Raw genomic sequence first — 60948 nt, forward strand, 5'->3', positions numbered from 1 at the left:
ATCATTAACACAGATTCTGTATAACCATAAACCTCAGTGGTAAAAACTGAGAGTCTCAGGGGTTATATTGGTGATACGAAGTATAATGGAGAAAAACAATGAAGATGGTATAGGAAGCGAATGTACCTCTGCTTTAAAGAAAAAGAGTGACCAAGCAGAAAACTCTAAACTCAATGTGAGTAGAGTAAGGTAGCTCATGATTAGAGTGAATAATATAACCTGAATTGGGAAAACATGATTTGTATATATCATGTTATTAAGGCTTCACTCAAAATCTTTCGAGGCTTTAGTCAACATACAACAGCATGCTTTTAGGGACACCTAACAAATGGAATAAACTTAAATAGATATATCTGCTTAAGCTCCACCATCGAGAAATACACTTAGACAAATAAAAGTATTTAAAAAAATAATTTTTTTTTTTATATTTTGAGAAAGTTATTGAATTGAACGAAAGAGAAAAATATTTTTGGTTTTTATGAATAAAAAGGAATTAAAAAAAATATAGACGAATACAGCCAAAATGCCTTGGAAAAAAAAGTTCAGAAGGACCGAACCCGAAATAGACCGAACACTCGGTTCATTTCGGTTCTTGGTTGAGCCGAACCCGAAATAGACCGAACGTTCGGTTCATTTCGGTTCGCTCTATTTCGCTTCTAACCTTTATTGAAGTGAAGGTGATTTGGGTACTGATTCTGCTTCCATTATTCCTAGGCCTTGTAGAATCTTGTTGAAGCTCGCTTCAGGTAAAGCCTTAGTGAATATATCATCCAGTTGATCAGTTGTTCGGACGAAATGGATTTCTATGTTGCCATCTTCGACGTGATCTTTGATAAAGTGAAACCTCAGTGCTATATGCTTGGTCTTCGAGTGTTGCATTGGGTTGTGAAAAATCCTAATTGCACTTTCAGAGTCGCAATATAGTGGGATTTTCTTCATATTTAGCCCGTAATCCCTAAGCTGACTTTGTATCCATACCACTTGAGATGTGCATGATGCTGCAGCAATGTATTCAGCTTCTGCAGTGGAGAGAGAAACACATGTTTGTTTCTTAGATTGCCAACTAACCAATTTTCCATCTAGAAATTGACATCCTCCAGTGGTGCTCTTACGATCTAGACCACAGCCACCTAAGTCAGCATCTGAGAATGCTTGAACAAAGAATCCTGAGTTGGCTGGATACCGCAAACTGAAAGAGGAGATTCGCTTTAGATAGCGAAAGATGTTTTTCACGGCTTGTAGATGAGGTTCGCGTGGGTTGGTTTGAAATCTTGCACAATAACAGACTGAAAACATGATGTCAGGTCTACTGGCTGTAAGATACATCAAAGACCCAATCATTTGTCGATAGAGCGTCATATCTGCTGTTGGTTTCTCCAACGAGGGTGTAAGCTTATTCCCAAAGGCCATAGGCACTTTTAATTTGGAATCTCCCATCATCCCAAATTTAGCTAATAGAGTCTTGGTGTAGGCCTCTTGATTAATAAAAATGCTTTCGGGTCCCTATCTAATGTTCAATCCAAGAAAAAAGTTAATTAGACCCATTGAGCTCATCTCAAATTTAGTTTCCATCAACTTCCTGAATTCAGCTGTTAAGCTAGGATTCGTGGAGCCAAAGATGATGTCATTAACATAAATCTGCTTTTAATGCCAATCAATCATAAGTGTTGTTTTGCTACATAAATCGAATTGAAACTCGATTGATTAAGACAAAATAATTGAAAACTTGTTTATTTAGCTTTAGTTACAAGATATGTACATATATGAATGAGTCAATTTATGAATATCCTCGTTTTTTATTGGAGTTCATGGAGATAGTTAAATGTACATATATCATTATATAGCAAGATCAAGTATTCTCGTCGTCGATTTGATTGCTTGAATTGTTGTGTTCCATTTGCGGTGGTTTGAGGTTGGAAATGAGTTTTGCAGCCATGGATGCTGGTGAAATGTGTTGCCTAGGAGAAAGTGTGAGGGTGTTCTGTAAAGAAGATGAAGATGTTTAGATACAGAGCCAATGGTGATTAGAGTTATGGGAAAACAGGTCGACAAATGTCTATGCAGCAAAAGGATAACACGAAGCACGGAACTAAATTAAATGACTATTCAACAAATTCGAAATAAATTCATTTTCTTTTTAAATTCATTTTTTTTAAATGATCTATTCATAATAAAAAAAAAAAATTTTAAAAAGTTGCATGTTGACCGAATCTTTGTTGCCACATGTTTAGCTTCCATTGGTGTTTCTTTGCCATGTGTTCGTCCTTCATCATCTTGATTGAGAAGTTCCCCGAAGAACCTCTCTATACTAAAATATAAGCAAAACACATCTCCTGAAAATTCTCTTCACCATCATATCCCATCTTCTCTTTCCCTTTCAAGTTTCAACCATATCAGAAATTACGTTTTATCTCCTTGTAGCATAGAAAGAAGAAGAAGAAGAAGAAGAAGAAGGAATCTTGGTAACCAACATGACAATCAATGTCGCGAGAACGAGATCTCAAAAGAAACCGTCGACGGCAAGTCGCGGCATCCGGTCACTAGGCATTGCTATTGCGGTCCCGGTGGCTCTAACCGTAACCAACATCATGATGTTCGGAGAGACCGACACCTTCCACTACCAGAACCTTGATAGGCCATTCTGGATCCCACCCTTGTGGGCGCTACATCTAACCTGTGTGTCGTCAGCTTTTGTCATGGGGTTATCGGCTTGGCTGGTGTGGGCCGATAGTGGATTTCATCGCACACCAACCGCTATCTTTATGTACTTGGCTCAGCTTGGACTCGGCTTGGCCTGGGACTCCATCTTTTTCAAGGTGGGCCCGACTCGAATGGGGTTGGGTGTGAGCTTCGGCCATATGGTTACCATTTTCTCTTGTTCTCGGATGTTTGGCCGGATAAACCCAATCGCCGGTGATCTGGTCAAGCTTTGTTTGCTCTGGACCTTGTTCTTAACGTTTGTAAATCTACATTTTGTACTTGAGGAATAAATAATAAGGATCGATGTCTCTCGTCTTCTCTGGTTCCAAGCAAGCAATCATGAAAAAGTTCATTAGAGTGGAGAAAATAGGAATTAAAAGGATAGGAAAAAGAAAAGGGAAATGCGTCGATCCATACTTTATGGTTCGCATAAAATCGAACCATGCAAATACTATTCAATTCTTTTGTAATTTGATGTTTGATTTGTTGATGCATATTTTTGAAAAAATAGAATGTATATATATCAATAATCATCTCATTTCTTTTGGAGCTAATCATTAACTTTCAACTTACATCACAAAATAATTACTTTTCTCCATGATACTCTGTGATTCTACTGTCCATGACTTCATGTATCCTGAAATTTTTATATTTATTTGATCAAATTACGGTTTTGCTCGACAATTATCTCTTTCAAATATGTTAGGCTTTAGGAGAAGTCAATAGGTTCAAATTAAAAAAAAAAAAAAAAATGTTTTAATTTTCAAAATTTACGAAATACTAACAAATAGTTTTTAAAGGGATTTATACTTGCACCATATATTTTAAGAAACCAAATTTTAACCAATTTTATTATGCCTCTTTTTGTATAGACTAGAAAAGTGACCCCTTATTCTTTGTACATTCTTTTGGTTCTTCATGTAAAATTAAAATTCTACAAAAAGGAAACGAGATTAGTTAATCTTTTGTCATCATCAAATTAAAGTCATTATGAGCTAGGTAATTCTTAAAGTCAAATCTCAAACATATAAATGAAGAATAACACATAGCATTATTAAAATTTTAGAAAAATCAATAGAGAAGTTAGTTCAATGCAAGTAACTCAAGTTTTCAATCACTCCCTTCATATCATACATATTGCCTATGTATCCGTGATTCTCTGTTTTAAACATATTTTCCCATCACTATCAACTAGGGATAAGATTTAAAACCGGAAAATCGGACCGGCACCGGAACCGTTGAACCGGAATATGTAAAACCGGTTCCGGGTTTAAAAATTAGCTTTATCCGGGTTCCGGGTAATCTGGGTTTGGGTTCATCGGGTCTAGGTAAACCGGGTCAAAAAAAAAAAAAAAACCAGAACCGATGTTTGGAACCGAAACCACTTTTAGGGTCAGAACCAGTTTTTGTAAAACTTTTAAAAGATGCATATCTCATTCGTTTCAACTCTGATTGACATGTGGTTTTTTCCAATATGTAGTTTAGAGTTTGTACATGATTTTAGACTATAAATTTGCCAATTTTAGTTTTATATTCATTAACTTACAGTTCCCCAAAGTCGAGATATCAAAGCTGGAAGTTTTTAGTTTTTTAGTTTTTTTGTATTCGGTGAAAGTTTTATTAAAACATGCATATCTAATTCGTTTGAAGTCGGATTGACATGTGGTTTTTTCCAACTTCTAGTTTACAGTTTGTAGATGAGTTTAGACTATAATTTTGTCATTTTTGGTTTAATATTTAATGATTTACAATCCTCCGAAGATATCAAAACTGAAAATTTTCAACATTTTAACTATTTGTTTTTGTATTTTGTATTATGTGAAAATGTTAACACATGCATATCTCATTCATTTAAAGTCGGATTGACATGCGATTTTTTCTAGAGTGTATTTTGGAGTTTTGACGTGATTTTAGACTATAATTTTGTTAATTTTGGTTTCATATTCAATGGGTTACAGTCCCCCAAAGTCGGGATATCAATATGAAATTTTCAAAGTTCAACCCACTAAGTAGTAAGTAATTACCAAAAAATTACGGGTTTTCCGGTTCTAAACTCACTTTATCCGGTTCAAAATCTCATTAACAGGTTCCGGGTTTTCCGGGTCCGGGTCCATCCGGTCCGGGTTGGGACCCACTTTCATCCCTACTATGACCCGCACCTAAAAAAGAAATAATAATAACAGCTAGCAGGCATCTTCAACAAAACCTACAAAATATCATAGTAAACTTTGTGTAACTTATTGAAAAGGGGTATTAAGAACATGAAGAAGAAGAAAAAGTAGGACCTTTTGCCTGAACAAACCATCAATTTAATTTAAAGCATTACAGTGATTCAACAACCTATTAAAAAAGTAAGTTTATTTTATAGAACACACAGCTAAATGTTTTGGGACCCTTTCATAATTCAAATATAAAAATTATACAAGACTTATTACGACAACATAATTTATTAGGTTATGGACCACATATTTTTATGCATGTATTTAGTTATTATAAAGTAACTTATGCATATATTTAACCAATTCATCCAAAAATAAGACAGCGACAGAGTGGTTTATGCATATATTTAATCAATTGATGATTCAATTTGAAGGCAAAAGTCATCCTTGGAACGGAATTTCCCATTCCAATGCTTCCTTTGAAGTGGTTGTACAATCCCATTGATATGAAGTAACCGTGGTTGGCTCCTGTTTGACTTTCCTGCAGAATTAATAATATGGTCAATTTAACTGCAAAAGGTTAAAAAAAAAATTGATCAGATTACTACTATGAATTAAACAGGAAGAATATAATATGAGATCTAATTCCAACTTGTATGCAGAAGTTAATTGTCATGAATTCTAAATAAATACTACACATGGAACATAGTTAACTATTAACAACTTAGTTGGAACTATTAACACTTTGGATATTACCCTTTTGATCTGATACAATTTAAACTATTTTTTGGTAATTAGTTGTTAATAGTTAACCTAAAATGACATCTACATTGACTTCTACTTTTGAAAACATAAAATTAGTCTTTTTTTGTATATATTTGATTTTATATGCCAACATCTAAAATAAAATAAGAAAACTACCAACCATCATCTAAAATAATCAACCACAACATACACAAGAAGAATAAAAAGTATCTAATTTTCATGGGTCCAAAAACAAAACAATTCATAATAACATCCAACAAATCATTCTCCACAGTCAACCATAAATCTATCTTTTTTTTTTTATTATTTTATGTTTTTATGTATTATTCAACTTTTTTCTTTTACTTTTTTTGGGGTTATTATTTTTTCATATTTTTCATGTGTTTAATGTTGGCCTCTGAAAACATCATTTCAATCCACCATGAAAATGTTTAATTGATTACGTTATGTTTTTATGTATTATTCAATTTTCTTCTCTTTTTTTAACAAATAAAAAAAGAAAGAATGTGTTATTTATTTACCATCTCATGTGTGTATGGTGTGGTTCAATTTAAGCCACCGTGCCTTGTTGACTTTGTTGACCAGAAAAGGTTTCCATATGAACCTGGGTATTAGTTGCCCCCTCAACCAAGATAATCCCCCGAAGTTGTGATGCAAATGAATCTTGATTAATAGAGCTCGGAAGAACCCATTTCATCCACTCATTTCGCCTCCTCATCATCTCACCCTACACATTTATATATAATTATGGAAAATTGTGAACGTAAACTTTCATAAACAAACTGAAAAAATTAAAAATTTATAAGAATAAGTTTTATAAAGATTGATGGATACACTACAGCTGGACTTCCACAGCTTTTGATGTCCACAATACATCAAGAATTAGTTGAACTTTGTCACTCAAATCAAAAACTGCAATAGAAAAAGTTATCGTTTTCTATTCAGTTGAAGAAAAATTCAAAAGAAGAGTGTATGAATCAATCTATATATACCAGAATACTCAGTTTCTTGACGCATGTTATTATATTAAGAGGAACCCAACCTTCTTCTTCCATCTTTTCTCTCAAGTATATATCTCTAATTTAGGTGTTGTTCGTGTTTTTTCTGAGACAAAATGTCTACAGTCTGCGGAACACATCTGTAGACCTCTGCAGTAGAAGAAGTGGACCAAACGTCTGCAGTCAAAAAAAAAAAAAAAAAAAAAAAAAAAAACTGTTTGTTTTTTTAACATCTGCGGGTTACTAAAATAAATTGAAATCTAAATAAACTGATTTTTTTAAACTTCAAAGTGATTTTTTAAATATTTTTATGACTTTGTTATAAATAATTAACGAATTTACGTATATATTTGATAAAAACCAACAACTTTGATTGCAAAGTTATAACTAAACATTGTAATTAGTGATCAAAGAATTTGATACATAAATGGATGGGAATAAATTTCGATTTTTTCAATTAAATCCATAAAAAAAATGTACCATAAATATTTTCATGAGAAATTAACGATACTGTATTAAATAATGTTTTATAAAATTTGGCAAAAAATATAAGAATATATTATGATTTTTTTTTCTTATTTATATAAACAACTTCAACGACTATTATTGAAATAAATCTTTATTTATAAATTTATCAAATATATCATGTTTGTATCATCGAACATTTTTTTTAAGTTTTGTAATTTTTTTTTGAAATTGTTTATCATTAATAAAGTTAGGAAAATTATAAATTTAAAAAAAAAACTTAAAAAAAAATAAAGATATATATGTTTTTTTAGGCTAAAAGATGTCTGGAGATGTTAGAAGATTCTGTTCCACATCTGCACAAAGAAGAGGGCGCGCAGACATTTTTTTGTCTGCAGTCTTCAAAAAAACAAACAGTCTGTGAAGATTAATGTCTACGCGTGGTCTGCAGGGCGCAGACAGAAGAGATCATGCAAATCTGCAGACAAAAAATAAACACTATCTTACTAAAACAAAGGAAAAGACATGAAAGTAAAGCAGGTAAACCTTCGGGGGGGATTAAACTGTCGGGATCCGAAAATCCTAACTATAACTATTGTTCTATTTTCTATTTTTCACTTATGAAATAGGGCATATCGATGGTGCTTTAGATCCTAAAACCCTAACTATAACTGTTGATCTATTTTTATTTTTCTTACGTATGAAATCGGGTATATTAGTTGTGAGTTTCTGAATTACACTTAAAACCAGCTCGATCGGTAAGAACCCATTTGTAATTAAGATGATAACTACAAAAATTAGCTACGAAATGGCCAAATCAGTGATATTAAACTTTGAAATTAAAGAAACTCAACCGAAAATTTAATTTGGAGCCACCCTATTCGTGATGTTCGGAGGAGACGCTCATCATTTGGAATTATTTTTGTATAAAATTTATTTGTTATGCAAGTCTCCATTAGTGAATTTCAATAAAATACATATACATTAGAAAGGTGAAAGAAAGAAAATAGATTGCCGGTTCATTTTTTGTGATCTATGTTCGGTTTGAACAATTCATCGAACACTTGGCAAGCGTTGAGAAATAACTTTAAATTTACAAACAAAGTCATATGCTCTTGTCTTATTATATGTGTTACATAGCCTTTTTGTGTTGGACCAGAAAGAATAAAAAAACTAAGACGGGTGAAAGTGGTTGTGACAATGAAGACAACAAAAGAGAGAGGCTCGAGCCAAGCAATATCGATTCAAAACCCAAATCATACAGAAACTTAAAAAAGAAAGAGGGCTTGTTTTTTTACATGCGGGAGTAGAAGGGAAGAAAAGAAAACAGAAGAGAGAGCAATTCGATCCGCAGCACCGCAGTAGGGTACACAGACATAATCGGCGATGAAGAAGCGGCCTCCGACTGGTCTTCCTTCTGATGGATTGAACACAGCACACACATGTGACCTTTTTCTTCTTTTTTCATGTATTGATCTTTGATCTGTTATTTGAGTCGATGCAAGAATTTGGGAGAAGGAAATAGGATTATTTCTCCAAACCGATAGGAATTTGAGGACGAATCTCATAGAGCAACAATACCACCAAAATATGAGAAGCTTTAGATCGAAGAAGGAAGAAAATGTGGATGTTTATCAAAGAGGGTACAACGAGAAGAACTGAAGAAGCGAGAATCTAGTCAAAGTTTCAAAGCAATCAAAGGCGGTGGAGTTGGACATATGTTCGAAAATAGAAACTAACATATGTCCATTCCAATCTAGATAAGAGAAATTAAATTATTTTTTAATTTTTTGTTCCTACATATCATTCTATCCAATTAAACAGTGACATGTGTAACATTTAATCTTCATTTAATGATGTTTAATGATATTTTAGGATATTAATATGACACATGTCATCATTTAAATAAGTAGGGAGGATTGATAGGAACAAAATGTAGAAGGATATTTAATTTCTCTCCGGATAATGGTGTAAAAGGACCTATTATAAACAAATCCGCAAAACAGATAGAATTTACCATATAGAAATAAATAGGGAACCAATTTTAACTCTTTAGGAACTTTCCTGTTCCTAAGGATTGTCATTCTTTATATATATATATATATATATATATATATATATATATATATATATATATATATATATATATATATATATATATATATATATATATATTAATTTTAAGAAATATTCATGCCATACACCTTAGTGAAATTACCATGTTTTCGTGACATGATATCATTTTAGACTTTTAGCGGAAAAACTATGTTATTTTAATGAAAGTTTATTATCTGTGATATATTTAGCAAATGTAATTTATTTTAAATTGTTCTTAATTTCGCTTATGTTGGAGACAGGATTTAAAGTTTTGACCTGATGAATGAGAGCAACATCTGATAGTGTTGCTCTAGAAACCCTCTATTTATATTCATGATATATGAAATTGGAAAAAAAAAAAATGATTACAAGGAGCTAGCTTTTTTTTTGCGAAAATAAATAGTTTTTATGATAAGTTTTAAAATTAAAGGTCCTTTGGTGATATAACTAGGTGTGAACATTTGGACCGGATCAGGCCTGACCTGAACAGACATGGACCTTTTTTTGGACCCCAAGGCCGGTTCTTAGTTCCAGTATTTGATCAAAACAAGTTCGGTCTGGTCGGTTCCAGGTAAAAACTGGTTTCAAACCTTATTTCTAACACCGTAAATTTCAAACAAAATTTTCATTTTAAAATCACATAAATATCATCAACACAATTCACAAAAATCCCTAAAATATCAAATTATCAAAACACATGTTCATAATTGTTTGAATAAAATCCAGGATCCTCAAAACATAACTCCATCTCGTGTGTACAATCAAGTCGGCGTCTTTCCGTGATCCTGGGAGGTACCTGAAACACATAACACGGTAGGCACGAAGCTGAGTGAGTTCCTCAAAATACCACACATATCTCATTAGCCTCTCATGGCTATATCTTGAATAAGACCCTCCAGTCGATGTGTCTTAGTGGAACCCTCCAGTCCCACAACTCGGGTGGATCATCCGGTCCTAACTTAGTAAAGCTCAGAATAATACACAACATAAATCACAAAGTCATAATGCAGGATATCACAATACTCAAATAAACATACAAGACCCTCCGGCCACACAAAGTTACCACTCAAGGTAAGTATAGTGAGAAGACTCACCTTGTAAGCAAGTAAATAAACCTCGTACACGAATCACCGATCTAGCCTCCGCCTAACATATATGATAATTATCTCTAATTAACACTTTAATCACAACTCTAAATAAACCAATATATTTTCTCTCTCTAACCCTTGGGATGGGTAAAATACCATTTTACCCCTACATGGTCCCCATAATCCATGTCTTGACCAAACACTAAAGTCAACAGAAGTCAACACTTGAGTCAACAGTCCATGTTAACCCAACTTGTCAAGTGCATCTTTGTGACTCGTCGAGTCCCCTTATTCCTTTAAAAATGTCGCGAAAATCCAACTTAACTCATCGAGTTGTCTCATCAACTCGCCGAGTTACTCATGCCCAGACTCGTCAAGGAAACCCTGGCCGACTTGTCTAGTCAGCTCACCGACTCGGCGAGTCCCTTCAGTCATGTTCTCATTCAGATGTTTTAAGGCAAAGTTGCAACCCCAAACTCTAGATCTAGCCTCCTAAGGCTGAGATACCACGTAAAGTTGCAAGCTTTACGTCCATGCATGGCACTTAGGGCTTGAAATGCCAAAACAAGTTCCATTTAGGGTCCTAAGAAATAAAACTCTCCTCTAGCTTGATAAAGCTTGGACCTTTTGGCTTAAAGGACCTCACAAGGTCCAGATTTGAAGTCTCAATCTCTTAGCAAGCTCAAATCACTCAAAGTCTCAAGGAATATGGAAAAATCCCTAAAAGCTTCCTAGCAACAAGATCTAATCAATATGATGAGCAAGGTCATGACTTTTACCTTCCAACAGAAGCTTAAGGGTGGATGAACAGTGAATCTAATAGTCCCTTCTCGTTCCTTGCTTTGATACTTTTCTCTTCTCTCCCAAAAGTGCACAAAAATACCAAAAGATTAGCTCTCTTTATCTCTTAGATCAGTATGGATGATTAGGGTTTCACACTGAGGAGTAAGGTGGCTGGTGAGGAAAAATTGAGGGCTTAAGGTCCTTTAAATAGGACGCAACCCCAAAGAATTTGGGTTTCTTCTCATAGCACTAACTCGTCGAGTTGGTCCTTCCGACTCGTCGAGTTGGTCGTAAAACCCATGTGGTTAAATCCGTCTCTACTCGACGAGTTGGGGCCTCCAACTCGTCGAGTTGCTCAATAATATCATAAAAATATAATACCTGGGAGTCGAGATGTTACAATTCTCCCCCACTAGAATTAGACTTCGCCCTCGAAGTCATGCTTCGGAAACAACTATGGGTACTGCTTGCGCATCTCGGACTCCGACTCCCAAGTCCACTCGGATACCTTCCGATGTTGCTACTGGACCTGAACCAGGGGCTCCTCTTTATTCCTTAGAACCTTCACCTTCTGATCTAAGATCATTATCAGCCTCTCAATGTAATTCAGGCTCACATCTACCTGAATGTCCTCTAAGGGTACCACCATCGTCTCATCAGCTACACACTTCCTCAGCTGAGACACGTGGAAGGTGTTATGAATATAGCTCAACTCTGCAAGTAGCTCTAACCAGTAAGCTACCTTACCCACTCGAGCGATCACTCTGAAATGACCAATGTATATAGGGCCCAGCTTGCCCCGTTTCCTTAATCAGATCACCCTTCCATGGGGATACCTTCAGGAGTACAAAATCTCCAACCAGGAGCTCTAGCTCGGATCGTCGCTGGTCTGCGTAACTCTTCTAGCAACTCTGGGTCGTTAGTAACCTCTGTCTGACCTGCTAAATCTTCTCAGTCATCTTGAGCATTATCTCAGTGCCACTCATCACTCTCTGCTCTACCTCTCCCCAACAGATGGGAGTCTGATACCTCCTCCCATGTAAGAGCTCAAAAGGAGGCATACCAATACTGGAGTGGTGGCTATTGTTGTACGGTAACTCAGACTGTAACACCCAAAGTTTCAAAGGCCAAGAAAGGAAAGGAAAGCCCTAATTTAAGGGCCGACTCGGCGAGTCCAAGGAGGGACTCGGCGAGTCCGAGCGGGATCCGGGTCGAGGTGTAAGCGACCGACTCGGCGAGTCGGTCAAGGTGACTCGGCGAGTCTGGTCTGTGCGTGGAAAACCCTAAATTCGGGACTTGGAGCCTATATAAATGTCTTAATCTTCTTCCTAGGGTTCCTTACTGCCTCTTTGGCCCTGGATATCAAACCCTAGCCGTCACATCTCCTAGTTGAGCCTTGGAAGGTGCATTAAAGCTTGGATAAGGAAGAAGGAACTTGGAGGAGCAAGAAGGAGCTATAGATCTGGGATTGTGAGTTCATTCTGAGCACTTGGAGGTAATAAACTAGTTCCTGGACCCCTTTTTGCACCTAGATCTATGTGTGGTTGTTGGGGCTCTTTTGCCATAATGTTATTATTTTGGGTTAGAAGCCGGATCTGGAGTTGCTACTTCAGATCCAAGTGTGTTAAGGCCTGGAGAAGCATAAAGTATCAGCCATTAAGTAGATTTTGAAGCCCCTTGGCCTTACACCCTAGTTTATGGCATATTTTGCCTAGATCTCCTTCTCTACACGTAAAGTTTGCAACTTTACGCGTGGAATAGGCTTGGGAAGGGTAGATCTACAGTTTGGAGTCCATGCATGACTCTAAAATCCTCTGCATGTAAGGAGATCTGAAGGGACTCGGCGAGTCCTTTGAGTGGACTCGGCGAGTAGCATGAAGTTGTGGAGAAACTCGACGAGTGAGATGAACAACTCGTCGAGTCGTATGAAGATTGCCTTGTACTCGGCGAGTCTGTTCTTAGACTCGGCGAGTCAGGTCGCGAAACCCCTAAACCCTTCGAGTTGAGACTCGAATCAGTGATTCGGGTGGAGACTCAGTGAGTTGGACAGGTCTGGACTCAGAAATCGGTAGACTCGGCGAGTCATGGACTGACTCGGAGAGTCGAGTCGCGAATGGAAGGAATTTGATCATTTTGAACTCGGCGAGTAGGGTTGACCTGGAAGGTTGACTCTGACCAGGACTTTGACTTTGGACCAGGGTGGACATGGTTGTCTTTCGGGGGTCAGTTTGACTCAGTGTTGCATTGATATTGGTAGTTCAGGGAGCAAGAGGAGCAGGAGTTCCGTGAGTTGTCAGGCAGCAACTAGTGAGAGCATCAGCAAGTTCAGCCAGTGCAGGTGAGTTTCCCTTTGTGTGAATGGGTCTAAGGCCACAATGCCGGCCCATGTAGTTATGAGTAGAAGACCCGGGGGTTAGCGCTAGGCACAGTATGCTAGTATTGTTTGCAGGACGAGGTCTAGTAATAGCAGACGGGTGCCCAAGGAATTGTTTATATATGATAGTTTATACTTGTTGTCTGTGTGATACATGTATGTGCCTGTTAGGGAGGTGAGTGTGGGCGAGGTCCCGTATCTCACCAATAGCAGAGTGTGGATGGGGTTCCATATCTCACTAGTAGCAGATTAGGGGCGAGGCCCGAACTAGAACAGGAGTGAGAGTGGGCTAGGCCCGTACCTCACTACCATTAGGAGCATGGACGGGATTCCATGACTCATTAGTAGCAGGACATGGGCGAGGCCCAGGATAGGCGAGGCCTTAGGACAGAACTAGTTGCATGTGTCAGTTATGTGTTGTGAAATGTGTATGTGTTATTATTTGTTGACGGGCGAGGCCCTGTGACAGGCGAGGCCTAAGTAAAACAAATCTGTATCCGAGCGGGGCTCGAAGCCAGGCGGGGCCTGGAGCGGCGGGGCCGTTGTAGCGGGCGAGGCCCGAGGTAGGGAGCGAGGCCCAAGATAGGGGGCGTGGCCCAGTATGTGCAGTATGTGGTTATGCATGGTATGTGTTAGGGTGGGGAACTCACTAAGCTTCGTGCTTACGGTTTTCAGTTTTGGTTTCAGGTACTTCTGGTAGCGGAGGAAAGAGCTCGGGGTGATCGCATGGCACACACCATAGATTAGACAGCCTGGGATTGTTTACTCTGATAATGAACATGTGTTTTGAAAACTTATACTCATATTATGTTTTGGAATGATGACTTTACGTTAAGTAATGATTTATTAAAAGAAATTTTTGGTCTTAAATTTTGGGTCGTTACAAGTTGGTATCAGAGCCTTGGTTTGAGGGATTCGGACATGCTCTCAGGGTGTGTCTGAACTCAAACTGAGGAATTGGTAAGGAAGTTTTCAAAATGAAAAGACAGTTTTGTAAAAAGAGTTTTAAGAAACGAAAAGGTTTTAGAAAAGTAAAAAGAATTCAGAAAGAAAAGAACTTTGAAAAGAGAAAAGAGGTGTGGTGCATGCAATCAACCGAGCTCAAGTAAGTACCCCAAAATACCCATACAAGTTTATGTTTTGATTATCAGTTAATAGAACAGCATGCTAGATTAGGACTAAGGATCTGGGGAGGATGCCTTATGTGCCTGTTATATGTGCTTTTGATCTGCATGATAGTGCTGAATAGTCAGTAGTAGGATAGCCTAATTAGGTTATGCCTGAGTTTATGAGTTGTGTTGCATGCTAGTTTAGATTCTTGCTATGTGGATATGATTGCTTGAGTATGTTATGGTTAGATTTTCCCTTGTCAGAATGCTGCTTGCTTTGTGCATTGTGGGATTCTAAGTGGTGGGAGTTAGCCATTAGGTGGATACGTCACGTCACATGTGATCAAGGTTGAATAATCTCAGAGTGTTGGATTTGGTCCTATTGCGCAGCTCTTGTTTGAGTCCAACCGTTGTAGGAACGAGTCTTTTACTTGAAGGATTATCTGAGCCTCGTCACATGTGATGATATCCAGGTGATGGCTAATTGGCATTGCGAGGAGGCCTTCAGCAGCTGAGGACTAGTTTGAGTTGAGTCAAAGGTTTCCCTAGGGTAAGCCTAGGATGAGGTAGTGCTGGGAGCAGTAGAAGTAGAAAAGGGACCTGGTGGAGTCAAAGCAGTTCCTGAGGAAAGTACGGATAGATGTGGAAGGTAGTATGGGCCCGTACTACTGAAAGCAGAGGATCCGTACTCGATTCAGGGAAGGCCGAGACAAGACCGGGAACCTGGTAGTGAGTATGTTTGGTCTCACAGCAGCGAGGAGAATTCTGATAGTGGTTATGTTGTATATTTCAGTATGGTGACATTGCAAGAGGGACCAGCGGGCGGATCAGGCGCCGAAGAGGGATTGGGCTCGGGTTTGGGGGCCGAGCAGCTCGAGGAGCGGATGAGAGAGTTGATATCAGCGGAGGTTACGCGCAGTATTCTAGCTCAGACTCCTGTCATCTTTGGCACGGTCAAGGAGGGTATATGGGAGATTTTGGATGAGAGGTTGGGAGCCTTCCGTACTGAGATGATTGCTTTGTTGGGAGCGCGTACCTTGACATTTCAAGAGTTCAGGGATTGCGGGGCACCAGATTATCATGGGGCTAGGGACCCCATCGCTAGTAGCAGATGGTTGGCTGATGTTGCCAACGCATTCCGTACGAGCCGGTGTCCTGAGGAGGACAAGGTCAGACTCGCTTCCTGTCTTCTGAAGGACAGAGCGAGGGATTGGTGGGAGGAGATTGGTCATGCTTTGGGTGATGATGCCGCGTTGGACGCGATGACTTGGAGTGATTTCTCAGCGAGGTTTAGAGCGGAGTTTTCGCCGATTATTGAGGTGCAGCAGTTGGCCCGGGAGTTTCAGGATTTGACGCAGACTACTGAGACTGTGGCGGAGATCACTGCCAAGTTCAGGGAGAGAGCCCTTCTTGTTCCGCAGTATGTCGCGGATGAGGAGATGAAGAAGACACGATATCACGAGATGCTGAGGGATGACATCAGGGAGTTCGTGAGCAGGTCCGGATGTAAGACTCTGGAGGATATGATTTCTCGGGCCAGGGAGAGGGAAATTGATTTGGAGCAGATCCGGAAGAGGAAGCCGGATGAGGTTCAGGTAGCCGCGAGTTCGGGCAAAAGGCCCAAGGGAACGGATTCGAGGTCGAGGGATTATCAGGACCGCAGTCGATGCGAAAGGTGTCGCAGGACGCACGGGGGCGCGTGTAGGAGTGGTAGTGGTGGTGAGTCTGGCTGTTTCAGGTGCGGTCGGACTGGTCATTTTAGCAGAGATTGTACTACTACCATCACTCAGGGATCAGACTTGATATGTTTTTACTGCAATCAGTGGGGCCACAAGAAGGCCCAGTGCCCTAGTTTGCTCTCTGCAGGACGGGTGATGGCACCCGCCCCTGCAACTTTGAGGATCACAGACGGCCGTCAGGGCCGTGCGGAGGCGCCTGCGGTAGGAGGCAGGGCTTTTCAGATGGCTACTTTGGAGATGCGAGCAACGCCGGACATTGCAGGTATGCGACTTCCATTTTTAGTTCTTTTATTTTGTGCATGATTATATTGTTATGGTTCTGCATCATTAGCGGTTGAGCATTTTATTTTCGAGCGGGTTCATTGTGATCGAGTTATATGCCATTTGCATGCCTTGGTTATTGGTTAGTAATTAAGGGATGAGTTGTATCGAAGAAGGTTACATTGGGTGCAGTATCCGTAGCATGCATTGGTGAGACTCGGTATGTCTCGCTAGTTCGGAGCCGTATAAGTTTTAGGATGGATAGGTTGGATCCTTAGCTATGGTAAGCTTGGGATTCCTCAGCGGATTGATTATGGTAGCAAGGATTGGGATTTCTTCTCATCGATCATCGAGGTGTAAGCAGGATCCAAGTGGGGGAGAATCCTCCGAGCCGTATGAGATGAAAATCTCATGTATGGTTCTGGAATAGGGATGGGAACAGTGATGTTATCATCCACTATGATTATCTAACAGTTCAAGTACAGTTGATATAGTTGAAGCGCAGTCAAAATATGGTTTTTGGGGATGGAATTTGTGGCGTCAAGGCTTTCTAGTTTTTCTAATTTCTTCCCTAGCCGAGTGTGAACGATTACCCTTTGATTTACCAGAAGCAGAAGAAGAATTAGTAGCAGGTTATCAAACCGAATATTCCGGTATAAAATTTGGTTTATTTTACGTTGCTTCATATTTAAATCTACTAGTTTCTTCATTATTTGTAACAGTTCTTTACTTGGGGGGTTGGAATCTTTCTATTCCGTACATATTTGTTCCCGAGGTTTTTGAAATTACTAAAAGGGGTAGAGTCTTTGGAACAATAATTGGTATCTTTATTACATTAGCTAAAACTTATTTGTTCTTGTTCATTCCTATCGCAACAAGATGGACTTTACCGAGACTGAGAATGGACCAATTATTAAATCTTGGATGGAAATTTCTTTTACCTATTTCTCTAGGTAATCTATTATTAACAACTTGTTCCCAACTTATTTCACTGTAAAAAAATACTTCTATATTCATATTCACTACTTGTCTCAAACAAGAGAAAGAAACAAGTATCCTATTTTTTATAGATATTCACGATATGTTCCCTATGGTAACTGAGTTCATGAATTATGGCCAACAACAGTACGAGCCGCAAGGTATATTGGTCAAGGTTTCATGATTACCTTATCACACGCGAATCATTTACCTGTAACTATTCAATACCCCTACGAAAAATTGATCACATCCGAGCGTTTCCGCGGACGAATTCACTTTGAATTTGATAAATGCATTGCTTGTGAAGTATGTGTTCGTGTATGTCCTATAGATTTGCCCGTTGTTGATTGGAAATTGGAAACTGATATTAGAAAGAAACGATTGCTTAATTACAGTATTGATTTCGGAATATGTATATTTTGTGGTAATTGCGTTGAGTATTGTCCAACAAATTGTTTATCAATGACTGAAGAATATGAACTTTCTACTTATGATCGTCACGAATTGAATTATAATCAAATTGCTTTGGGTCGTTTACCAATGTCAGTAATTGATGATTACACAATTCGAACAATTTTCAATTTGCCTGAAATAAAAACTTAAGAACTCATTTTGATCTAAAAGAATGAAGGTTTTTATTTGGTGACTAATGACAATTATATTGATTAGGGGGCGAGAATCCTGTTTTAATTTATATTCAAAATCTATTTCTATAGTCTATATTGAGGATTTGCAAATATATAGATTCAAATTACTCTTTCGAGAGATTAAGCCAATAACTATATCTCCATCAATCCATATCCATGAAAATGGAATTTTTTTATAAGAACTATTATAAAAAAGTAGAGTTACTTCTTTTTTCCTGACCGGGTCAATAAAGTTATGAAAGATTTTGATTTATTTATCTCTGATTTTATATATAATGGATTTACCTGGACTAATACATGATTTTCTTTTAGTCTTTTTGGGATTGGGTCTTATATTAGGGGGTCTGGGAGTAGTATTACTTCCCAATCCTATTTATTCTGCCTTTTCGTTGGGATTGGTTTTTGTTTGTATATCTTTATTCTATATTCTATCAAACTCCCATTTTGTAGCTGCTGCGCAGCTCCTTATTTACGTAGGAGCCATAAATGTTTTAATAATTTTTGTTGTGATGTTCATAAATGGTTCAGAATATTCCAAAGATTTCCATCTTTGGACCGTTGGAGATGGAATAACTTCGGTGGTATGTACAAGTCTTTTTGTTTCACTAATTACTACTATTCCAGATACGTCATGGTACGGAATTATTTGGACTACAAAAGCAAACCAGATTATAGAACAAGATTTGATAAGTAATAGTCAACAAATTGGGATTCATTTATCAACAGATTTTTTTCTTCCGTTTGAATTCATTTCAATAATTCTTTTAGTTGCGTTAATCGGCGCAATTGCTGTAGCTCGTCATTAATAACTCTTTAGAACTGGGAAAAACCTTGTTACAAGCTATCACATGCATTTCCTTTTTTCTATTTTTGTATATAAAATACAAATTGTTTCTTAGTAGTAGTTTGATCTATTCCCAATATAATATATTCCTTTATTCCATTACTCGTTATATTCTAGTCAATCCAATTGGTTAAATTGTTGTTCATATTGAAATGAATCGAGATTGATAAGGAGTTGGTTAATGATGCTCGAACATGTACTTGTTTTGAGTGCCTATTTATTTTCTGTCGGTCTATATGGATTGATTACAAGTCGAAATATGGTTAGGGCTCTTATGTGTCTTGAACTTATATTAAATGCGGTTAATCTCAATTTTGTAACATTTTCGGATTTTTTTGATAGTCGTCAATTAAAAGGAGCCATTTTCTCCGTTTTTGTTATAGCTATTGCAGCTGCTGAAGCTGCTATTGGACTCGCTATTGTTTCATCAATTTATCGTAACAGAAAATCAACTCGTATAAATCAATCGAATTTGTTGAATAAGTAATATTATCATATAAATTAGAATTTTCATAAATTAATAATTAATTCAAATTAGCATGTCTGCCACGTAAGGTATCCTCATGTTATCACAAATATACGAAATCAAAGTATTTTGGCGCTGTCAATCCAGAAGTAGATTAATAAAAAAAAACTCGGGGAACTCATCGATTCATCTAGTATTTAAATATATAATTCATTTATCAATTTACTAGATTGAAACCTTCTCACGTTCAAAAATGGATAGATCCAATGTCACATTCAGTAAAGATTTATGATACATGTATCGGGTGTACGCAATGTGTCCGAGCCTGTCCCACGGATGTATTAGAAATGATACCTTGGGACGGATGTAAAGCCAAACAAATAGCTTCCGCTCCAAGAACAGAGGATTGTGTCGGTTGTAAGAGATGTGAATCCGCCTGCCCAACAGATTTCTTGAGTGTTCGAGTTTATTTATGGCATGAAACAACCCGCAGCATGGGTATAGCTTATTAATACGTTACATAAAACCCTACTTGAGCCCATTTTTTTTTACCGCCAAAACCTGTGCTCAAAAATATCTTATTTTTGGGCATAGGTTTTTCTGGTCCAAGTGTATCTTGTCTTTACCACGAACAAATTTCCTTGGTTAACAATAATTGTAGTTTTACCAATATTTGCGGGTTCTTTTATTTTATTTCTTCCACATAAAGGAAATAGGGTCATTAGGTGGTATACTATATGTATATGCATGTTAGAACTTCTTCTAACAACCTATACATTCTGTTATCATTTTCAATTGGACGATCCATTAATCCAACTAGTAGAGGATTATAAATGGATCAATTTTTTTGATTTCCGTTGGAAATTAGGAATAGATGGACTGTCTATAGGTCCAGACCGGGTATATGATTTCTGAGAAGGAAAGGGGGTAGTTCAGCGTTTAGAAGTTCAGGGTTGGGAGTTTGAGAACTTCCCATCAGTGCGTGCGTGTGAAGGGTAATGGTGGGTATGTGGTTCGGATTCAGGTTAAAGGGCCGCATGTAGAACTCGTGTGAGTCGGAATGGAGATCTTGAGGTCAAATTGCAGGAGATGTTTTCGTGCTAGCAGTCAGTGGTGGAAGTGTTGTCAGACTACGGGGCAGCCGTAGCATTTCGTAGTAGCTTCGTTGGCGGAGTCGGGGTGAGGCCCTTATCTCCTAGCATTCAGATAGGAATCGGGAATGGGGAATGGATGAGAATGGTATGGAGTTTCTTGAATAGCCATTGAGAGATGAGACCTCGGAAGAGACCGCGCTAGGTTATAGTCGGATGAGACCCGTGGGCGAGGCCCGTATGAGGATAGCAGTATAGGTGAGACCTAGGAGCAGGGTTGCTCAGTAGTATGGTTGGGTGAGACCCGTGGGCGAGGCCCGTGAGTTTTAGCAGTACAGGTGGGACCTGGTAAGGATCTAGGCGTCTAGATAAGGGGATTGGGGACCCCAGGAAATTTGTAGTGCCAGCATGGTAGAATAGATTGACCAGTATAGGTGGCAGAGGTATCTTCGAATGTCGCTGGGAGCGACTAGTGGTTGTGCTGGGATAGTAATCGGTGAAAGTCGGTAATCCAGATATTGATAGGTTGGTAGGGACCAGGATGGTCTCAGTTCATTCGGAAGCCAGATAAGAATAGCAGGATTTCTAGTCAGTAGCAGTGCGGGGATGCAGAGTATGGTGGAATTCAGTATGTCGACCGTGGGGTGCTCGACACCGAATGATAGTAGGAAGAATGCCCAGTGGATACTGGCAACGATGACCCGTACTGGGAGTGATGGGAGTAATAGATTTGGTGAGGAAAGGGTCTTCACAGTGGCAGAAGGGATAGATGGTTATGGAGCGTTGCCTTGGGAAGGCAGGGAAATCGCGCAAGGTAAGAAGGGGTGAACCCCTATGTTGCAGTACTCGGAGATTACCAGAAAGATTGTCGGTTGAGTAAGTTGTGTTTCCAGAATGTTCACGGTCAGGATGCATCCGAAGTTATTATCTGTAAGGATTGACATTGGTCTGAATGACTGAACGGAAGGCCAGCAAAGTTAGGCAGCTAGTGCTAGAATGGATGGTGGGGCTTTGGAGGTTGATCGCCGACAGTAGAGTATAGTAAACTTCGAGGACGAAGTTTAGTTTAAGTGGGGGAGAGTTGTAACACCCAAAGTTTCAAAGGCCAAGAAAGGAAAGGAAAGCCCTAATTTAAGGGCCAACTCGGCGAGTTCGAGCGGGATCCGGGTCGAGGTGTAAGCGACCGACTCGGCGAGTCGGTCAAGGTGACTCGGCGAGTCTGGTCTGTGCGTGGAAAACCCTAAATTCGGGACTTGGAGCCTATATAAATGTCTTAATCTTCTTCCTAGGGTTCCTTACTGCCTCTTTGGCCCTGGATATCAAACCCTAGCCGTCACATCTCCTAGTTGAGCCTTGGAAGGTGCATTAAAGCTTGGATAAGGAAGAAGGAACTTGGAGGAGCAAGAAGGAGCTATAGATCTGGGATTGTGAGTTCATTCTGAGCACTTGGAGGTAATAAACTAGTTCCTGGACCCCTTTTTGCACCTAGATCTATGTGTGGTTGTTGGGGCTCTTTTGCCATAATGTTATTATTTTGGGTTAGAAGCCGGATCTGGAGTTGCTACTTCAGATCCAAGTGTGTTAAGGCCTGGAGAAGCATAAAGTATCAGCCATTAAGTAGATTTTGAAGCCCCTTGGCCTTACACCCTAGTTTATGGCATATTTTGCCTAGATCTCCTTCTCTACACGTAAAGTTTGCAACTTTACGCGTGGAATAGGCTTGGGAAGGGTAGATCTACAGTTTGGAGTCCATGCATGACTCTAAAATCCTCTGCATGTAAGGAGATCTGAAGGGACTCGGCGAGTCCTTTGAGTGGACTCGGCGAGTAGCATGAAGTTGTGGAGAAACTCGACGAGTGAGATGAACAACTCATCGAGTCGTATGAAGATTGCCTTGTACTCGGCGAGTCTGTTCTTAGACTCGGCGAGTCAGGTCGCGAAACCCCCAAACCCTTCGAGTTGAGACTCGAATCAGTGAGTCGGGTGGAGACTCAGTGAGTTGGACAGGTCTGGACTCAGAAATCGGTAGACTCGGCGAGTCGAGTCGCGAATGGAAGGAATCTGATCATTTTGAACTCGGCGAGTAAGGTTGACCTGGAAGGTTGACTCTGACCAGGACTTTGACTTTGGACCAGGGTGGACTTGGTTGTCTTTCGGGGGTCAGTTTGACTCAGTGTTGCATTGATATTGGTAGTTCAGGGAGCAAGAGGAGCAGGAGTTCCGTGAGTTGTCAGGCAGCAACTAGTGAGAGCATCAGCAAGTTCAGCCAGTGCAGGTGAGTTTCCCTTTGTGTGAATGGGTCTAAGGCCACAATGTCGGCCCATGTAGTTATGAGTAGAAGACCCGGGGGTTAGCGCTAGGCACAGTATGCTAGTATTGTTTGCAGGACGAGGTCTAGTAATAGCAGACGGGTGCCCAAGGAATTGTTTATATATGATAGTTTATACTTGTTGTCTGTGTGATACATGTATGTGCCTGTTAGGGAGGTGAGTGTGGGCGAGGTCCCGTATCTCACCAATAGCAGAGTGTGGATGGGGTTCCATATCTCACTAGTAGCAGATTAGCGGCGAGGCCCGAACTAGAACAGGAGTGAGAGTGGGCTAGGCCCGTACCTCACTACCATTAGGAGCATGGACGGGATTCCATGACTCATTAGTAGCAGGACATGGGCGAGGCCCAGGATAGGCGAGGCCTTAGGACAGAACTAGTTGCATGTGTCAGTTATGTGTTGTGAAATGTGTATGTGTTATTATTTGTTGACGGGCGAGGCCCTGTGACAGGCGAGGCCTAAGTAAAACAAATCTGTATCCGAGCGGGGCTCGAAGCCAGGCGGGGCCTGGAGCGGCGGGGCCGTTGTAGCGGGCGAGGCCCGAGGTAGGGAGCGAGGCCCAAGATAGGGGGCGTGGCCCAGTATGTGCAGTATGTGGTTATGCATGGTATGTGGTAGGGTGGGGAAGTCACTAAGCTTCGTGCTTACGATTTTCAGTTTTGGTTTCAGGTACTTCTGGTAGCGGAGGAAAGAGCTCGGGGTGATCGCATGGCACACACCATAGATTAGACAGCCTGGGATTGTTTACTCTGATAATGAACATGTGTTTTGAAAACTTATACTCATATTATGTTTTGGAATGATGACTTTACTTTAAGTAATGATTTATTAAAAGAAATTTTTGGTCTTAAATTTTGGGTCGTTACACAGACAAGGGCAAATAAGTATCTCAACTTCCACCGAAGTCCATAACACATGCACGTAGCATGCCCTCGAGCATTTGAATCGTCCGCTCACTCTGTCCATCTGTCTGTGGGTGGTATGCGATACTGAAGTGCAACCGAGTACCCAACTCCTCATGAAATTTCTTCTAAAACCTGGAAGTAAAGCGCACATCTCGATATGAAACTATCGATTTCAGCACTCCATACAATGCTACCACATCTCTCACATAAATCTCTGCTAATTTCTCTTCAGAAAAGATCTCACTGATAGCTAAGAAGTGAGCACCCTACGTTAATCGGTCTACAATCACCCATATTGTGTCAACACCTCACACAGTCATTGGTAATTTAGTGATAAAATCCATGGAAATATGTTCCCACCTCACACAGTCATTGGTAATTTAGCGACATTACCTCTACCGGGTTCGGTGTACCATCTACACGGACCACAAGAGTTTGAGGTACCTCATGGACCAGCCGAATCTGAATATGAGGCAGCGGCGGTGGTTGGACGTGGTGAAGGATTATGATTGCGAGATCCTTTACCACCCGGGGAAGGCCAATGTGGTGGCCGATGCGCTTAGCCGCAAGACGGTACCGATCAGGGACGTTTGTTTGAGGATGACCGTGGTGACTCCCCTATTGGAGCAGATTCGGGAGGCTCAACAGGAGGCTATCAAGGAGGAGCATCGGAAGAGCGAGCGTGTGGTGGGTCAGGTTTCCTCCTTTGATTATGATGGCAGAGGACTTTTGACACTACACCGTAGGGTGTGGGTGCTGTATCACGGTGGCGTGCGTCAGATTTTGATAGAGGAGGCGCACAAGTCCCGATTTTCTATTCATCCCGGGGCGACGAAGATGTATAGAGATCTTCGTCCGGATTACTGGTGGCCCTGCATGAAGCGGGATGTGGCATGGTACGTCGAGCGGTGTTTGACCTGCAGGAAGGTCAAGGCCGAACATCAGAGACCGCATGGAAAGATGCAGCCGTTGGACATCCCACTGTGGAAATGGGAAGATATCACGATGGATTTTATCACAAAGCTTCCCAGGACCGCACGTGGAGTGGATTCGATTTGGGTCATCGTGGATAGATTGACCAAGAGTGCTCACTTTATTCCAATCCAGGAGAGCATATCGGCCGAAAAATTGGCCGACATCTATATCAGGGAGATTGTGGCACGGCATGGAGTGCCAGTATCGGTAATCTCGGACAGGGATGTGCGTTTTACTTCCAGATTTTGGAAGAAATTCCATGACGAGTTGGGCACTCGTCTGCATTTCAGCACCGCCTTTCACCCGCAGACAGATGGTCAGAGTGAGCGGACCATCCAGACTTTGGAGGACATGTTGCGGGCGTGTGTGTTGGATTTCGGTGGTAGCTGGGATACCTATCTTCCTTTGGCTGAGTTCTCCTACAACAACAGCTATCACGCGAGTATTGACCGACCACCGTTCGAGATGTTGTATGGGCGGAAGTGCAGAACCCCGATATGTTGGGGTGAGGTTGGCCAGAGAGTCATGGGAAGCACCGAGGTGGTGCTAGAGATGACCGAGAGGATCCAGCAGGTTCGGAGCAGACTTCAGACTGCACAGAGTCGGCAGAAAAGCTACGCCGATAGACGTCGATCCGACTTGGAGTTCCAAGTCGGGGATATGGTTCTCCTGAAAGTGTCGCCTTGGAAAGGTGTCATTCGATTCAGGAAGCGGGGCAAGTTGGGCCCAAGGTTCATCGGGTCGTTCAGGGTTGCAGCCCGGGTGGGCAAGGTGGCGTATAGGCTGGACCTGCCAGCCGAGCTCAGTCAGATCCACAGCACCTTTCATGTTTCGCAGCTGCGGAAGTGCCTGGTGGACGATTCAGCAGTAGTACCATTGGAGGATATTCAGGTTGATGACAGCTTGAATTACATTGAGCGCCCAGTCGCAATACTTGACAGAAAGACAAAGACGTTGAGAAACAAGAGGGTAGAACTAGTAAAGGTGCAATGGCAGCACCGCAAGGGTTCGGAATGGACTTGGGAACCGATGGACGAGATGATGGAGCATTACCCCGAGCTGTTTCAGGACCGGGCAGCAGACTTCGAGGACGAAGTCTAAAATAAGTGGGGGAGATTTGTAGCACCTGGTTTCCGGTATGTGAATTTTATTTGAGTATTGCCCTATTTTAGCCTTGGACTCGGCGAGTCACAAGGTCCGACTCGCCGAGTAGGGACGAGACCCAGGACACGTTTAAGTTGGCGACTCGGCGAGTCCATATCCTGGACTCGGCGAGTCACCGCTGTTGGATGAAACCCTAAGTTTCAGGGGTTTGCACCCTATTTAAACCTCATATCTGCCCCTTGCCAGCCCCCATTCACCCCCAGAGCTCCCAACCCTCATCCTAACTCGTCCTAAGCTTGTTTCTTGTGAATTTGAGGCTCTTGTGTGTATTCTTGAAGGTTTTGAGGCAAGAAGGGGAAGGAGATCAAGAGGAAGGAGAGCCATCCAAGCATCATTGTGTTTTTCAGCTGTTTCATTAAGGTATATCTCGTTTTCCCCCTGTTTCTATGCTTAAGATTTCATTTAAGACACTCTTGAGCAATTCCCCAAGCTTGTTTGTGCTTAATGTTTCATAATAAGTGGATTGGCCTTTAGATCTAGGCAAGATTGAGCTCCAAGAGCTCAGATCTATTAGCTTTATGGACCCATGTGGCTTGTTCATCCTAGATCTACCCTTTTGAGGCATTTTGAACCCTAAAATCCATATTAGTGAATATCCACACGTAAAGTTGGAAACTTTACGTATGATTCGTGTCTTAGAAGCCCAGATCTATGAATGGCATGGACTGAAATCAAACAAATCGGTGTATCTAATGGATGCATGGCGACGACTCGGTGAGTCGTTCATGTGACTCGGCGAGTCGGCTCGCGAGTCACCGAATTGGCCCCTTTAAGATGTATCGAGTTGAGCCGTGAGTCACAGGGGGGTGACTCGGTGAGTTGAAAGCTGAACTCACTCATGATAGGACTCGGCGAGTCAATGCCCTAACTCGGCGAGTCCAAGGCAATCTTCATAGATCAAGAACAGACTCGGCGAGTTGTTCATACAACTCGGCGAGTCTTAGCATATGTGTTCTTCGGATGAAGATGAACTCGACGAGTTGTTCATACAACTCGGCGAGTAGGATGAAGGAGTTGAATGACAGTTAGAAGATGAACTCGTCGAGTCATAGCCCAACTCGACGAGTAGAATCAGGGACCCAGGACAATAGTTTGCTAGGGACTCGGCGAGTTGGGTCAACTAAAAGTTGACTTCGATTTGACTTAGGGCTAGACCAGGGGTAAAATGGTCTTTTTACCTAAAGGACAGTTAGCAGTGTATCATTAAGTATATTGTGGGAATTACAGCCGGGGAGTTTCGGAGCAGCAGCAGCAGTAGTAGGTGATCGATTCCCACACAGACCAGCAGCTATTTCGAGGTGAGTTTCCTTCCAGTAGTAACGGGTCTAAGGCACCAAGGCCGACCCGTATAAATGAGACGTTAGTATTATAGTGTGGGCCGAGCCCGTATCTATTAGTCGAGTTGATTATGATATATATCAGTATGATAGAACTGTTTACACTTGTTGTTTGTGTGATACTTGTATGATATGTGTTGGCGGTTGAGTGTGGGCGAGGCCCGTATCTCTTCGAGAATGGAGTGTGGGCTAGGCCCGTATCTCCCAGATAGCGAAGTGTGGGCGGGGCCCGTATCTTCACGAGTGTGGGCGGGGCCCGTATCTCTCAGAAAGTGAGGTGTGGGCGGGGCCCGTATCTTCACGAGTGTGGGCGGGGCCCGTATCTCCTAATTGCACGTTATTTGTTATATGTTGTATGGTATGGGGTATTATGGGGGAGCTCACTAAGCTTTGTGCTTACGGTTTCAGTTTTGGTTTCAGGTTCCTCCTCAGCTAGGGGAAAGGAGCCGGCGCGGTAGCAGCATGTCACACACACACTCTTCGGTTTCCGCATTTACGAGATTCACTGGGATTGTACTCTGATATTTGATGGGATGTATGGTTTGACTATTAAAACATGGTTTGCGATGTGTTAGGGTGTGATCAAACAATGTTTTTATTTATTAATGTTTTCTAAAGTAATATTTTTAAAATGAAATTTTTGGACATGAAAATTGGGTCGTTACAACAACCCTGTTGTAGACTCTGTCTCGCCCTGACAACATAGTAGAAAGCTGATCCAGATTTGGTACCCTCGCCATACACCGTAAGCACTCCCCCACTAGGGTCTCGTACGGTCACCATCTGACGCTCACAGTCGATCATAGCTCCAAACCAACTCAGCCAATACATGCCCACTATGACACAGACATCACCCGTCGCGATCGGTACCAGGTCTATCGGGAACTCAACACCAAAAATCTCTAGTACACATCCCCGGATTACATCAGTAGCAAAAACCGCAAGCTCATCGGCTATAGAAACCCTCAGAGATTGACTCAACGCCTCACGTCAGATACTAATGTGACGACTAAAAGCTAAAGACACGAAGGATCGACTCGTACCCGAGTCAAATAACACCAAAGCGGGTACAGAAATCACAAGAAAAGTACCTATATATAACACAATATAAGCATAACAAATCTCAAATTAATATAAATAAGGAAATACATGTCATCCACGACATCAGGTGCTGAGTAGACCTCCTCCGCTGTCAGCTGAAAAGCTCTCCCATGAACCATCGGTGTCTTGACCTTTGTTGGCCGACTATCAGTAGCACGTAAAGCAACAGGTGTGGAACTGTGTGTTGATCCCTGAATGAGTTGAGGGCACTCGGCCTTCCGATGGCCAATCTGGTTGCAGTGAAGCAAACTGCAAACCCCTTAGGGCAATCCTTCGCCATGTGCCCCTCTTTGCCACATTTGTAGCAAATCCCTGCCCGACATGATCCTTCGTGACCCTTTTCAATACAATTGTTCCTTGGGTGATGTGGAAGCAAAATGATGCACCTGATACAATTGCAAGTAAAATTACCTCAACTTATAATTAGGAGTCTGTATCTATGTCAATTATAAACGCATACGAACTACTAAATTGAAAGCTCTATAGTAGATCAAGCTTCTGTATGTCAGATACTTGATTAAATACCCCATTTGTGTGTTTAATCTTATATTAGTTTCATTGTTTCTTCTTCAATCAGTTGTATAGCCTGGAATGAAGTTTTTTTAATAGGTTTGTAACATAATGGCACACCAAATTGCAGATAAATTCATCATACATTGCCTGGAATGAAATCCAAGAACAGTTTATCTTATTGGAATTGCAAAGATCCAACTAAGCTATTGTCTCTAATCTTCGAACTTGCGTATTTTACTACTTTTACCCATTACATGATCCTTTCTCAAAATTACTACATTATGGATAATTGGATATTGCAGGAGTTTATACATGGCATACCCGAAAAAATGTGTTGGGGATGTTAATGATGAAAGACTAAAATTTGAAATCGACACCATTTATTGTCAAGAGGGAATCGAAATGTATATGAGATTTGGTATTAACAAGGCATTTTCATATTAATTATATACTTTTCACTGTTAAAATTTTAAAAATTTTGTAATGATGTTATTCAAGTGTAGTACTGTAACCAAAAGAGGTAAAATTTACAATGCCTCTATGGATATGGATTTAAACAAAATGGTTGCGGGATCCACCTGAGTTCTCGACAAAAGATATACTTACAGGTTTATGTTGTATATTACTATATTTAGATGTTTTATTATAACTTTATAAATTCTTTTTGCCTTCAGGTTTTTTCTCTATTATCTTTTTCCTTTTATCATTATTAATGTTATTTAACATAATATCATGCTTTTTTTTGTGAAGCATTGTTCTTTGGGCGAGCGTGTTTGCAAGAGATATCAAAGCTTTGATTTAGAATTTGGTGCCCTAATTGAGGTGATTACCCAATCTTTTTTTATCATGTGGGACATAAATTATTTCAATTTTGGTTTTTCCTTCTATCATGTGGGACCTAAAGTTCCTTATGGTAGACAGGTAACATGAAGTTGATTTAAGGTATTGTTTGGTATGATGGAATTGGAAAAGGAATGAAATGGTTTATTCCGTAGTTTTCCCTGAATGAAATGGACCAATACTAAAGGTATCAGATTCTCTTATATGTCAATCTATCAATTCTACTACAACATTGTAAATCCTAGAAATAGCAACATACTTTCATTACTTGTTTATTATAGCATCATACTTTCATTCATTTCTATTTACAACATTGCACATTCAAGAAATAGGCCTTGAATCATGCAGGTGGTAAAGCATGGAATAATGGCTTTGAGGCAGCTTTAACTGATGTAAGTTTCTTTGACTGATGGATTTTTGTCAAGTCAAAAAAAGTGTATTTTGTTAACTGAAATTGTATAAATATATTACAGATTGAGATGACATCTTTGTTTGGGCATCATTTGGAGAGTAATAGATTACTGTTTGGCAATACTATTTCATCAATATTGTTCAAAGGATCTTAAAATGCAAAGACAATTATTGTAGTAAAAAAAACTAGAATACTTAAATCTTTTTTTTTTTGGTTTTCTTTTTGTATAATTTTCTGGAAAGTTGTGTTAAGGTTCTAGGTGATATATGTCTGCATAATAATTAATATAGAGCCAAGTGGAAAATAATTTTCCCTGAACTTTTTTTTAATTTGCTAACAATTTATATAGTGTGGGTTTTTTTTATTTATTAAATTTGAGAACATTTTATGTTTACTATTGGCTAGTTCCACAGTAGATATTTAAACGAGTTAAATACAAAAAATAAAAACAAAATTCAATGATGAATTTTTATGGTCACCCATTGGATAAATCAGTGATGATATTTTTATGGTCATTAATTGAATAAGTCAGTGACGACTTTCTATGATCACTAACTGGATAAGACGATGATATTTTTATGATCACTAATTAGATAATACAGTGACGACGTTCATTAATTAGTGATGAAACGGGTTGATCTGATTTACTAACCAGTATATCTTAGTCACTATTTAGTGACCACTTATATATTTAGGTTCACTTTTATATTTACATATATATATATATATATATATATATATATATATATATATATATATATATATATATATATATATATGTCACCAATCAGGTTTTGTGACAAACCTATAGTGACGCAAAGTGATCACTTATATATTTAGGTCACTAATTAGGTTTTGTGACAGACCTATAGTGACAAAAAGTGACAATCCAAAATTTGGCCACTAAACAATTTAATGACAATTCCTATTGTTAGTGACCATTTTGTTTTCATTACTAATTAGCATTTTTTTTTGGAGTGGGAGTGAGAATGGTAAAGGTGGAAACTTTGTTTCAATATAGAATGGATTTAATGATAGAACAAAAAAATATATATTGAATCGCAAAAAAAATAATGCAATACAATACAATGGTTTTTTATTGATTTGCCCTTTTTTAATTTTATTGGTTTTACCATATAAAAAAGTTTAGCGGCACAGCTTGTTATCCATTTGTCAACGAGCGGTAATTTTATTGGTATTGTCATTGGATATGTAAAAAAATAAAAAATTATCATTATAATATATTAATTGAAAAATATTGAAATTATAAACTAATGATAGGGTATCCATGTAAACAAATTACATGCTATTCATATTGTAAAAATATGGTGTAACTTGGTTCCCACTAAACAAATTACATGCTACCAAGTATGGTCAACACTCAACATGGTAGTAGCACTTATACATATATATGTGGTTATGATGATGAAAAATGACCGTAACAACAACATTAGTACTTAATGTTGGTTATTTAGATAACCAAAAACATAAATGCGAAAGCATAATATGAAGATCTTTAATCTCGAATCTAATTAAAAGAAAACTTAAACATGAAAGAATGATTACATACCTTTTCCATTGAGATTTTCAGATCTAGAGACTAGGAAGAGTTTTCCAGTTGATCTCAAGAACTCTCTCTAAAATCCCTAAGCAATGAACCATACAAATTTCTTAGTGTATTTTCGTGTGTCTTGATTTGCTCCTCATCACATGTGTTTATAGATGGATATAAATCCTAATGTGAGAGATGGAAGGGATCTTGAGGATCTCGAGTCAGACCGGGAACTCAACCCACATGGTAATTAAATATTCTATAAATCGGTCCATCAACAATTTATATTCTTACCATAATAAATTGATTTCATGATAACATTACATATATATGAAGTGGTCCCATAATTATCTAACAATCTCCCACTGGACCACAAATATATAAATGTACATATAACCGTATAAGCGCTTTAATGAATGTTATCATAATGTTGGTACCCTTAAACAATCTCGTCCACTAATCATAATAGTATAGGATCAAAGAGGTCTTCGTTACAATTTACGTAACTAAACCTATCAATGGTCACATATACATATATAACTAATGACATAGATTAAACATGAAGTGTGGTTTTAAAATATGAATAGATTTCCAACGAGTTCCTTTTTAACTTGAAGTAAGATTAAACTTCAAATAAGTGCAACTAATAATGGAGTTAACCGAATTCTTAATTCTATACAGAAAAACATATTCTTAAACAAGACATAATGCACCATAAAACTCCCACTAAAACCAAATATCACACCAATGTGTGTAGTATGCTCATGAAAGACCTAGGGAGGTAATCCCTTATGAGCGGATCCGCTTTTATGGAGTTTGTTCATATGTGCTATATATATTTCCATTTGCACTATTGTGTTAACAGAAGGAAACTTGATGTCAATATGCTTTGACTTAATAGAACTTCTGTTATTGGAATATAACATTGCTGATTTATTATCACAACTTTAATGGTCTTTCAATACCAATAATGTGTAGCGTGGTCGACAAATTTTCGCAAACATATTCCATGCTATAAATTATGATGCCATTATGGAAGATGCTACCGAATTCTATTCCATGAAGTGGCTCATCATGCTAAAATGTAAAAGTATCTCGATATGGATCGGTAACCATTTTGGCATCTAATAAAATCAGATTTTTAATAAAAATGATCTTCAAAACATCTGATTTCCTATAGTTGAGCATATAGCCTTTTGTCATATATAGATATCTCAAAATTCATTTGGCTACTTTCTTATGATCCAAACTTGGGTTGCATAGATATCGACCCAAAACCAGAAAGATAAATTTACTCCCACTTAATATGTGATACACAATACCATTTACTATATTTACCCTAAACTAAAAGAGATAATAAATTGATGAAAAATGTGGTACCACGCATAGGATATCCAAAGTTGAGGTTGTTGAGTTTGTGTATTCAAAATAGGAGATTGAAAAACATTCTCGATCACTGATTCATAATTTGCATACTATCAAAAGCAATAATAGGAATCAAGATTGATCCCTCCTTACGGAAAATGTTTTAACCTTGTTTCTCCCCCAAACTCAACATCCTCAAAGAATGTTGCTCTATCCAAAATGAATGGTCAATATCCACGCAATTGAGAACTAACATAATGTCCTCATTACATTCCTTAAAGTTAATCTCATTGAGTAAGAATCATAAATGTGATCAATGTTAACAGGTATAATACCATAATTCAAATTTATGTTTCGAGAATATAGGCAAATCTATTTTTATGCTCACTAATCCATAAACCGTAATCAATATATTCAATTTATGACATCGTTACAAGGTATCAACACAACATTAATATCAAGTCTTTGGACACTAATACTAACTTGCAAGAGATATCCTTGTTTTAGAGATAAACATTAACAATAAATCATGTCAATTAACAAGTCCCTCTTTGGATTGACTTATTAATCACATGGAATCAAAAAATCACCACATGTTTACCACTACATATATGTTTATTCGGCCAAATATCAGTCTACCTTTGGGTCGGCTAATACCCGCATTAATAAACGCATAAACTATAAATTTTGATAATAAGAATTGACAATATATCATGTCAATTAATAAGCCCCTCTTTGGATTGACTTATTAACGACATGTAACCTAAAAAATTGCCATATATTCATCATCAAACATGTGTTTATCCGGCCAAATATTAACCTACCTTTGGGTTGATTAATATCCGCAATAATAAACACAAACCATACAAATTAAGTTCTTTGTAAATTAATTTTCACAAAAGATATCACTTTGGCGATATATTGTGTCAATTAATTTATCCTTAAAATAAATAATAGGTCATAAATGAAATTTATCAATAACCAAAAATAAATAAATAAATAAATAAAAATTACAAATATTAATCGGTATCAAAATTACCGTTTTCATAAGTGTAATTTATTGGCCAACTAAACATATCAAAATAAACGTTGATATGTAGACAAGCATATATTTCCAGATGTAAACATGAATTAGTTTTGTGGCCATGATATAACAAATTTAATAAACATTATCCTAAATTTCATTCAACACCATGAATAATTGTTAAGTTTATAATTTGTTAATGTCATAAATGTTTACATAACTAATTGTCCCATGCATACACACACAAATGGGTGTAATTGAAAGAAAAAATAGTGATTAAAACTTCAAATATAAATCCAAAGGAGTAGGGTCACGTCAACAAAGGAAATAATAGAGTAGCTTTATTATTTATCAAAGGAGTATGGTCACTTTTGGTAACGCCTAACAGGCCTGATTTCATTTACCAATACACCAAACAGTAAAATCAGTAAAGCAAAGTTCCAGTAGTCAAACTCAAGGTACAAAATATATGCACACAATCTTGCTTCTAGTACAACTCAATACAGTAAACTAATATTAAAGGAAGCCTTAAACCAAATGTGTTGTTATCAAGGTAATCAAGACACATAAAAGGCACGGTCTAGCAAACTCAAATAAAAATAATAATAATAATAACCAGCTATGGATATCATATAACCATTGGTCCATAAATTATTCGAAGCTTTAGAATCTGTTGAAGAAAAAAAAACACAACATATACTCTTGATCTCAAGAAGTAACAAAAAATGAAATATCTCAAACCTCTTTTTCCCTCATCGTCGGATACGAAAGTACAATACATAAAACCAGGGGCGGACGCAGGATTTCATAGTAGGGGTTGCACACGGGAAGATTAGGGTTGCACGATAGGGGTTGCCGGTGCCACCCCGGAACCCCTTTAAATCCGCCACTGCATAAAACAATTTTGAAGCAACGAGGACAATAAGGTATGTTTTCATTTAAAGATCAAAAGGACTAAGACCATCACACAATTTCTGATAACAGATTCGAGTATGGCTCTGATACCAATTGTTGGTTATTTAGATAACCAAAAACATAAACGCGGAAGCATAATATGAAGATCTTTAATCTCGAATCTAATTAAAAGAAAACTTATACATGAAACAATGATTACATACCTTTTCCATTGAGATTTTCAGATCTAGAGACTAGGAAGAGTTTTCCAGTTGATCTGAAGAACTCTCTCTAAAATCCCTAAGCAATGAACCATACAAATTTCTTAGTGTATTTTCGTGTGCCTTGATTTGCTCCTCATCACATGTATCTATAGATGGATATAAACCCTAATGTGAGAGATGGAAGGGATCTTGAGGATCTCGAGTCAGACCGGAAACTAAACCCACATGGTAAGTAAATATTCTATAAATCGGTCCATCAACAATTTATATTCTTACCATAATAAATTGATTTCATGATAACATTACATATATATGAAGTGGTCCCATAATTATCTAACACTTAAGACAAAAGCTAATTAATGATGTTAATTAGAAAAAGAGTCTTTTACCTTCAAGTATGGAATTATGGCAGAGACGTTGACGTTGTTTCCTTTCAAAAAATTGGCATACCAGTGTGCAGAGAGCTTAGGATATCGTGTCAACTCCTTGTCATCAAGGTCAACGTAGTAGAGACCATAACCATAATTATAGCCACCCAACATCTCAAGGAGATCAAAGAAGGACCAGACAAAATATCCCTTCGTGTTTGATCCATTCCTGTTATTTACCATGCATGTCATAGACCAAAAGAACCATATGAGCTCGAGATGAGCATTAATCATGCATCTATATATACATAAAGCTCTTAATTTACAGGTGGATTTTTTTTATAAGGATGGTTTGAGTACGTAGAAAGTAGCATCATCCACATGCATGCCGGCCCTTTAATTTCTTAAGAGGCATACCTTATTGCATCCAACACAGCACCAATATATGCATGCAAGTACTCTACCCTTGGGGTGTCCATCAATGTTCCATTACGTGCTTGTACTTGTTAGGGCCGGCCCTAAGGGAGTGCAAGGTGTGCGGTTGCACAGGGCCCCGAAAAAAATAGGGCCCGATTTTTAGCCGGATTATCTATTTAAGGATATATATATATATATATATATATATATATATATATATATATATATATATATATATATATAGTTTTATAAAATTATAATTGTATGAACGATTTGGTGAGCTGGCTAAAGCGCCGCAATGATTTAAAGTAAACCGTAGTTCGATTCAGGTGTACGTTAATTTTTTATACCTTTTATAAATCTACAATTCCCTCTGCTCATTTATAATCAATGTTTTACAATCCACCCTCAACTTTTATAAATTTACATCATATCATAATTAATGCTTAATTAAATAAACGGATTATACTCCAAGTTAAACTTTTACCCCTTCATTTATGCTTCATGCTTTACAATTTACCCTCTCTTGCAATTTTGTTTATTAAATCAGTTTATAAATTTGTAAATATCTTTTTTCTATTGATTAAATTATTTTTAATTTTCCATTATGACAATTCACTTTTTAAATTTATTTTTGTAATATATATATATATATATATATATATATATATATATATATATATATATATATATATATATATATATATATATATATATATATATATATATATGATCCATTTTTTCTCGTCGCACAGGGCCTTCAAAATCAACGGCCGGCCCTGGTACTTGCCCTATCAGAAGTCAATGTCCATATATCATGCATACACTCATATATTTATTTGAAGTACTAATTAATTAATTAATTAATATGCATGTTTGATGTATACCATTTTCATGGATGTACACAGGAGGGTTCTCATATTCTTCCTTCAGATAGTTAAGGAGCTTTTCCAGACCGATTGGAATCACGGGGAACTGAACTGAGATTTAAATAATACAAAATAAAAATAAGAGATTTATTTAGTACGAGAGGAGGATATAGGGAAATAATTAATAAAGAGAAAAGAATAGCAAAAACATTACCTCGGTTATCGGGAATTCAATTCCACTGTCTGCAATTATCCGCACGAAGTAGAGAAATGCACGCAGCATGCATGTTAGTATTAGTTTTATTTTTATCTACACAGTACTGATTGCAAATTTAAGTGCCAATTTTGGTTGCTTCAGACAAGTGCAATTATTGGGGTCATCTAATTTAATTACTTTCATATATCAAACGAGACAACAATGCAACAGTTAAATGAATGTATTAATCCCAAAAATGACCACAAAGGTAAGGATCATAACACCAGATGACCATTTTTTTTAAAATTTTATTATTACCAAATAGCCACCTGCATATTTGATTCGTGAAATAGCATTTTCTGACATCATATTTCACAAACTTCACTTTTTCTAGAAAATTATGATTTTTTTCGCAAATGATATATATTATGTTTCGTGAAAGCATAATTTCATTTTCGTGAAATAATATAAGTTACACGAAATTTGATAAGATAAATATTTCTTATAAACAATATTAGGTCTAGCAAAATTGTTAAGGTATTTGATAGCCAAACATCTTCACCAATTTTGTTGTTCCTATGTACTTTTGTTTACATTTCAAATGAATATTTGTTTATTTTGTGAAAATAAAATTTATTTTTCTGTAAATGTTTTTTTACGTCGTAACTCACAAAAATGACGTCATCTTGCGAAATTAAAGATTCATTAAATTGAATAAGAGATATTTCTTTGAAATGTACACAGAGAAGTTTGGGTTTCAAGCAGTGATCGAGGTCCCATATTCGAGTCCTTTTAAAGACGATCGACCTTCTTCCACATATTTTCAAGTTCCTTTAAATTTCGAAGTAAACAGTCCTCCATGAGACTTGAACAATATGGCATCTCATGAGAATCAAATGCTTGAAAGTCAAACAAAACTGTTTCAATAGACCTATTTTTGTTTACATTATAAATAAATGCCTATGTTAATCACTTCTGAGATTTTTTATTTTATTTTATTTTTTTGCAAAATGAAAATTATGTATTTTTTGCGAAAACAAAATAAAGTTCACGTAATATAATGTCAGAAAAAAAAAACTACTTCACAAATTAGCAAACCTCTTTTCGCAAAATAGGTGAATACTTTATGATAGATATTGAAAAGGTGGTGATTTGGTGTTATGCAATTACCTTTTTTGGTCATTTTTGTGATTTTCTATCATGAAGTAGATACATACATATAAGCGCCATGTCTGCATAAACGTCCCTGGTATCAGTTTCAAGATCATTGGGGTTGTCCTTGATGTATAATGTGGTATAGTGGTTTATGCCTAAGAAGTCAAATGAACCCTTGATTCTCTCTGATTCAAGTTTGGTAAAAGTTGGAATCCGGTTGCCTGCATTCTTCTTCATTATGTCTGGGTAGTCTCCGTTCACCAAAGGATTCAAAAACCTGGTGTAGGATCGATCCATGAAACAAATATCAAATCAGAAGTTGGATTCAAAGGCCAACACAATTAATTTATCTACAAATTAATTGAACCTTTGAACAGTATATATGACCCTGCGAGTTTCTAATTAATAATAGCTTTTGGTAGAGGTCTACAAGTGGTAATTTCGACCCATTTGCCAAAAGCCGATTTGGAATGTATTTGCTCTTAATTAAATGACTTAACAAAATAATGAAATGAGTTTAAGTCGCCTAGCTAATGTGTAATCATATTGCCCATTTTTGCAACATATAGCTTTTGCTTAAACTTTATGTAGTAGCAACTCACCAACCCAAATAGAAGTCATTGGCTCTTTGGGTAGCTTTGACATCTTGTATTGTATTTGTATAAGGTTCAAACCAAAAGGCTAAGAGATTTATTCCAACAGAACCATGCTGCATCGATCATCACTGATATTTAGCCAACAAATAATGAATGCATGTTTCTTTATTGTTTTTTCACCAAAAAGATGATATATATATATAGTTCATGTTAGGATCTTCTTCCATCAAGTTCCATTGTGGTAAATAAATTTCCATATATAGCATGAACCAGAAAGCTTGAATATAGTGGAAGGGGCCAGAGTTTTACCTTGTATTTTCCCCAGTAGAGTCTTACAGTCGATGCATGTGCCAGAAGAAAATGGTGAGCAACAAGGTATGGCTCATAAGTAGAGTCACCTCTGCTGCAGTTAATCATCCTAAATGGGGAAGAACAACGTCCAGGAGGTGAACTGCCTGTATCATAACCACCTAAAGCATATAAATTGGCTTCATTAAAGGTAGTCCAATGCAAAACCCGATCACCAAATTCCCTGAAGCATACATCAGCAAATGCAACAAAATCTTTCCTGCATTTAATTAATTACATATTGAATTTTATCACGAGCATCACATATATATGATATAAGGATGGAACCACGGTTTTAGTTACAAAGAATATGTACACTGATTTTCTACTAAGCCATCCTCCATATTCGTCTTCAAGTATGAGCGGTAGATCTATATGATTTAATGTAACATGTGGTTGTATTCCTGCATAATATAATCAGCATTTGCATTCTGTTGGGTGAAAAACGAATTGTTTGTATTTTTTATTCACTTATTCTATATATGCGGAAGCTTTCAAGGTCGGACCTTCATACTCGAATCTGGATAAAAGAAAATAGTAGAAGGAGATAGTGTACCTGCTTCCATTGAAGCTTTTGGATCTGAAGAACAAGCTTGGTTTTCCAGTTGATCTCAAGACAACTCTAAGAACCCTTTGCACTCAAGAAAAACGAATTTTGAATTAATTTCATCCTCTTTGATTTGCTCCTCATCACATATATTTATAGATGGAGATAAACCCTAATGTGAGAGATGGAAGGGATCTTGAGGATCTTGAGTCAAACCGGGAACTCAAGCCACAAATGGTAAGTGAATATCGGTCCATCAACAATCTTATACACTTGCCATAATATTTGGATTTAAATGATAACAATATATATGTTCATTTACATAATGGTCCCATGATTTTCTAACAATATCCCACTGGACCATGAATATATAAATGTACATATAACCATATTAGCGCTTTAATGTATGTTATCATGATATTGGTACCCTTAAACAGTCTTGTCCATTAATCATAATTGTATAGGATCAATGCGGTCTTTGTTACAATTTACGTAACTAAACCATCAATGGTCACATATATAAGTATGACTAACGACATAGATTAAACATGATGCGTGGTCACAAAATCAAAATTGATTTCCGACGAGTTCCTGTTTAACTTGAAGTGCGATCAAACTTCAAATAAATGCAACTAATAATGAAATTTACCGAATTCTTAAATCTGTACAGAAAAACATAATTGTTCTTAAACCAAAATAAAGCACCCAAAAATAAATTGAAAAACTCCCACTAAAACAAAATATCATCAATATTTATCACACCCATGTGTGTAGTATGCTCATGAAAGACCTTGGGAGGTAATCCCTTTGTGAGCGGATCCGCTATCATGGAGTTTGTCCCGATGTGCTCTATTGCGATTTTTCCATTTTGCACTCTTTCTTTAACAATAAGAAACTTAATGTCAATATGCCTTGACTTTGTGGAACTTCTGTTGTTGTTGGAATACAACACTGCTGACTTATTGTCACAATACAACTTTAGTGGTCTTTCAACACCAATAATACGCAGCCCCGTGACTAAGTTCCGCAACCATATTGCATGATCTGATGCCTCGAAACATGCTACAAATTCTGCCGCCATGGTGGAAGAAGTTACTAAAGTTTGTTTAGCACTCTTCCATGAAATAGCTCCTCCTGCTAATAAGTAAATGTAGCCTGATGTGGATCGATAACTGTCTTGGCATCCAGCAAAATCAGAATCAGAATACCCAATGATCTCCAAAACATCTGATTTCCTATATGTGAGCATGTAGTCTTTTGTTCTCTGTAGATATCTCAAAACCCGTTTGGCTGCTTTCCAATGGTCCATACCTGGGTTGCTTAGATATCTTCCCAACATCCCTACAATGAAAGATATGTCGGGACGTGTACACACTTGAGCATACATAAGACTCCCAACAACCGATGCATAAGGAATCTTCTGCATCTCTTTAAATTCAAAGTCATTTTTAGGGCATTGATCGAGACTGAATTTGTCTCCTTTAGAAATAGGGGTGTCTCCTGGTTTGCAGTTTTGCATGCCAAATCTTTCAAGGATCTTTTCAATATAGCTCTTTTGTGATAATCCTAGAATTCCACGAGATCTGTCTCGTTGAATTTGGATTCCTAATACAAATGAGGCGTCCCCAAGATCTTTCATCTCAAAATTCTTTGAAAGAAATTTCTTGGTCTCATATAAGACCCCTAAATCATTGGTGGCAAGTAATATATCATCAACATACAAGACCAGAAAGATGTATTTACTCCCACTGAACTTGTGATATACACAATCATCTACTATATTTGCCTCAAAACCATATGAGACAACGATTTGATGAAACTTGTGGTACCACTGACGGGAGGCTTGCTTGAGTCCATAGATAGATTTATTTAGTTTGCAAACCATTTCCTTTGAGTCTTTCGATACAAAGTTTTCTGGTTGCACCATATATATAGTTTCATCAATGTCACCATTGAGAAATGCTGTCTTAACATCCATCTGATGTAACTCAAGATTGTAATGTGCAACTAATGCCATGATTAACCTAAAAGAATCTTTTGATGAAACCGGAGAGAATGTCTCTTTAAAATCAACTCCTTCCTTTTGAGTATAGCCCTTAGCTACAAGACGTGCCTTATGTCTTTCCACATTACCTTTTGAATCCCTTTTGGTCTTAAAAATCCATTTGCAACCAATAGGCTTTGTACCTTCAGGTAATGGAACAAGTTCCCAAACTTTATTGTCTTGCATGGACTTATACTCATCGTTCATGGCATCAATCCACTTTTGAGAATTTGAACTTTGCATGGCCTGAGAGAAGTTGATTGGATCATTTTCAATCATTCCATCTGGTTCTTCATTTTCTTGGAGATATACATGGAAATCCGAAGGGATTGCACTTCTCCTTTCTCTAGTGGATCTCCTAAGTTGAGGTTGTTGAGGTTGTTCATTATGAACAGGAGAGTGACTAACATTGTCTTGTTGAGGTTCCTGAATTACTTCTTCTCCGACAGGCACATTAATTTGTGTATCGTCAAAAGTAACAGTAGGAATCGAGATTGATTCCTCCTCAAAGACAATGTCTCTAACCTTATTTCTCCCCCCAAACTCAACATCCTCAAAAAACGTTGCAGTTCCTGTTTCAAAAATTGATTTTGTTGCAGGATCATAAAACTTATAACCCCTGGATCGTTCAGAATAGCCAATGAAGTAGCTGCTAACTGTTTTGGAGTCCAATTTCTTTTCATTCGGCCTATAAGGCCTTGCCTCAGCTGGACATCCCCAAATACGAAGATGAGTTAAACAAGGCTTTTTCCCTGTCCAAAGCTCATAAGGTGTTTTAACAGCTGCTTTAGTTGGTACTCTATTAAGAATGTAAGCTGCAGTCTTAAGTGCTTCACCCCAGAGTGACTCTGGTAAAGTAGAATGACTTATCATACTCCTTACCATATCCTTAAGAGTTCTGTTGCGTCTTTCAGATACACCATTCATGCTAGGCGAACCTGGCATTGTGTATTGAGGGACGATTCCACATTCCTCTAGGAATTTAGCAAAAGGTCCTGGACGTTGTTCACCTGATCCATCATATCTACCATAGTACTCACCACCACGGTCAGATCTAACACATTTAATCTTTTTATTAAGTTGGTTCTCAACTTCAAGTTTAAAAGATTTAAACACTTCCAGTGACTGAGATTTTTCATGAATAAGATATAGATACCCATAACGTGAGTAATCGTCTATGAATGATATAAAATATAGTTGACCATTCCAAGAAGCCGAAGGGAATGGTCCACAAATATCTGTATGTATCAATTCTAAGACATCTGAAGACCTAGTGGCATCTAATCTTTTGGTTTTTGTCTGTTTGCCCTTGATGCATTCAACACAAATTTTCAAATCTGTGAAGTTGAGGTTATTTAACACTCCATCTGACACAAGCCTATCCATTCTCATTTTTGAGACATGGCCTAAGCGTTTGTGCCATAATGTTGCTGAATTTTCATTATTTAATTTTCGCTTAGTACCACGTGAATCCACGTGCAAGGTTTCATTATATGAAGTAACAATATCAAGCATATATAACTTATCACAATACGTTAGAGAACCAGTACCAATAACATTTGAATTTAAAGACAAACTAAATTCACCATTTCCAAAAGAACAATAATAACCAGATTTATCCAATTTAGAAACAGAAACCAAATTGCGTCTAAAAGACGGTACAATGCAAGTGTCTTGAAAATCCAAATAAAAACCAGTATCTAGTAATAAACGAAATGTGCCAACTGCTTTGACTTCTACCTGCTTGCCATCACCCACATAGATATATCTTTCAACATCATTTGGTTTTCGGTAGTTCAGGCAACCCTGCATAGAAACACTTACGTGAGTAGTAGCACCAGAATCTATCCACCAAGTATTTCTAGGTACAGAAACTAAATTAACCTCAGAACAGACCAAAGCACGGATTATACCTTTCTTAACTCGCCAAGCGTGGTATTTTGGACAATCCGGCTTCAAGTGACCAGGCTCTTGACAAAAGAAGCATTTAGGAGGTCCCGATTCCTTTTTCTTTTGATCATTGCCTAAATGTTGTTTCTTTTGCATTGGTCCCTTATTAGCAGCTTCTTTTCTATTTCTTTTGCCCTTACCTTTAGAAGTACTAGCAAAATGAGCACTTTCAGTTGTTTCATGCTTCATCCTTTCTTCTTCTTGCACACAAAAGGAAATGAGCTCATTAAGAGTCCATTTGTCCCTTTGGCAGTTGTAACTGACCTTGAACTGGTTAAATTGTGCAGGAAGAGAAAGCAATACCAAATGAACTAGAAAATCATCAGAAATTTCTAGTTTCAATGCCTTAAGTTTTGAAGCAAGATGAGACATCTCCATGATGTGCTCCCTTATGTTTCCTTTGCCTTTATACTTCATTGAAATCAACTTTTGCAAAAAGGTACTTGTTTCAGCCTTATCATTTTTTGCAAAACGTTGTTCAATTTCAGCAAGAAAATCTTTAGCATTAATAGACTGCTCGTTTGCACCTCTAAAGGCTTCTGGAACGCCGCGCTTAATGATCATTAGACTCATGCGATTTGAGCGATCCCATTTTTCAGCATCCCTTTTATTCTCCACTGAACTTGTGGCAGTAAGGATGGGTTGCTCAATCCGAAGTGCAAGGTCAAGATCCATGCAGCCGAGAACTAACATAATGTTCTTTTTCCATTCCTTGAAGTTAGTCCCATTGAGAACTGGAATGTGATTCAAGTTGGAAGATATTATACCACAATTAGCATTTGCTGTATTTTAGAACAAAATATTAATTAGTTTTTATGCTCATTAAACCATAATTATAATCAATAAAAAACAAATTATGACATCACAAGGTATCAACACAACATTAATATCAAGTCTTTGAACAACAATATTAACTTTTAAGAGATATCTTGTTTAAGTAGTAAAAATATTGACAATAAAACATGTTAATCAATAAGCCCCTCTTTGGATTGACTAATTAATTACATGAAACCCAAAAATTATCATATATTTACCACTATATATATGTATGTTTATCCGACCAAATATTAATCTACCTTTGGGTCGATTAATATCCGCATTGACAAACACATAAATCATAAAATTTAATAATAATATTTGACAATAATTCATCCCGTTTAACAAGCCCCTCTTTGGATTGACCTGTTAACGACATGTAACCAAAATAATTGTCGCATATTCATTATCATATACATGTTTATTCGACAAAATATCAACCTACCTTTGGGTCGATTGGTATCCGCAACAATAAACACATAAACCGTAATATTTAGATTCTTAGAAAATTAATTTTCTAAGAAAATAAATAATGTCACAACTGAATTTATTGACGAACCATAAAAAAAATGACCGGGTAAAAAAAAATAAAATACAGATTTATTAACTTGAACATGACAATAATAAACTGCTATTAAATTGAGTACTTTAAAGTAACCATGCAGTTTTAATTTACACAATAAAGCCTTAAACAAATAAAACGCTAATAACATAGAAGTATTTTATTTATTTATTTATTTTTTCTTTTACAACGATACCAAAATAAAATAAACAAATAAAGTTGATTTATCAATGAAGGTACTCTATGTATAATAACTTAAAAGAGAATAAATGTTGCCGTTATTTTAATAAGTCGAATATTATAGACAAAAAAATAATCTCACATACAAATCTTAACCAATTACCTAAATAATATTAGTTTTGCACGCAGGACAATATTATGAACAATGAATTTAGCTAAATAGTAAATTCAACCAAAACATGAACCAAAGTCTGATTATATATTAATGAAATTTAGTGCATATAGTACAAGTTTCAAGCATTGAATGGTCACTGTCAAAATCAATAGTAGAAAAGTGTTTATTGACAATTGAAAAATAACGTCAGAAAAGCAAGCAGAAAAGACAATGGGTTGTCAAACAAAGTTGCTGCATTGAGTACATACAATAGTAAAATATTTAACAAGCGTGCGATCCCTTCTTTCAATCAATAGTCAAGAAAAATCAAGCATATAATGAAATATATAATTTACGACGTAATGAAGAAGAACCAGGCATGTTTAAATATAACGTTATAGATCTTAAACCAACATAAAATTTCTAGTACCAAATTCGAGAAAGCTCTGATACCAATTGTTTGTATTTTTTATTCACTTATTCTATATATGCGGAAGCTTTCAAGGTCGGACCTTCATACTCGAATCTGGATAAAAGAAAATAGTAGAAGGAGATAGTGTACCTGCTTCCATTGAAGCTTTTGGATCTGAAGAACAAGCTTGGTTTTCCAGTTGATCTCAAGACAACTCTAAGAACCCTTTGCACTCAAGAAAAACGAATTTTGAATTAATTTCATCCTCTTTGATTTGCTCCTCATCACATATATTTATAGATGGAGATAAACCCTAATGTGAGAGATGGAAGGGATCTTGAGGATCTTGAGTCAAACCGGGAACTCAAGCCACAAATGGTAAGTGAATATCGGTCCATCAACAATCTTATACACTTGCCATAATATTTGGATTTAAATGATAACAATATATATGTTCATTTACATAATGGTCCCATGATTTTCTAACACGAATAACTCAATTAGCTAGGCATTGTTTGTAAATTTAGTTTTCATTGACATATATAATATTTATTTGAATAAATAAATATAATTAACCAAACAATTGCCGACTAAATAAATCAGTTGCAGTTATTACTAATTATGTCTAACCATGGGCGATGAGCCTGTTGATGAAATCGTTGTAAAATTGTAAGCCCTTTACATTGACGGATCCTCTTCCATCTGTTTAAAATTAAATAAGAAAGAATCATATATACATGGCCCAAGTAATTTTGTGATTATGTTCATCATATAAGTGTAACTAAACATACTTGGGATGAGTCTGGACCAAGAAATGGAAAATCTAAATGCTTCCAAACCTGTGTCTGCCATAAGTTCAATGTCTTCCTGCAACATTAGGAGGATATCAAAGCTACATGCCTGCCTGCCTGCACTAGCTAGCTAGCTCTAGTTAACAAGCTAAGCAGCAACTCAAATTTCTAGCATTTATATATTTTGACTACTTGTATGAAGATTGAAGCCAGCATCTGCTTAAACATAAGCTGTTCTGGATTAATTAATATATATGCATTATAAAGATGAGTTGTGGGCTGTACCTTGTATTTATGGTACCCATCACATGCTATGTCTCCGTTTGCTCCATCGCAGAAGCCTGAGATTTTGGATCCATAATATAATATTAAATATTTCATCTTAGGAAAATCCTCAAGCTAGCTAGCTATCATTCAAATTAGATGCTTTCTGTTTCTGAACAAATAGACTCCATTAATGTGTATCCCCATAACTGAATTTTCAAGAAGCCCTAAACTCCTAACAGCATATTAATTGCCCTCCATCACTGTGCGTTGTGCTAAAGCTGCACTAAAAATGTTGAAGTGGGTCATCCAAGATACAGGACACTTGGTTTGGAGCTATATTGATTATTGAAGATGGAGACGAATTTAGATGAATGCCCAAAATGAAGTGGATGAAATGAATATTAAACCAAATGCTTATCTTAATTCTTTTGTGTGTATAGTATATATAGTGAAAACTTACAACCAAACACCCCAAAATTCTGTTCACCGTCACTGGTGGAGGAAACCATCCAACTCAATTTTGAGATTCCGACATGAATTAATCCTACTGTATATTAATTATTGTTATTACCTGAATGAGCGTAGCTGTCCCAAATGCTGAAACTCCTTCCGTCTTCCAGCGCTGCTCCTTCGACCTTATCACACACACACACACACACGCACACATATATATATATATATATATATATATATATATATATATATATATATATATATATATATATATATATATATATATATATATATATATATATATATATATATTAGACACCAGTCGACTACACACACATGACACACTTCAAACTTCAAACGAGATCCAAGATATTAACTAGTTAAGAGCAAATGCCTGATAAGCGGAAGTTCCGGAACCAAAAACGAATTCAGCCGGAAAATCACCTCTTCCATACCCATCAACCACACCAAATACCAACAATCCTACATTTCCAATCACTAGAACAAGAGAAAGACCAAGAAGACGGACAGAATATATCGGCATACCGCAAGTGATGAATCAGCTATCTTCGCAGGCAAACTGTGTTGTAGATTAATTTTATTCATATATGGTTGGACGATAAATGGAGATGCCACGTCTGACAGACTGTCTTCTATTTTGACCTATAGTCACAGACTTTAGATCATGTAAGTTGTAAAATCTCAATTCAAATCTTTTTATTTTATTACTTGGATTGGAAGTAATACGAGAGTTGTTGGATTTGAAATGATAATGGAATCATACGTAGTCTTAATATAGAAATTGATGTGAGAAATTATTATTATTAATGGGATTTTCTAATATGTGCCTTACCTAAGGCACATATAACAATCATTAATTCATGATATATATTATCATAATTAATTATAAAATATATTAACTATAAAAAATATTACTATAATTAAATATGAAGTCATTAATAATTTTCATAACAAATGTATTTTAAATTTAATTATTGTAATATTTTTCATAATTAATACTTCTTATCTTAGGATACATACATGTTAGAAAATCCTATTATTAATAACATAATATAGTATATAGTAATTGGGATATGTAAGATCTAAAGGACAAAGTAAAGGGATTAAAAGATAACTCGACCAAGGCCCAAGCCTATTATGTCGACTGTCAACTACTTCCAGTTTCAGTCCAAAAAAATAATATCTTTCGTTTCTAAATAAAGCTAAAGCTCCCATTTTGTGGATTATATATTATACTAAGAGTATAGTGAAAAATCTTATTATTTTAGAAAATTTTTTGATAAAGTTTTAATTTTCCTTAACAGAAAAATATGCACATGATAAGGTGTCATTTTCTATTAAAATAAAAATAAAAAACTTTTTTGTTAATTTGAACAAAATATTAAATAATCAGTATTTTCTGTTAAAAAAAAAATAAACTCTATCAAAAGATTTCCTAAAATAACGAGATTTTTCTAGATAAAACCCCAAAAAGTTTACCAAAATATAACAACTTTGGTCCAAAGTTGTTTTTGTTGCAAAGATGATCCCTAATTCAAACTAAAATAACAAGATTTTTTTATTTTATTTTTCTCTTGTTCTCTTGCTGATTATATATGTGGATTGGACTGTTGTCATCCTTTCTGGGGACGGAGACTCTTCTTATAAAAATAAAATCAAAGATACGATACAGGCATCTAATCTCATCACATTAATGATTAAACTCGTCAATTACTCTCATCAATATCATTATTCATTACAGACCTCAAAAGGTTGAAAATAAATATGGGAAGAAGCCTGATACACGCATGATATGCACTCTTGTATGTCAAGTCTATATTAATTTAACATTACTGCATTATTTCATACCCTTTATAAAGGGTACAACCTGGGAATGCAGTACGTACTAGTTACTACTCAGTCTTGCAAAGCTTTCTTAATGTAATGGAGGTTCTTTTTTTCTGATGGATTTCTAGGCCATCCCATTTCTGGAAACCAGGTTTGCGGTTGATTTCATGTTTCCATTTGTATCTGGCTTCACCTGATATCAACAGTAAGGAGCCAGGTGTCAAGTATACAGGGATCTTGTTTTCATTTGTAGATTCATGTACACGGCTGAAATGCATCACACAGGATGATTCTAGGGAAACTAGGGCTATCCCATCTTCAAACCGCATCAGGTCCACATGTGCACAAATTCCCTGAAAATGATTATATAAACTATGACCTGCTCAAAACTTCCTTCTTTTCTCTCATCTCAATAGCTGGTGAAACAAAAATATGAAAAAGATCATGGCGCACCTCACCTGGCTGGTATGAGTTAACAATCAGTTGATTAAAGAGAGGCTCCCTCTTCAGTAGCTCTGATGGAAATATGAATTCTTGTTTATCCGTTTCCATGGATTCAGGATCATAATCACTATACTCGATAATTTCATGTATACCTGTTGAAAGCTCCTTAGCCCACGGTGGAAGATCACCAAACCTCATAGCCTGCAATGGGGGAGTAACACCAAATATGATTTATGCTTCCGATCTCAGGTTAACAACAATAAGGAGATCTGACCATGTGACTGAAAGCTTAAGTTGTTATGTCACGCGTCAAACCTGATTGTGAGAGGCCTCACTGAACCATCCTTCTGCAGCAATAAGTCATATGGTAGAACAAATAAGGTTCCATCAGTGACACTTTCCAATAAACTCTGAAAATAGAATACATTCAGGAAGACATGCATACCCCATACAAGGCTTTCAAGAAATATGTCAGAGCTGCTTACTTTTCAATACCAGATATGAAGTTGTTCTTATAACTTATACCTTTTGAGAGATCGTTTAAAACCAGATCAAAATTTATAGAAAGTATTGCATTTGGTCCTAATTTCCTACAAATTTCGTAACTGCATCGAAACTTACAGATTGTACCATCATCAACACACATGCTGTTGTATATCGTGCAATACAATTCACAAATTTTACTTCTGAAAATAATTATTATGTTTGACAGTAAGAATCAAAATGTAAACTTCTTCCGGAACCTAGTAATTTTCCAATTTAAAGCTAAGGATGACGACTTATTATTCGTTAGATCAAAACGAAATTACTGAGATATATAGTAGATGTAAAATAAGATGAAAACCTTGTAGGATTGATGCTAGCAAAGTTGATTGTTGATCAGAAGTTAAAAACTCTCTACATAAGCTTAGCCCCTTGATTTCACTGATTCGCTCCCATTTAGGGTTCTCCCCAAATACATATTGAGCTTCAACCGAAATGTTCGAGCCTTCCATCTGTTGTCCATGATCGTCGTCGTCGCTATCTTCCGACGACTCTCCAAATGCTTCTTGAATAAGCTTCCTGTATTCGTCCATTTCGTAGGAGCTTCGACTGAAGGGTTTGCTGTGAGGTCAAGTCGACTCCGTTTAAACCACACAAAACAAAACGTTATGTTAGCGTAAAAATATCTTTTAATTATACGAAAATGTATTTTTCAATGGGAATATGATTTATCAAGGTAATTAATTTTTCAGTATGTTTACATCTGGGTAATTATCTTTTTTTTTTTTTTGTATATATGTAGGTGACAAACTTTTTGGAAGTGTGCACATATGATCATTATGACCTGCTATAGCAGGTTAAATTCTAGTAGTGAACGTTTTCAACAAGTTTGTTACCTAGATATGTAAAAAAAAATTGTTATCCAAATATGAACAAAACGAAAAGTAAAAATTAAATTACATGAATGGTCCCTGTGGTTTGGGTGAATTTGTGGTTTTGGTCGCTAACTTATTTTTTTTAACTTAAGTGGTCCTTACTGTTTATTTTTGTTGCGCGTTTGGTCCCCGTCTTACCTAAAAATACTATTGTGCCCTTATTAATTTATTTTTTAATTAATTTTCTTATCTATGTATTTATTTTTTACATATTTATAAAAATTAATAGACCACACATATTTGTATCTCGTCGGATGATCACTACTATTTATTTTTTAATTAATTTAATTTTTTAACTCGGATGGTCCCTACTATTTAATTTTGTTATGAACTTGGTCTCTGTCTTACCTAAAAAGACTATTGTGCCCTTATTATTTTTTTTAATTAATTTTCTTGTTTATGTACTAATGCTTTATATGTTTAAGAAAAATTAGTAGACCTCACATATTTGTATCTCCTCACCATTCCATCTTTCATCATTCTCAACTTCTATTTATTTTTCAACTTTAGTGATATCGACGTCTTCATCATCACTTCTTTTTTCGGTCCTTCAACTCCGTCGAATCAACACCACAACCCACTAAAGATGAAGAAACAGTAGGTTATGGTGTTGGTTCGCCATAGTTGAAGTACCAAAAAAAAAAGAATGACGGTGAAGACGTCGATGTTACTAAAGATGGAAAAGAAATAGAAGATGGGGATGATCAGAGATGAGATGGTGAATGATAAGACTCAAATTAAATTTCTCAAATGTGGTTTCAGGTTTACGGTGATGAGATACATATATGTGGGGTATATTAATTTTTTTATAAAAAATAAATACATAAATAAGAAAATTAATTAAAAAAACTAATAAGGGAAAAATAGTATTTTTAGATAACACAGAGACCAAACGCGTAACAAAAATAAACAATAAGGATCATCCGAGTTAAAAAAAAATAAATTAATTAAAAATAAACAATAGAGATCATCCGAGGAGAGATACAAATATGTGTGGTCTATTAATTTTTTTAAATATATAAAAAAAAAATACATAGATAAGAAAATTAATTAAAAAAATTAATTAATAAGGGCACAATAGTATTTTTAGGTAAGACGGGGACCAAACGCACAAAAAAAATAAATATTATGGACCATTTAAGTTAAAAAAAATAAATTAGCGACCAAAACCACAAATGCCCGCAAACCACAGGAACCATTCATGTAATTTAATTTTTAATTTTCATTTTGTTTATATTTAGGTAACTATTTTTTTTTTGTACATATCTAGATAACAAACTTGGTGAAAGCGTTCACATCTAGGATTTAACCTGCTATAGCAGGTCATAATGGTCATATGTGAACACTTCCAAAAAGTTTGTTACCTAGATATGTACAAAAAAAAAAAGATAGTTACCCAGATGTAAACATACCGAAAAGTTGATTACCTTGATAAGTCATATTCCCTTTTCAAATACATAAAAATATCATTTTAAATAAAAAAAATCATATAAACTAATTGTAAAAATTTATTTTTTCTATGATACGTAAAAATACATTTTGTTTTATTAATAACTTATTGTACGAAAATGTATTTTTAAATACATAAAAAATTATTTTACATAAAATAAATACGTAAAAAAACATATAAACTAATTGTAAAATTTTATTTTTTCTACAATACGTAAAAGTACATTTTGTTTTATTAAAAAAAAGGTTTTATGTAAAACAATTTGTAATTTATTTTTTATTTATCTTTTTTGCGATTTTACGTAATAAAATTTAATTTTAGTAATAAAAAACAATGTTTGACTGCAGCTTAGTGGCGTAAGGCTTAGTTTGATTAGGGTGAGGGGGAGGAGGTCCCGAGTTCGAATCCTCCTCCCCTGATTTTCTAGCATTTTTATTATTTTTAGACGAATTACAAAAATGGTCTCTGTGGTTTATCAAATATCACGAATTCAGTCCATCTATATTTGAAAAGACGAAAATGTTCTTATAAATTTAGTCCCTAATGGCAGAATACTAACAGAGTTAGTGAAAAGGGCCATTTGTGCAAGTTTTACAAGCCATAAGGACCATTTGCATCAAAAAAAAAAATGACTGACTTTGTAACTTTCGGTAAACCACAGGAACCATTTTTGTAATTTTATATATATATATATATATATATATATATATATATATATATATATATATATATATATATATATATATATATATATATATATATATATAGATGTTGGTTCCCTTGAGAATAAAAATAAAAAAATAGAGATTGTGAGATATGTGTATAACCGTTTGATTTGCTTATGTTTGTTTCTGAAGCTATGCGGTGGCATATTTGTAATTATGTTGGTAACTTATTAAACTAACGTCGTTAATTTACGATTGTGGGACTATTGTTGTAATTTTACAAAGATTGATATGAATTTTGCAGGCTACGATACTGTAACCGCCTATTGTTTTCTTTTCTTTCTCGATCGAAGTCTCAATTCGAACTCTCAGGAAACCCTCTTTTTCTTTCTTTATCTCATTTTGCCCTAGTTTTCGTTTCTTACCTGTTATTGAGAAATCAGTAAATGTCTTCAAGAGAAAATATAAACGAAGTTGCATCTTCCTTAATCGAAATGAAATGTTAGAATGCGAGTTATTTTTCATTTTATTGATAATGTATGTTTTTATTAATTAATTAATTGTCGTTTTATGTTGATAATGGTGTTTTTTGTTTCGATTCAATAGGTTTTTCGTCATTTTAACCTGATTTTGATGATTGTCTCATTTAGAGTTGATATGTTTTTTATTATGTTTGTTTGTGGTGGTTTTTGATGTAAGTTTTTGTTTATATTTTCACAGATACCGCCCCTGCACCTGTGATTCAGACATCGGAGTTGTTGTGTTTCCACTACAACCAGAGGGGCCACAAGAAGGCCAATTGCCCCCAGTTGACATCAACAGCGCCGGTTAAGGCGCCAGCTCCAGCTACCCTGCGGATTACAGATGGCCGGCAAGGTAAGGCAGAGACTCCAGTGGTGAGGAGTCGAGCGTTTCAGCTGACTGCAGAAGAGGCACGCGCCGCACCCGATGTGGTGACGGGTATGATCCTTTCCCTCTACTTTATTTTATGATGCTATGTTATTGATATGTGCTCTGTGTATATGCATTAGGATCGTTCCATGTGAACGGTATTCCGGTTCAGGTGTTGTTCGACTCGGGTGCCACCCGATCATTTGTTTCCCTTGCGCTTAGCAAGAGGTTTACTGAGTCCTCGGGCATGTTGGATTCCCCTTTAGAGGTAGAGATTGCCAATGATCGATCGGTACGAGCATCCGCAGTGTTCAGGGATTGTGTTTTAAGGTTATTTGAGGAGCGCTATTTGGTGGATTTGGTCCCCCATACCATTGCGGGGGAACAAGGTGATTATAGGCATGGATTGGTTGAGCCCTAATGGGGCGGTGATAGATTGCGCACAACAGCTAGTGCGGGTCAGGACCCCAAGCGGGGGAGAGTTGGTGATCCACGGCGAGAGGCCACAGCGTGGACCTATGGTATGTTCAGCAGCGAGAGCTAGGCGTTACCTTCAGCGGGGATGCGCGGGGTATGTCGCATATGTTATGGATACCCGGGAGACGGGTAAGGCGACGGTGAGCGAGGTTCCAGTGGTGCGAGACTACGCTGATGTGTTCCCGGAGGAGCTTCCTGGAATACCTCCGGAGCGTCAAGTGGAGTTCAGGATCGATCTAATTCCTGGTGCAGCTCCAATAGCCAAGGCACCCTATCGGTTGGCTCCTCCCGAGATGCAGGAGTTGTCTACGCAGCTGCAGGAGCTGCTAGACAAGGGTTTTATTCGACCGAGCAGTTCACCCTGGGGAGCCCCGATCCTGTTTGTGAGGAAGAAGGACGGGTCGCATCGGATGTGTATAGATTATCGGGAGCTGAATAAGGTAACGGTGAAGAACTGTTACCCACTCTCGAGGATTGATGACCTCTTCGATCAGTTGCAGGGAGCATCTTGGTTCTCCAAGATCAATTTACGTTCAAGCTATCATCAGATAAGGGTTAGAGAGGAGGATATATACAGAAGACCGTGTTTTGGACACGTTATGGCCATTATGAGTTCGTGGTGATGCCGTTTGGGCTCACCAATGCTCCTGCCGCGTTCATGGACCTCATGAACCGCGTGTGTAGACCGATGTTGGATCGGTCTGTGGTAGTTTTCATTGATGACATCTTGGTTTATTCCAAGACTCAGGAAGAGCATGAGGAGCATCTGAGGGAGGTTTTGGAGACCCTTAGGAGGGAGAGCTTGTATGCCAAGTTCTCCAAATGTGAGTTTTGGTTGCGCGAGGTGCAGTTTCTTGGGCACCTCGTCAACCAGAACGGGATTTCAGTAGACCCGGCCAAGGTGGAGGACGTGATGAGGTGGGAGGTTCCGAACTCTCCATCTGAGATTCGGAGATTCCTAGGATTAGCAGGCTACTATGGGAGGTTCATTCAGGATTTCTCCAAGATAGTCGTACCCCTGAAACGGTTGACTAGGAAATTCGTGGTCTTTCGATGGGGGCCTGAGCAGCAGGCAGCGTTCGAGACTCTGAGGCAGAGGTTGTGCGAGGCGCCGATCTTAGCCCTGCCCGAGGGCGTGGAGGATTTGGTGGTATATTGCGATGCGTCGATCTCAGGCTTAGGCGCAGTGTTGATGCAGAGGGGGCATGTCATTGCTTATGCCTCAAGGCAGCTGAAGCCTCACGAGGCGAACTACCCGACGCACGATTTAGAGTTGGGGGCGGTGGTCTTCGCCCTCAAGATATGGCGGAATTACCTTTACGGGGTTCGTTGTACCATTTACACGGACCACAAGAGTTTGAGGTACCTCATGGATCAGCCGAATCTGAACATGAGGCAGCGTCGGTGGTTGACGTGGTGAAGGATTATAATTGCGAGATCCTTTACCACCCGGGGAAAGCCAATGTGGTGGCCAATGCGCTTAGCCACAAGGCGGCGCCGATCAGGGATGTTTGCATGAGGATGACTGTGGTGACTCCCCTGTTGGAGCAGATTCGGGAAGCTCAACAGGAGGCTATGAAGGAGGAGCATCGGAAGAGTGAGCATATAGTGGGACAAGTCACCTCCTTCGATTATGATAGCCGAGGGTTATTGACACTACACCGTAGGGTGAGGGTGCCGTATCATGGAGGCGTGCGCTAGATCTTGATGGAGAAGGTGCACAAATCCCGATTCTCTATTCATCCAGGGGAAACGAAGATGTATCGGGATCTTCGCCTGGACTTTTGGTGGCCCTGCATGAAGCGGGATGTGGTGTGGTACGTCGAGCGATGTTTGACCTGCAGGAAGGTCAAGGCTGAGCATCAGAGACCGTACGGCAAGATGCAGCCGTTGGATATCCCGTTGTGGAAATGGGAGGATATTACGATGGATTTTATCACAAAGCTTCCACGAACGGCGCGAGAAGTAGATTCGATTTGGGTCATCGTGGATCGGTTGACCAAGAGCACCCATTTTATTTCAATTTCGGAGAGTATCTCGGCCGAAAAGTTGGCCGATATCTATATCAGGGAGATAGTGGCGTGGCACGGGGTGCCAGTGTCAGTGATATCAGATCGAGATGTGCGATTCACTTCTAGGTTTTGGAAGAGGTTTCATGATGAGTTGGGCACTCGTCTGCATTTTAGCACCGCCTTTCACCCGCAGACGGATGGTCAGAGTGAGCGGACTATCCAGACTTTGGAGGATATGTTGCGGGCGGGCGTGTTAGATTTCGGTGGTAGCTAGGGTACCTATCTTCCCTTGGTTGAGTTCTCGTACAACAACAGCTACCATGCGAGTATTGACCGTCCCCCATTCGAGATGTTGTACGGTCGGAGGTGCAAGACCCCGATATGCTGGGGTGAAGTCGGCCAGAGGGTCATGGGGAGCACCGAGGTGGTGCTCAAGACGACCGAGAGAATCCAGCAGGTTCGGAGCAGGCTTCAGACTGTGCAGAGTCGGCAGAAAAGTTATGCTGACAAGCGTCGATCAGACCTGGAGTTCCAGGTCGGGGATATGGTTCTGCTGAAGGTGTCGCCTTGGAAAGGTGTCATTCGATTCAGGAAGCGGGGCAAGTTGGGCCCGAGATTCATTGGACCGTTCATGGTTGTAGCCCGGTTGGGCAAGGTGGCATATAGGCTGGATCTGCCAGCCGAGCTCAGCCAGATCCATAGCACCTTCCATGTCTCCCAGCTGCGAAAGTGTCTCGTGGATGATTCAGCGGTGATGCCATTAAAGGATATACAGGTTGATGACAGCCTGGATTATACTGAGCGCCCAGTCGCAATTCTCGACCGGAAGTCGAAGGATCTAAGGAACAAGAGGGTGGAGCTAGTGAAAGTGCAATGGCAGCACCGCAAGGGTTCGAAATGGACTTGGGAGCCGGTGGAAGAAATGATGGAGCATTACCCCGAGCTGTTTCAGGATCGGGCAGCAGACTTCGAGGCCGAAGTCTAAAATAAGTGGGGGAGATTTGTAGCACCTGGTCCCTGGTACGTAAAAATTTACCTAAGTATTTGTCATTTTAGCCTTGGACTCGGCAAGTTGTAGGCCCGACTCGCCGAGTAGGGATGCGGTCCGGGGCACGTTTAAGTTGGCGACTCGGCGAGTCCATATTCTGGACTCGGCGAGTCACCGCTGTTTGATGAAACCCTAAATTTCTAGGGTTTGCACCCTATTTAAACCCTCATTTCCGCCCCAAGCTTGCCCCCATTCACCCTCAGGGCCCCCAACATCGTTTTTGCCCTTTCCTTGTGAGATTGAAGTGTTTTGGGTGTGTTCTTGAAGTTTTTGAGGGGAAAGAAGAGTAGATCAAGAAGAGGAGAAGGAGTCCAAGCATTTTTGTGACATCTCAACATTTTCCTTGAGGTATAGCTCGTTTCCCCTCTATTTTCAAGCTTGTAGTCCCTAATAGCTTCATGAAAGTCCTTCTTGAGCCATTCTCCAAGCTTGTTTGTGCTTTGTGGGTTGTAATAAGTTGTTAGCCTTTAGATCTAGGCTTGATTTAGTCCCTGGAGCTTGGATCTACTGCCTTTATGGAGTCATATTGCATGAAAGTCCTAGATCTACCCCTTTTGGTGCACTTTGAACCCTAAAACCTTCATTGGTGATTATCTACACGTAAAGTTGGAAACTTTACGTGTAAACTAGGCCCTAGGAACCCAAATCTATGAATGGCATGGACTGGATTCAAGCAAAATCGTGTGTATAGTTTTTGCATGAGGCAGACTCGGCGAGTCGTTCATCTGACTCGGCGAGTCGGGTCGCGAGTCCCCGGGTTGTTCCCCTTTTTGTGCTTGCGAGTTGGAGTAGTGAGTCATAGGGTATGACTCAGTGGGTTGGAAGTCAGACTCACTCATGAAGTCACTCGGCGAGTCAATTCCATGAATCGGCGAGTTCATGGCAATCTTCTTGTCTCAAGAACAACTCGACGAGTTGTTTATACAACTCGGCGAGTCACAACTTAGAGTGTTCTTTGGATGAAGGCGAACTCGGCGAGTTATTCATACAACTCGGTGAGTAGGATGAAGGAGTATTGGACTTGGGTATAGAGAAAGGGACTCGGCGAGTTGGCAAGCCAACTCGACGAGTTTGGTCAACTGGCAATTGACTGTGACTTGGCTCATGACTTGATAAGGGTAAATGGACAATTTACCCTGAGGGCGGTTAGTAGTATTTGACTAAGTGTTTGGTGGGAATTACAGCGGTAGGATTTCCGGAGCAGCAGCAGCAGACAGACTATTCCCACACAGATCAGCAGCTACTACGAGGTGAGTTACCTTCCAGTAGCGGTGGGTCTATAGCCACAATGTCGGCTCACCAGTAGGAGTTGTATGATGGATGATTGTATCTGTGATATTCATCTAAGGTTGCTACTACCTGTGATATGCTTATGTGCTAGTATGATATGTTGCTATGTGCTAGTATGATATGTTGCTATGTGCTAGTGACAGTAGGGGGAGATAGTCCCCAGATTACCGGTCGATAGGGCCGAAGGGGCGGTCATGACCTGCCATGCTAGATAGATTATGAGATATGTGTGTTATATGGTAGTAGTAGGGGGTGAAATATTCCCCAGTATCCGGTCGAGAGGACCGAAGGGGAGACCAACACCCAGATATGCTAGTCAGTATCTGGTCGAGAGGACCGAAGGGGAGGCAAGCTCCCAGTTATGCTAGACAGTATCCAGTCGAGAGGACCGAAGGGGTAGGTCGGGCACCCATATATGCCTGACGATATATGCATGTTATGTGATTGTATGGTATGTGGTAGGTTAGGGGAACTCATTAAGCTTCGTGCTTACAGTTTTCAATTTTGATTTCAGGTACCTCTTCTTCGAAGGGGAAGGAGTTGGCGCGGTAGCGGTACATCACATACCTGCTTGTATTCCGCATTATGATATCTTCCTGGGAAATTGTACTCTGACACTTTTATAATTATGACAATGTTTTCCGACGTGCAACATCTTTTGTGAAAAGAAATGATTGTTGAATGATTTATTCCTAAATGTTTTGCTAAGTACACGTTTTAAAAATGAAATTTTTGGCTCGTATTTTTGGGACGTTACACGAGGACCACGTTACACCTATTTGAGTATAGTAGGGCATATTGTAGAGGTATCAGTGGGGAGTCCATTCGAATTTATCAGTGCAGTGGTTTTTCTATCTATATTGGGCATTGAATATGGGAGTGGGTCCCTGTTCCCGGGAAGATCCATGTGATGGAACGTCGGTTGATGAGTCGAGGTGGGGGAGTATGATGATTTCGTGGTCCAGTCTATGAGTCAGTGATGTTATTGGATAGTTGAGTTGTTTGGTTTTGGATTGGTACGAGACTTGGAACGACTAGAGGCAGTCGTGACGAGAAGTTCTTGAGGATTTCATCTGAGGTTCAGAGTATATGAGATCGATTGATTTCCTTAAAGGGGATTATCGAGCGTTGCGTAGCACTTTCCAGGGGCAGGTGCGTTATTGCTGGTGAAAATAGTTTGTGAGATTGTTGATGTGTCAGATAGTGATGGTTCGAACCCTAAGTGGGGGAGAACCGGGTGGTTTATTGAGAGAACCAGAGATTTGTGCAAGAGCGGTTAGGGGTTGGATACAGAAACCTGCGGCTTGAATGCATTAGATCAGGGTCATTGGTGATCAAGGAAAGGTGCAGGGCGAGATAATGCATGTGGTATATGTCTGAGAAAAGGATGGGTGTCTCCATGGCGGGTGGTCAATGTTCAGGAATCTGGTGGTGGTCAGAGTCGTTTCAAGCGGAAGACTCGTAATGATGGTATGGTCAGTTGAGAACTTCTGGGTTGAAATATGGGTAGAAGATTGTTGAGTAGCCAACTCCTGGGCTGGGATGTGTATTCTTGCATGGATTTTTAGCAGTAGTGGAAAGGGTTTCGGAGGATCATCAATGTGTTCTGAAGAGTTAGTGCCTTCCTTGTATTCCAATTGAGTGTTTGGATGCACTGAAGTTGCGCATTGAGTGAAATAGGAAATTATTATGGGATTCAGATGAAATGTATTGATGTATGTGTATGGTGCTGGGAGTGAGAGAATCAGTGGTAGAGGTAGGACATTGTGATGCTCTGTTATGGTGTTCTGTGATTTCCGCGTATAGCGTCCCGATTTCGGAGTTATTTAGAGTCTTGGGTTTAAGACGACTAGTGATGTATCATGTATCTACAGTTCCAGTGGGAGCCCTTCGTGTATTGTCATCAAGAGGGATTATTTAAGGAAGTGGATCTCCGCAGAGGTAGGTTCTGTGTTATGGCGGTTGCCGTCAGAGTCTGTAATGCATATCGAGGCAAGTGTGTGTAACTATCTATGATAGTCTTCGATGGATGAGTTAGTGAACATAGTGTGGCGTTGTAATGAGAATGAGAGTATAGGGTG

The 60948-nt window shown here is 38.1% G+C and overlaps 2 protein-coding genes across 5 annotated transcripts; both read right to left on the reverse strand.

The window, feature by feature from the left end:
* Positions 1-35208: 35208 nt before the first annotated feature.
* LOC145013988 (hydroxyisourate hydrolase-like) lies at positions 35209-48065 on the reverse strand. 3 transcript variants are annotated; one of them, XM_078972334.1, is made up of 13 exons: positions 47719-48065; positions 47443-47506; positions 46890-46945; positions 46605-46680; positions 46444-46515; positions 39465-39552; positions 39110-39368; positions 38807-38913; positions 38267-38481; positions 37068-37096; positions 36872-36959; positions 35589-35796; positions 35209-35345 (listed from the first exon to the last, which is right to left on the reverse strand). In XM_078972334.1, the coding sequence occupies exons 1-12, from the start codon at positions 47866-47868 to the stop codon at positions 35678-35680; spliced, it is 1323 nt and encodes a 440-aa protein (XP_078828460.1). In that variant the 5' UTR covers positions 47869-48065; the 3' UTR covers positions 35209-35345; positions 35589-35677. The 3 variants fall into 3 exon arrangements, with proteins under 3 accessions (XP_078828460.1, XP_078828462.1, XP_078828461.1); XM_078972336.1 differs by lacking the exons at positions 35209-35345; positions 35589-35796; positions 36872-36959; ... (3 more) ...; positions 39110-39368; positions 39465-39552 and adding exons at positions 43298-43545; positions 43653-44423 and having other exon boundaries at positions 47719-47998; XM_078972335.1 differs by lacking the exons at positions 35209-35345; positions 35589-35796; positions 36872-36959; ... (3 more) ...; positions 39110-39368; positions 39465-39552 and adding exons at positions 43298-43545; positions 43653-44471 and having other exon boundaries at positions 47719-47998.
* A 962-nt stretch (positions 48066-49027) lies between these two features.
* On the reverse strand, positions 49028-50752 carry LOC145018463 (2-oxoglutarate (2OG) and Fe(II)-dependent oxygenase superfamily protein). 2 transcript variants are annotated; one of them, XM_078976344.1, is made up of 5 exons: positions 50461-50752; positions 49932-49963; positions 49769-49817; positions 49626-49687; positions 49028-49525 (listed from the first exon to the last, which is right to left on the reverse strand). In XM_078976344.1, the coding sequence occupies exons 1-5, from the start codon at positions 50690-50692 to the stop codon at positions 49238-49240; spliced, it is 663 nt and encodes a 220-aa protein (XP_078832470.1). In that variant the 5' UTR covers positions 50693-50752; the 3' UTR covers positions 49028-49237. The 2 variants fall into 2 exon arrangements, with proteins under 2 accessions (XP_078832470.1, XP_078832469.1); XM_078976343.1 differs by having other exon boundaries at positions 49626-49817.
* Positions 50753-60948: the final 10196 nt, after the last annotated feature.

Source organism: Lactuca saligna, chromosome 9, assembly GCF_052625555.1.
Source record: "Lactuca saligna cultivar CGN05327 chromosome 9, ASM5262555v1, whole genome shotgun sequence".
In the NCBI taxonomy this organism is placed as follows: domain Eukaryota; kingdom Viridiplantae; phylum Streptophyta; class Magnoliopsida; order Asterales; family Asteraceae; genus Lactuca; species Lactuca saligna.

What these genes read in the sequence shown, in the direction of transcription:
- LOC145013988 (XM_078972334.1), bottom strand. Translation starts at nt 47,868, where the DNA reads ATGCCGATATATTCTGTCCGTCTTCTTGGTCTTTCTCTTGTTCTAGTG. An exon ending in GGACAGCTACGCTCATTCAG is followed by an intron (nt 46,946 to 47,442) that starts GTAATAACAATA and finishes CCAAAATCTCAG; the next exon opens with GCTTCTGCGATGGAGCAAAC. An exon ending in CAACAGGCTCATCGCCCATG is followed by an intron (nt 39,553 to 46,443) that starts GTTAGACATAAT and finishes TATATTATGCAG; the next exon opens with GAATACAACCACATGTTACA.
- LOC145018463 (XM_078976343.1), bottom strand. Translation starts at nt 50,692, where the DNA reads ATGGACGAATACAGGAAGCTTATTCAAGAAGCATTTGGAGAGTCGTCG. An exon ending in GCTAGCATCAATCCTACAAG is followed by an intron (nt 49,964 to 50,460) that starts GTTTTCATCTTA and finishes TTATTGCTGCAG; the next exon opens with AAGGATGGTTCAGTGAGGCC. An exon ending in GTGAGGCCTCTCACAATCAG is followed by an intron (nt 49,818 to 49,931) that starts GTTTGACGCGTG and finishes CCCCCATTGCAG; the next exon opens with GCTATGAGGTTTGGTGATCT.